We start from the raw sequence: 72,089 nt of genomic DNA on the forward strand, positions 1-72,089 counted from the left end.
GAACCTCATGGTAATCACAAATCAGAAACCCATAATAAATACACAAATAAGTTAGAAAAAGGAAGTCAAACATTTTACTAAAGAAAGCCATCAAAACACCAGGGAAGAGAGTAAGAGAAGAAGAAAAGAACTACTAAAACACCCAGAAAAACAGTGACAAAATGACATAAATACATATTTATCAATAGCTGCTTTAAATGTTACTGGACAAAATGCTCTAATCAAAAGGTATAGGGTGGCCAACTGGATTAAAGACAAGACTCACATTTATGCTGCATACAAGAGATACTTCAGACCTAAAGAGACTCACAAACTGAAAGTGAAGGGATGGAAAAACATACTCCATGCAAATGGCAAAGAAAAGAAAGCGAGGGTAGCAATACTTATATCAGACAAAATAGACTTTAAAACAAAAACTGTAACCAGAGACAAAGAAGGGCAGTACATAATGATAAAGGGAACAATCCAACAAGATGATATGACACTCATAAATATCTATGCACCGAACATAGGAGCACCTAAATATGTAAAGCAATTATTAAAAGACATAAAAAGAGAAATAGTGACACAATAACAGTAGGGGACTTTAACACTCCACTTACAGCAATGGATAGATCATCCAAACAGAAGATCAATGAGGAAATATTGGTCTTAAATGACACATTAGACCAGATGGACTTAGTAGATACATATAGAACATTACATCCAAAACCCGCAGAATACACATTCTTTTCAAATGCTCATGGAGGATCCTCCAGGATTGATCACATATTAGGCCACAAAACAAGTCTCAATAAATTTAAGATCGAAATAATAATAAACGTCTTTTCTGACCTCAAAGGTATGAAACTAGAAATCAACTACAGGAAGAAAATCAGAAAAGCCACAAATATGTGGAGATTAAATAAAATGCTACTGAACAATGATTTGGTCAATGAAGAAATCAAAGGAGAAATCAAAAAATACCTGGAGACAAATGAAAATGAAAACATGACATGCCAAGATCTATGGGATATAGAAAAGAGGTTCTAAGATGGAAGTTTATAGCAATTCAGGCTTACCTCAATGAACAAGAAAAATCCCAAATAAACAATCTAACAGTGCACCTAAAGGACCTGGAAAAAGAACAACAAACAAAGCCAAAAATTAGCAGAAGGAAGGAAATAATAAAATCAGAGCAGAAATAAATGAAATAGAGACTAAAATAAAGTAGAAAAAAATCAATGAAACCAGGAGCTAGTTCTTTAAAAAGAGAAACAAAATTGACAAACCTTTAGCTAGACTCACCAAGAAAATAAGAGAGAAGGCTCAAATAAATAAAATCAGAAATGAAAGAGGAAAAATTATAAAAGACACCTAAGAAATACAAAAGATTATAAGAGAATACTATGAAAAGCTATAACCCAACAAATTGATAATCTAGAAGAAGTGGATAAATTCTTAGAACCATACAACCTTCCAAAACTGAATCAAGAAGAAATAGAGAATTTTAATAGATCAATAACAAGTAACCAAAAATCTCCTCAAAAATAAAAGTCCAGGACAAGACGGCTCCTTTGGTAAATTCTACCAAACATTCCAAGAAGACTTAATATCCATCTTTCTCAAAATCTTCCAGAAAATTGAAGAGGAGGGGAAGCTTCCTAACTCATTCTATGAAGCCAATATTATCCTGATACCAAAACCAGACAAGGACATCACAAAAAAAGAAAATCACACGCCAATATCACTGATGAACATTGATGCAAAAATCCTCAACAAAATACTTGCAAATCGAATACAACCATACATTAAAAAATCATACACCATGATCAAGTGGGATTTATTCCAGGGATGTAAAGATGGTTCAACATCCACAAATCAATCAATGTGATACACCACATTAACAAAATGAAGAATAAAAATCACATGACCATCTCAACAGATGCTGAAAAAACATTTATAAGATACAGCATCCATTTATGATTAAAAAAAACTGAATAAAATGGGTAGAGAAGGAAAGGACCTCAACATAATAAAGTCCACAGCAAATGTCATTCTCAATGGAGAAAAACTGAAAGCTATCCCTCTAAGAACAGGAACCAGACAAGGATGCCCATTGTCACCACTCTTATTTAACATAGTATTGGAAGTCTTAGCCAGAGCAATCAGGCAAGAAAGAGAAATAAAAGGAATCCAAATTGGAAAGGAAGAAGTGAAACTGTCACTATTCGCAGACAACATGATTTTATATTTAGATAACCCTAAAGAATCCACTAAAAAACTTTTAGAAATAATAAATGAATACAGTCAAGTTGGAGGATACAAAATTAACATACAAAAATCAGTTCTATTTCTATACACTAACCATGCAGTAGCAGAAAGATAAATTAAGAATACAATCCCATTTACAACTGCAGCAAGAAGAATAAAATATCTAGGAATAAACTTAACCAAAGAGGTGAAAGACCTGTAGACCTAAAACTATAAAACATTGTTGAAGGAAATTGAAGACACAAAGAAATGCAAAGATATTCTGTGCTCTTGGATTGGAAGAATTAACATAGTTAAAGTGTCCATACTTCCTAAAATAATTTACAGATTCAATGCAATCCCTTTCAAAGTTCCAATAACATTTTTCACAGAAATAGAACAAAGAATCCTAAAATTTATATAGAACCACAAAAGACCACAAATAGCCAAAGGAATCCTGAGGAAAAAAAAAGGAAGCTGGAGGTATCACACTCCCTGATTTCAAAACATACTACAAAGCCATAGTAACCAAAACAGCATGGTGCTGGCAGAAAAACAGACACATAGATCGATGAGACAGAATCGAGAGCCCAGAAATAAACCTACACATTTGTGGACAACTAATTTTCGACAAGGGAGCCATGAACATGCAATGGAGAAAGGACAGTCTCTTCAATAAATGGTGTTGTGAAAACCGGACAGCCACATGGAAAAGAATGAAAGTAGACCATTATCTTACACCATGCACAAAAATCAACTCAAAATGGATTAAAGACATGAATGTAAGATCTGAAACCATGAAACTTCTAGAACAAAACATAGGCAGTACACTCTTTGACATTAGTCTTAGGAGCATTTTTTCAAATACCGTGTCTGACCAGGCAAGGGAAACAATAGAAAAAATAAACAAACGGGACTACATCAAACTAAAAAGCTTCTTCACAGCAAAGAAACCATCAACAAAACAAAAAGACAACCTAACAACTGAGAGAAGACACTTGCAAAGCATATATCAGATAAGGGGTTAATATTCAAAATATACAAAGAACTCATACATCTCAATAACATAAAAACTAACAACCCAATTAAAAAATGGGCAAAAGACCTGAACAGAGATTTCTCCAAAGAAGATATACAGATGGCTAATAGATACATGAAAACATGTTCAACATCATTAACTATCAGAGAAATGCAAATCATAACTACAATGAGATTTCACCTCACTCCTGTCAGAATGGCTATAATGAATAAGAAAGGAAACAACAAGTGTTGGAGAGGATGTGGAGAGAAGGGAACCCTTGTACACCGCTGGTGGGAGTGCAAACTGGCACAGCCACTATGGAAAACAGTATGGAGTATCCTCAGAAAATTAAGACTAGATCTACCATATGATCCAGCTATTCCACTGCTGGGTATTTATCCAGAGAACTTGAAAACACAAATGCCTAAAGATACATGCACCTCTATGTTCATGGCAGCACTATTCACAATAGCCAAGACTTGGAAGCAACCTAGGTGCCCATCAGGGCACAAATGGATAAAGAAGATGTGGTATGTATACACAATGGAATATTATTCAGCCATAAGAAATCATGAAATCCGGCCACTTGTGACAACGTGGATGGGTCTGTAGGCTGTTATTCTAAGTAAAATAAGTCAGAGGGAGAAAGTCAAATAGCATATGATCTCACTCATAAGTAGACGATAAAAACGACAAACGAACACATAGCAACAGAGATTGGATTGGTGGTTACCAGAGGGGAAGAGGGGAGGGAAGAGGGCGAAATGGGTGATTAGGCACACGTGTGTGGTGATGGATGATAACTAGTCTCTTGGTGGTGAACATGATGTAATCTACACAGAATTTGAAATATATTACGATGTACACCTGAAAAAAATACTACCCATACAGGAAAAGATTGCTACATTGGGCTATACTAAGATTAAGAACTTTTTAATCAAAAGACACATTTAAGGGAGAGAAAAGCCCACACCACAGAAAAGATGTTTAGGACACATATACTGACAAAGAGTTTGTATCCAGAATATATAAAGAAGTACAGCAAATTAGTACAAAAAAGGAGAGACAATCCGATTTAAAAATGTGAAGAAACTTGTATAAGTACTCAAAAAAATAGGATGTCACAATAGCCAATGAACAAATGAGAAGGTTCTCGACCTCATTAGTCATCAAGGCAATGCAAACTAAAACCGCAAATTAAAAGCACTAACCAGAATGGCTAAAATCAACAAAACTGACAACACAAAGTACTGCTGAGGATACAGAACAACAGTAATTTTCATAACCTGCTAACGGGTGTGTATATTCATAAAGCTACTTGAGAAAAGCTTGGCTTTATATACTAAAGTTGAGTATATGCATAACTGAAGACCTGGCAATTTCATTTTTGTATATAAACCTAAAAGATTTTTCTGTACACGTCCAACTGAAGGCATGTACATGAAAGTTACTAATAGCCCAAACTAGGAGTATTGTAATACTCCAAACTGGAAGCAACACAAATATGCATCCATTAGATTAAATAAATAAACTAGAGTAGATTAATACAATGGAATACTAATCAGCAATAATCTGAATGAACTACAGTTGTATCAATAACAAGGGTGGATTTCACCATCATAAGTTGAGCAAAGAAGCCAGATACAAAATAATACATACTGTATGATTCTAATTATATAAAGCATAAAAACACCTAAGAGCAATATATGATATTAGGAGTCATATTAGTGGTTAGGATAGGAGGGAGAGGTTACTGACTGGAAGGGATCTGAGAGGGACTTCTGAGGTGCTAAGACTTTTTTTTTGATCTAGGTGTTGTTACACCGATGTATTCACTTTGTGATAACTGAGATGTAAAATTATGGTTTTTGACTTTATATTTTATTTAAACATTAAAAAAAATTAAAGACAGAATAACAATAGCACCTAACTCACATACATTCTCTCGAATCACTTCAGATTATTCAGAGAATTAATACAGAAGCTAACGTACCAAATCCAATTCACTGTCAGCAGTTTTCTTCTGGAATTGTTTTTTATTGAGTGGGAAAACTTGAGTTTTTTCTCTCATTAAAATTTTGAGTCAATGTTTTAATAACCCCATCCAAGTATGAGTGGTTATAACGTCTTCCTGTTCACGTTGAAATAGGTACATGGAAAATGCTGGTGACATCCTGTAAGAGCCAGAGCTAATATTCCTATGAAGATCTCGTAAAAATAATTGAAAATAGAGACGGTTTTTCACGGGATGAGAGATGAACTCATAACAGTTAAAATATTCTTGATCGTGAACAACATCCTTACTACTCCCTCACCCAGGAATACCTTCAAAGGCCCTTTCTCCCATTTCCCCACAATCAGTCTGGTACTTAATGGACTCAAAATACTTAAAAAAAATTTTTTAATTTTTTTTTTGAGGAAGATTAGCCCTGAGCTAACATCTGCTGCCAATCCTCCTCTTTTTGCTGAGGAAGACTGGCCCTGAGCTAACATCCATGGCCATCTTCCTCTACTTTATATGTGGGATGCCTGCCGCAGCATGGCTTGACAAGCAGTGCGTCTGTCCACACTCAGGATCCAAACTGGTGAACCCTGGGCTGCCAAAGTGGAATGTGTGAACTTAACTGCTGTGTCATCAGGGTGGCCCTCAAAATACCTTTTTTTTAAAGAATAAAAGAATTTATCTTAGTCTGAAGTGTAAGTTTGTTGAGATTAAGTAACATATTATTTATTTTTCTTTTAATTCTCACATCTAGCAAAATGCCAAACACAAATTAAATGGTAAATAAATGTTTCTTGAATAGAATCAAAATATATATTAACAGAGGAAATAGTCTGAGACAAATTGTTTGAGTTAAACAAATAAAAAAATCCCAGATCATTTAAAATACTACTTTTATATCATGAATGTGGATATATGTGACAATTTTTACAATGGCAACCTGGTTTTTAACCAGAATATTATTTGAGATAATAATACAATTGACTCATCTGTTCTTCACTTAGAATCTATTTTATTTGGCACCTCTAAAGTGAATTAAGGCTCTCACTTTTCTTGTTCAAACTGCAGGGGCCTCCTCGCTTCCTGAGATCTAATCTCTTACTACTCATAGAATGAGGGTATTAAAACAGTAACTGTGGCACTGTCTTTAGTCAGAATACTCTTGTCCAGGGCTGTCCAACAGAAATATAATGCAAAGAATATACAGAATTTTAACTCTTCCAGTACCACATTAGGAAAAGGAAAAAAAGATGTGAAATTGATTTTATTATATTTTATATGACCCTATATATCCAAAATACTATCATTTCGATGTAGTCGTCATATGCCATCCAAAGAATCCTGTCTTCTCTTGATGTACCCAAAGTAGCGCAGCCTCAGTTTTATCATTCTTGTCTCCAGTGACACTTCAAGCTTAATTTTCTGTAGGACTCACTTTTGTTCATCTTTTTCAACATAGAATCAATATAAAATTATGATATATTTTACATTTTTACTACATATTTTCATTATTTTACACGTTATACTTTTCTATTAAGGTTTTGACATCTGGTGTGTACTTCACATTTACAGTGCTTCTCAGTGTGGGACAGCCACACTGTGAGTGCTCAATAGCTCCATGTTACTGGCGGCTACTGTACTGGACAGCGCAGCTCCAGTGCTTAGTCATCTTCTCTTCTCTATTTTCACTCAGATCCTTGGTGGTCTCATCCAGTCTCATGGCTTTCAAATATCTACCTGCTAGTGAATTCTAAACTTATATCTTAAGCCTAGCTCTCTCAGCTAAACTCTAGATACTATATCCAAGAGGCTACTTGACATCTCCAGTTGAATATAAAATAGATATCTCAAACTCAACATATTCAAAATAAACTCATCATCTTCCCTGAAAACTGGCTCTATCCACGGTCTTCGCTGTGTTAGCTGATGACAAGTCATTCCTTCTATTAGCCTAAACCAAAATCCTGGCGTTATCCTTAACTTCTCTCTTTCTCTTACATTCCACACCCAATCCATTAGGATATTCAATTAGCTCTACGTCAACAATATATCTAAAATCATGTTATTTTCACAACCTTCACTACTACCAACTTTGTTTAGTCTACCTGGATTTCTTCAGTATCTTTCAAAAAGTTCTTCTTGGCCCGCTTCATTATCTTTTCAACTCAGCATCCAAAGTGATCTTTTTAAAACTTATGCTAGATTATTTATCTCCGTTCATGAAATTCTGATTTCACTTACAATGAGAGCCAAAGTGCTTACGATGGCTTATAAAGTCCTATATTATCTGTCCCTCCATTACTTTTTCTGACTTCTTTTCTGCTGCTTTTCTCTTTCTCACTCTGCTTCAGCCATACTAGTCATATTTTTCTAGGAACATTTCAGGCACACCAGACGTTGAAGACTTTGTTCTGGCTGCTTCCCGTCCTAGAATGTTCTTTCTCCACATTTGGCCAAAATTCACTTTTTCAAGTCTTTGCTCAAATGTCACCATGATAGCTTGAATTTTTGGTCACAATTCTTTACTTCTAGGTAATAACATTATACCTCCACACTCTTGCCATGGTTTCATGGTGTTTGGACTATGCTTCTCTGTCCCTCCATTTAGGACTTGGCCATTTTATTTGCTTTGACTGGGATGTTAGTAGACACAAGCCAAGTCAAGACTTGAAATGTTCTTGTATGATTAGGCTTGCCCTCTTGCATCCCTGCCTTTCACTGTCAAAAGAGCATGCTTTTAGTAGCCACTAGTCTAAGGAGGATGAGATCTGTACCTGACCTGTAGCTTGAAGCCAAGCCTGGCTAGTCCCAGCATAGATCAGCTGAATCTCTGCCAACTTACAGATGTGTGAGTAAGAAATAAATACTTGTAGTTGTATGCCACTGGGTTTTGTGGTGGTTTGTTATTTAACAATAAATTACTAATAGTAACTTTTTCAATGAGGCCTACCTTGACCACCCAATTTAAAATGATAACCCATACCCCTTTGCTACTTCCCCAGAAATTCCATTCCCTCTTACCCTACTCTACTTTTTCCTTTTTCCTCCTATAGCCTTATCATCTAACATACTGTCCCCTGCTTGAATAAAGTCCCATAGGGCTGGGACCTTTGTTTTGTTTGTTGATATATTTCAGGCACCTAGACCAGACACCTGATGCATAGTGGGTACTCAGTAAATTCTGGTTGAATGACCAAATCTCAAATGTATTATTATTATTATTTCACTCAGGATTTTGTGGGGACAATGGCACATCACCTACCATACTGTCAGACACAATAAAATTTACCTTAGAAATCTCTGTTCAGTTCTACAAATTCTTCTTGGACCAATAGAACAAAAATATTTCATTTTTCTTTTCCTACACAAGTTCTATATATCCTACTATATCCTTAGCAATTATGCTCTCTCATCTTGCTTGCCCCACTGGCAAAATAAATGCTTGATGGATAGGAGAATGGTCACCATTTTCTGTTTTCCCAAAATGCCCCTTGTGCATCTTCTTGATGTTCCCCATATCTAAGAGCATATAAAAAGTGACACTTTAACAAAATAGACTCTTATTAAGAAAGAATATTACGGATAAGAAGTTTTTTCATATTGACATATTCCTTTTCAATATATAAGATATAAGACATCTTATAAGATATATCTTATGAATAAATTAATGAATAACTATCAGGGAGTAGATAATTTACTTACAAAGAAAGATGACCACACTCCATATGCTGATACTCCTGCGATAGGAATATATGTTTTTCCAAATGTATCAAGTTGTGAAACTAACAAACGTGCCCAGATCATTCCCAGGAAAAGATTAATCACACCACTTGCTATTTGTATGGCCTGGGAGAAAAGAACACCATTAATTACTACTATTCCAGTCCAATCTTTGAAAGGAATACACTTCAAGGAAAGGCCAAGATGGAGAAGGAAGGTGACAATCTAATAGGATTTCAAGATTCTCAACATTCAACTCAGAAGAGGAGGGTTTGTTATTATTTCAGAGCAGTTTGCAGATACAAGGACTATTTACATGCACAATAAAATTGTACTCGGAACCTGAGTACTTGGTAGTTTTCAAAATACAAGTCCTGTACATGTTTTGTTGGATTTATACCTAAGTATTTAATTTTTTGATAACTTGCAAATAGTACTGCATCTAGAATTTTGGTTTCAGCATGTTCATTGCTGTTACATAGAAATGCAATTCATTTTTGAGTATTGATCTTGTATTCTGTGACCCTGCTGAACTCAAGTTATTAGTTCTAGGAGTTCTTTTTTTTTTTGACTGCTTGGGATTTTCTACACATGGATGAGTTGTGGTAGTTGGTACTTTTTGGGGGAATTGGTTCATTTCATCTAAAGTTGTCAAATTAACGTGTGTAGAGTTGTTCATGGTAGTCTTTTATTCTTTTGAGATCTGTAGGATCTGTAGTGATATCCTCTATTTCATTACTGATATTTATAATTTGCATCAGCCAACTCTTTGCTTCAGTGATTTTCTCTATTTTTCTATTTTCAATTTCATTGGTTTCTGCGCTTATCTTTATTCTTGTCTCCTGCTTGCTTTGGGTATTCCTACTCTTCTTTTTCTAGTTTCTTGAGGTGGGAGTTTAGAGTATTGTTTGACAGTTTTCTTATGTAAACATTTAGTGCTGTAAATTTTGACGCATTTTATTTTTATTATCATTCAGTTGGATTTTAAAAAAAATTTCCATTGAAACTTCCTCTTTTATCCATTAATTATTTAGAAGTGTATTAGCTCTCAAGTGTTTGGAGCTTTTCTGTTATATTTCTCTTATTGATTTCTAGTTTGATTCCATTTTGGTCAGAGAACACATCTATATGATTTCAATTCTTATAAATATTTTGAGGTTTGTTTTATGGCCAAGATGTTGTCTATTTGGTTAATGTTCCATGGGCTCTTGGAAAGAATGTGTATTCTGCTGTTGGGTGGAGTAGTCTATAAATATTAATTAGATCCTATTGACTAATAGTGTTGTTACTTTATATCCTTGCTGATTCTTGTGTAGTTATATCAATTTTTGAGAAGGGGGTGTTGCGGTTATAATTAAAATTGTAGATTTGTTTATTGTTTTCCTTTGAGTTCTATCAGTTTTTGTTCTATGTATTGTGCAGCTTTGTTTTTTGGTGCGTACACATTGAAGATTCTTATATCTTCTTGGTTTCTTGACCATTTCACCATTACATAAAAGTCTCTGACCCTGATAATTTTCCTTGCTTTAAAATCTAATTTATCTATTATTAACACAGCTATTCCTACTTTATTTTAATTAATGTTTGTATGGTATACCTTTTTCTGGTCTTTTACTTTAAACCTACCTATATCATCATGTTTAAAGTGAGGTTTTTTTGTAGACATTATGTAGTTCTGTCATTTTTTAAAAAAATTGATTTTGCTAATCTCTATCTTAGACCATTTATACTTAATGTAATTATTGATATATTGGGGCTTAAGTCTGTTTTGTTTTGTGTTTGTCTCTTCTTTTTTGTTTTCTGCTTTCTTTTTATTGCCCTACACTGGGTTACTTGAACATTTTTTAGGATTCTACTTTGATGTATCTACAATATTTTGGGGAGTATTGCTTTGTAGAGATGTTTTCAATAGTCGCTCTATGCATTATATTATACATACATAGTTTATCACAATTTACTGGTATTGACATTTTACTCCCTCCCTTTACCTTCTACCATTTATACCATAATTCCTCCACTTTTATTGAGAACCACCTCAGATAATGTTATAATATTTTCTTCAAATGTCAAACATAACTTAAAAAGCTCAAAAGTATATTGTACTTATCAATATTTTTACTCTTTTCATTGTTTTTTTTTCCTTCCTGATGTTCCAAGGTTTTCTCTTTTATCATTTACTTTCTATTTATAGAACTTTAACCATTCTTTTAGGGTAAATCTGCTGGGGAAAATTTTCTTAGTTTTTCTTCATCTGAAATTGTCTTGATTTCTCCCCTAATCCCTGGAGAATATTTTTTACTTTGTATAGAATTCTGAGTTGACAGTACTTTTCCTGTCAAAATGGAAAATGCTGTGTCACTTCTTTCTGGCTTCCATGATTTCTGATGAGAAATCTCTGTCATTTCAGTTGCTTTTCCTCTGTAAGTACGGGCTTATTTTTCTTTTGCTGTTGTCATGATTTTTTCCTTAGTTTTCAGAAGTTTGATCATGATATGTCTTGGCATCAGTTTCTTTGGTTTTATCCTGTTTGAAGCTGTCTCACCTTCTTAAATCTGTAGATTTATGTCTTTTGCAAAATTTGGAAAATTTTAAGCCGTTACTTCTTTGACTACTTTTTCAGCCCTGCCCTTTCTCTTTTCCTTCCAAGACTCCAGTGTCACAAATGTTAGATACCTTGTTACATTCCCACAAGTCCCTGAGGCTTCTGTTCATTTGTTTTGTTTAGTGTATTCCCTCTGTGTTGTTTACTTTGGATAACTTTTATAGTTATATCCTCAAGTTTATTGATTCTTTCCTCTGTCTTCTCCATACTGTTGTTGAACCTATCCAGTGAGTTTTTTTTTCAGTTACTGTATTTTTCAGTTATAAAATTTCCATTTGGTTCTCTCTACTTCTTCTATTTATTTGCTTAAGCTTTCTATTTTATTATTTGTTTTAAGCATGTTCATAGTTGCTTGTTGAAACATTTTTCAAATGGCCACTTAAAAATTCTTGTCACATAATTCTAACATCTGTGTGATCCTGGTGTTGCCATCTATTTATTGTCTTTTCTCATACAAATTGAGATTTTCCTGGTTCTTTTTTGGATGGGTGATTTCTGATTGTATCCTGGACATTTTGTGTACTGTGTTATAAGACTCAAGATGTTACTTAAAGTCAGCAAGATGGCAGACAAGGAAGCTCCAGGCTCTTCTTTCCCATGGAAATATCAAGTAAAAAACAATAGACTGACTAAAATATGTTTCCAAGAGTTCAACACTCTTTCATCATAAAAATACTCAACAAATGGAATAGAAAGAAGCTACTTCAACATAACAGAGGTCATATATGAAAATCCCACAGCTCAGTTGATCATCATAATGAAAGACTGAAAGCTTTTCCTCTAAGATCAGGAACAAGACAAGAATGCCCACTTTTGTTACTTCTACTAACATAGTACTGGAAGTTCTAGCCAGAGCAATTTGGCATGAAAAAAAGGCATCCAAACTGGAAAGAAGTCAAATGATCTCTATTTGCAGACTATACAATCTTACACGTAGAAAAACATAAATTTTCCACAAAAAAAGGTAGAACTTACAAAGGAATTCAGCAAAGTTTCAGGATACAAAATCAACATGAAAAAACATCAGTTGTGTTTCTGTGCGCTAGCAATTAACAATCAGAAATATAAAGTAAGAAAGCATTTCCATTTGTAATAGCATAAAAAAGAATAAAATAGTCAAGAATAAATTTAACCAAGGAGGTGAAAGACTTGCAAGCTGAAAATTATAAAGCGGTGCTGAAAAAAATTAAAGAAGATATCAATAAATGGAAAGACAGCACATGTTCATGATTTGGAAGACTTAACATTTTTAAGACGTCAATACTACCAAAAGTGATCTACAAAGGCAATACAATCCCTATAAAAATCTCAAAATTTTCTGTAGAAATAGAAAATAAATCCTAAAATTCATACGGAATATCAAGCAAACTTGAATCATCAAAACAATCTTGAAAAAGGAGAGAGTTAGAAGTCTCACACTTTCTGATTTCAAAACTTACATTAAAGCTACAGTAATCAAAATATTGTTAACATTAAAAAGATAATAAAGGAATACTATGAAGAACTCTATGCCCACAAATTTGGAAACCTAGATGAAGTGGACCAATTCCTTGAAAGACACAATTTGCCATTCTCACACAAGAAGAAATAGAAAAGCTGATTAGATCTATATCTATTAAAGAAATTATATCAATAATTAATAACCTTCCAAAACAGAAAGCAGCAGGCCCAGATGAGCTCACTGGTGAATTCTAACAATACCAATTCTGTATATTCTCTTTCAGAGGATAGAAGCAGAGAGAATACTTCTTAACTCATTCTGATGCCAGAATTACCCTAAAAAGCCAGACAAAGATATTATATGAATACTACAGACCAATATCTCTCATAAACATGGATGTGAAAATCCTCAACAAATTATCAAATTAAATCCAACAATGTATAAAAAGAATTATACACCATGACGAAGTATGATTTATCCCAAGTGTGCAAAGCTAGTTCAGCATTCAAAAATCACTTAATATAATCGACCACATAAACAGGATAGAAAAGTAAAATCACATGATCATATCAATAGAGGCAGAAGGAGAATTTGACAAAAATCCAACACCCATTAATGACAAAAACTCTCAGTAAACTAGGAATAGAGGGGGTACTTCCTCAACTTGATAAAGAATATCTACAAAAAACCCTACAGCTAGTATCACACTTAATTGTGAGAAACGCAAAGCTTTCCCATTAAGATCAGGCACAAGGCAAGGATATTCTCTCTCATCACTCCATTTCAACACTATACTGGAAGTTATATAGCTAATGCAATAAGACAAGAAAAGGAAATGAAAGATATATATTGGGAAGGAAGAAATAAAACTGTCTTTCTTTGCAGATGACATGAGCATTTATATAGAAAAGCCAAAAGAACCAACAAAAAAAACTCCTGGAACTAATAAATGATAATAGCAAGGTTGCAGAATACAAAGTTAATATACAGCAATCACTTTTCTATATATGAACAGTGAAAAAGTGGAATTTGAAATTAAAAACACAATACAATTTACATTAGCACTCAAGAAAATGTAATACTTAGGTATAAACCTAGCAAAATATGTACAAGATCTCTATGAGGAAAACTACACAACTCTGATGAATGAAATCAAATAAGAACTAAATACATAGAGAGATTTCCATGTTCACGGATGGGAAGACTCAATATTGTCAAGATGTCAGTTCTTCCCAACTTGATCTATAGATTCAAGGCAGTTACAATCCAAATCCCAGAAAGTTATTCTGTGGATATCAACAAATGGATTCTAACATTTATATGGAAAGGCTAATAACTCAGAATCCCCAATACAACATTGAAGGAGTAGAATAAATTCAGAGGACTGGCACCACTCAACAAGACTTACTATAAAGCTACAATAATAAAGACAGTGTGGTATTGGCAAAAGAATAGACAAATAAGTCAATGAACAGAACAGAGAGCCCAGAAATAGACCCACACAAATAAGTCAACTGATCTTTGACAAAGGAGCAAAGGTAATTTAATGGTGCAAAGACAATCTTTTCAACAAATGGTGCTGGAGTAACTGGACATTAACATTCCAAAAAATGAATCTAGACTCAGAACTTATGCCCTTCACAAAAATTAACTTAAAATGGATCACAGATCTAAATGCAAAACATAAAATTATAAAACTCCTAGAAGATACCACAGGCAAAAACCTAGATGATTTAGGTATGATGACTTTTTAGCTACAACATCAAAGGTATGGTCCATGAAGAAATAATTGATAAGCAGGACTTCATTAAAATTAAAAACTTCTCTGCAAAAGACAATGTCAAGAAAATGAGAAGAAAAGCCAGAGACTGGGAGTAAATATTTGCAAAAGACACATCTGATAAAGGACTGTTATCCAAAGTACACAAAATCTCTTAAAACTCAACAATAAATAAAACAATCCAATTAAAAAATGCGCAAAAGAGCTGAACAAACACCAAAGAAGATAAACAGATGTCAAAGCAGCATATGAAAAGATGCTCCACATCATATGTCATAAGGAAATGCAAATAAAAACAATTATGAGGTACACTACACACCTGTTAGAATGGCCAAAATCCAGAACACTGACCACACCAAATGCTGGTGAGAATGTAGGGCAACAGGACCCCTCATTCATTGCTGGTGGGAATGCAAAATGGTATAGCCACTTTGGAATACAGTTTGGCAATTTCTTTTAAAACTAAACATACTTTTACCTTAATGTCTAGCAATTGCACTCCTTGGTATTTACCCAAAGGAGCCGAAAACTTATGTCTGCAAAAACATGAACACAGATATTTACAGCAGCTTTATTCCTAATTGCCAAAACTTGGAAGCAACCAAGGTGTCCTTCAGTAAGTGAATGGATAAATAAACTGAGGTACATTCAGACAACAGAATATTATTCAGCGCTACAAACAAATGAGCTGCCATGAACAGACCTAGAGGAACCTTAAATGCATATTACTAAGTGAAAGAAGCCAATGTGAAAATGCTACATACTGTTTGATTCCAAGTATATGACATTCTGGAAATGGCAAAACTGTGGATACCATAAAGAGATCAGTGGTTGCCAGAGATTATGCAGGGGGTCAGGGTAGGGGGGACTAGGTGATGCACAGAAAACTTACATGTCAGTGAAAAATACTCTGTGTGATATCATAATGATGGATACATGTGGTTATACATTTGTCAAAACCCATACAATCTACAACACCAAGAGTAAATCATAACATAAACTATGGACTTCAGGTGGTTTTAATGTGTCAATGTAGGTTCACCAATTGCAACAAAAATGTACCACTCTGGTGAGGGGTGTTGATAATGGGGGAGATTATTCATGCATAGGGGCAGGGGTAAATGGGAAATATCTGTACCTTCCCCTCAACTTTGCTGTGCACCTAAAACTGCTCTAAAAAATAAAATCTTAACAAAAACCAAACCAAACAAACCAAACAAAAAAGCCCAGTGTGGTACTGGCATAAAGACAGACCAGTGGAATAGAATATAGAGTCCAGAAATAAACTCTCACATATCTGGTCAAATTTTTTTTTGGCGAGGGTGCCAAGACCATTCAATGGGGAAAGACAATCTTTTCAACAAATAGTGTTGGGAAAACTGTATATTCACATACAAAAGAGTGAGGTCAGACCCTTACCCTACACCATATACAAAAATTAATTCAAAATGGATCCAAGACCTGAAACTATAAAACTCTGTAGTGTACGTGCCTCACATCAAGCTTTTTGATTGTAATGTAAGTGCTTGGCATTAGACTTTTGCTTGCCGAAGCATTCATTTCAAAGACAAGACATTCCTCTTGAATAAACATATTGCCAGCTTTATGACACAGCTGCTAGCAAAACAACCAGACTAGAAACCGGTTGCCCCCAAACTCCTTGAAGTTCTCCTTTTAGAAAGCCCTGGGTAACCTAGAAAACTAACTGTGTGAGTGACTCATCATCTCCCTTTCCATGCCCTAATTCCCACTGTAATGCTTCAAATTCACCAATAAAGAGTGAACCTGTGAAATCCTAGACACCCCACCCTTGGGCCTGAAATAAAGGCAGAGCCCCAGGTCCATAATCCCTCCCTCTTCATCTACCTACATCCTTACTATGTTGCCCCTGGGTACGCTCTGTATCCTCCAGGACCTGTGAGTAATAAATCTTTTTCTTAAAAGTTGTCTGACGATTTCTTGCTGAAGTGCCTTCTGCGATCACAATAAGAACCATAAAGGCTGGCCCAGACACAACATGGGCCCTGGTGGGGGTGGGGCGGGGTGGAGAATGTGTGGGGCTCACTATGAATAAATACAGGCTGGGCAAGTGCCTCAGGCATTCCTAGGTGGGAAACTCACTATCGACAGGCTGGGACAACACAAACTCTTAGTAGAAAGTACTGGGTAAAAGTTTCATGAAATTGGATTTGGAAATGATGTTTTGGATATAAGACTAAAACCACAGGCAACAGAAGAAAAAAATAGATAAATTGAACTACATCAAAATTTAAAACTTATTTGCATCAAGGGATACAATCAAGACAGTGAAAAGGCAACCCAGAGAATGGTAGAACCATATATCTGGTAAAGAGTAAATATGCAGAAAATATAAAGAACTCCTGCCACTTGACAACAACAACAAAACATGCTGTACGACCCATTTAAGAAATGAGTAAATGACTTGACATATATCCAAAGAAGATATACAAATGGCCAATAAGCACATGAAAAGATGCTCAACATCTCTAATCATTATGCTAATCAAAGCCACAATAAGATACTGCTTTACATTCACTAAGATAGCTACTATCAAAAAAGCAGAATATTGCAAGTGTTGGAGAGGACGTGGAGAAATTAGACGCCTTGTGCACTATTGGTGAGAAGGTAAAATCCTGCTGCTGCTATGGAAACAGTTTGGCAGTTTCTCAAAGGTTAAATATAGAACTACCATATGACCCGGCAATTCCACTCCACAGGGTGTGTGCATATGGGTGTGTGTTTGTGTGCATATGAATTGAAAGCAGGGACTTGGATAGACATTTGTACACCTATGTTCATAGCAGCAGTATCTGCAATAACCAAAGGAAGCAACCCAAGTGTTCATTGATGGATGACTGTGTAAACAAAATGCGGTTATACATACAATGAAATATTATTCACCTTGAAAAGGAAGGAAATTCTAACATATACTATAACATGGATGAACCTTGAAGACATTATGGTCAGTAAAATAATCTAATCACAAAAAGACACGTGCTGCATGATTCCTCTTAGCTGACGTACTAGAGTAGTCAAGTTCATAAAGACAGAAAATAGAACAGTTATTGCCAGGGGCTGGGGGAGGAAGGAATGGGGGAGCTATTGTTTAATAAGTACGGAGTCTTCGTTTTGTAAGATGCAAAGAGTTCTGTGGATGGATAGTCGTGATGGTAGTGCAACATTGCAGAGGTACTTAATGCCCCTGAACTGTACACTTAAAATGGTTTTGAGGTGCCGGCCCCACGGCCAAGTGGTTAGGTTTGTGTGCTCCACCTCCAGGTTCAGATCCTGGGTGCGGACCTACACACCTCTCATCAAGCCATGCTGTGGTGGCGTCACACATAGAAGAACTAGAATGACTTACAACCAGGATAAACAACTATGTACAGGGGCTTTGTGGAGAAAAAAATGTTTTGATGGCAAATTTTATTTTATGTGTATTTTAGTACAATTAAAAAATCATATTACTTAAATCTTTTGTTTCAGCAGATCATCTCTGATATGGTGCTGGCAAGGGCCTGGGGGCACAGCCTTGTCACTGCTAGGTGGGAATTAGATTTCCCAGTCAGCCTCCATTGACACTGGTGGGGAGAGGGGCACCTTAGGGCTCCTCACCAGGCCTCTGATGACACCATTATGACTGGCTGGGATAGGGTCAACACAGTAGTGCTTTCCCATGTGGCCTCTATGGACACCAGGGAGGCAGGGGTAGGGGGCTCATTCTTGCTGAGAGATGATGAAGGTCTCAGCCTCCCATTTAGCTGCCTCTGACACCACCCTGGAGAAGGGAAGGGATATTTTATTACAGCCAGGCGATGGTGGAAGTCTAGGTTCCCACATGGCCTTTGTTTATGGAGGTGTGGCTGGGATCATAGTTTTTCCTATGGTGTTTGGCTACAGTAGGGCAGTTATTGCTAAAAGTTTTCTACCTGGCTAGGTTGTCCCTTACCTGGATCTATGGCTGGAGAAAACAGGCTTTTCTTGGTGTTTTTGTGTGTTTTTTTGTGTGTGTGTCTGTGCTTATTAGTGTTTTGGGGAGGCTTCTTGAGTTTTGGGATATTTGAAGCAAAAAGAAAACCAAGGAAACTCACCACCATACCATTCCTTGGGTTCCAAGGCCCCTAGCTTTTCTGCCTTCTCTGTACCTTTCAGAGTCTTCTTATATTTGTCCAGTTTTATCTGTAATTAGTAGTAGGAATAGGGAGAAGTGTATCCACTCCATCTTGTCAGAACTGGAAGTTGGAATGTTTTATTGAATGAAATGAGACCTGAACACTTGCATGGTGGTAGATCTCATTAGAAGAACAGGAATGTGGCCAGTAACAGACCGATTTATTCTCAGACACACTTTAACTATTCCTTCTCAATACCCAGACCAGATAAGTGGACAAGGGTGTTAGGAATCCAGATCTTTAACATCATAACATAGGGAATTAGGAGAGGAAACGTTGGATTCGTTGCTTGCTTTATGTAAGGTTTTTAGTACAATTCTGGCAGAGGATCACGTAGATCTTAAATATGCGAAGGCAATAACAGACTTGAGATGTTGGGAATATTCCTGGCCCAAGCTTTAATCTTGCTGATTTGATGCCTGATCTGGCTCCATCATCCAACAACATTGGTGGATAATAAAAAGAAAAGAATATCATCTACTAGATTTGATGGGAGTTTACTGGGAAAACAGTGGCATGTTGGGGATGATATCAGGAACATAGTGCCATTATGACAACTGACCCCAAAGCTCCATGGTCCGCAGCTTCTCCTGACTATAGTTTCCACAATCTGACCATCTCATTTAGGCATGTCATCATCAGCTTAGCTTGAACTAATTTATAGATGCCACAAAGGGAATTTATATACTTTTCTAGTCTCAGAGTATATTTTCTCAGAGTATGACTAGGTTGTAATGATTTTGGGTTATTTAAATGTAGTTGATAGATTCATAATTTCTGCTTTATTTAACTTTAGCTTGATATACCACTTATATGTTCCAGCTGCATGTAGAAAATGCAGATTTACACAACCATTTCAGGACACTTTTATTAACTCTCCCCTATTTGGGGAGTTCGTAATAGAGGTGGTTAAAATCTCCTTTTTATATTTACTTGCAAAAATAGAATCATTTATCTGCTCAAGTAGTATTTAACTCTTACCCCCAACATTCTTGCTTCCTTTTTTATCCACACGTGATTCAGACTTTGTGGCATTTTCCCTAAGATACAATAGAGAAATGAGAGGATAAATGTGTTTCTTTTCTGTAAGAAAATATGGAGACAAATTAATATTACTTATTTTCTAGGTTAGGATCCTTAAAACTGAGGGAAATCTAATCCTAGAGCTGCTAATTTTTCACTGCTTCATAATCCCCTGGCATATATTTTTTATCACACCATCAATATTACTATCTTGAAAAAATCACCAATGATTGTTGCTCAAATAGTTTTGTTCATTTGCCAGCCTTAAATTGGACTGCATAAATAGTATATGATGGCTGCCCCAATACATCAATCCCTTTAGAAATTACCCATTACCCACCCCCTCCCCCCACCTCCTACCCCCATTTACAGGGTCAGGAAAATCAGACTTCTGCTTGCTCTGGTTTATTCACTTACTCCATGTAGTTTCCTTCCACATTAAAGTCTGGTGCAGGGGTGCCTAACTGGCAGAACCCATATCACATGCCTACATGAGCTGCATCAGATGCTGAGAAATAAAGTGCTATAATTCTATTTTGGAAAGGTAGGCTTCACAAGGTAGGGACCTAGGAAAACGTAGGGAAGGTGTTCAATAGATAAGACAATAAAAACTCACAGATAATGATCATTAAAATTATGGATAACCTTTGGGATTTCTGTATAACTCATATCAGTCCTCCCCAGTCTCCATGTTTAATATTTGGGGATTTTTTTCTGATCCTAGCTGATTGGGTCAAAGGTGAACATCTAACTCAAGTTGGGTCCATAACATACTCTTTCCCAGGTTGTCTGGACTGGTCTCTTCATGTTAGCAGCAGTGGCATTGCCACATTCGACCCTAATGAACAGTTGTAGAGAAAGTGAGTTTTGAGAGTGAGAAGAATAGAGAGACACCCAGAGAAAAGCAGAGAAGGAGAAGAAGAACTTCCTGAGTTTCCGAGGCTTTCAACTTTCGAGTTCTAATTTCTTTTGGAAACCTGGCTGACTTCTTGCCCTTAACATTATGTAAACATATCTGTTCATATATTACAATAAATATATCTTCATTTTGCTAAAACTAGTTAAGAGAGACTTTCTGTTTCTTGCAACCAAAAAGTCTTTTTTTAATTGCCTTGTCTTCTAACTTTTCTCACATGGCTTTGACAATCTACTCTCTCAAATCTCCAATGTCCAATGGCTCTGTTTTCTTCAACCTCTTATCTATAGCCTTATATGAAGTCTAAGACTTTGTCTTCAAGTTCTTCACTTATAATTTTTTCCTTCCATTTACATAAACCACAAACTCTTGAGGTTTGAGATGCCCCAGAGATGGTCTATTGACGCTTGAAATTGAGAAAAGGTAGGTTTAGTGGAAAAAGTCAAACTTGAGTTCCAATCTTGTCCTTACCGGTTACTTTGTGACCTTGCCTGTATCATTTATTCTTTCACAGGCTGTTTCCTCAGTAGCAAAACACCCGCAGGACTGTATTTTGGAGCAAATAAGAGAAAATGATACGCAATTGAAACTCAAAGAAGAACTAGCGTTCGGAATGCCTGCCCTCAGCGTGGTCCTCACCGACTGCGGATCCCTACATTCTCTTCATGACACGGCTAGAGGGGCATGATCTCTCTCTCCTAGGTGGCACCCTTTGTCCCAGACCTTTCTGCTCCGGGAGTCCCGGCAGCAGCGCTCGCTGAGAGGGCGCTGCTTCCTCGGAGGGGACCCCCATCCCCTGCTCGAGCTGTTCCAACGCCGCGGTTGTGGCCGAGAGCGCGGCTTCGGAGAGGCTGCACGAGGAGCCCCACGCGGACACCTGCGGGGGCGCTTGCGCGGTAGGAGGCTGGAAGCTCTGTCTGCAGGCTCCCAGGACACGAACGGGGAATGAGATTTGGGGGAGGGAGTGACACAAATAAAACCTTTCCTGCCTGTGTTAGCACCACTCTGACCTCGCATCTGGGCCGCGCCTGATTCCCTGGCTGCATCTGCAGAGACATTTCCATCCAACAAATGCCTCCTCTCCAGTTTTCTGCTAGGTTAGGATCAGCGAGTCTTTCTACTTTAATCTCCACCAGGTGTAGAGGGAAGCGTACTGGTCAGCAAACCTTGGCTCTAGTCCTTAGCTCTCCTTTTTATTAGATACTTGAAAGCTTGAGGAAAATATTTATCTTCCCTGTTCCTTAGATTGTTTTTCTGTACAGTGAGATAATATATGTTCTTTGTACCTCCCACGTTCACACTAACATACTCTGAAAACCGAAATCAAATTATACAGGTTTAAAATCTGCTATAAGCAGGTCCCAACAACTAATATATTAGAATCCTAACTTGGGGGCCATCTCCATGAGGCCAGGTGCTATGTAGAACGTTTTTGTTTTCTTGTTTTTTTTTTCAACCACTGAACACAATGTAAGGGCACTGTGTCTGGCACATAGTAGAAAGAATAAACGGATTCAAGGTCATCTATTTGATTCTAGGTAGTTTCACGCTAAGCATATTTGCCGTAGATGTTTTCAACGCAAGCATTTTCCACACAGAATTGATTGGCTGCAAGGCAATTTTGCTGTAAAAGATACAATCACAAAAAATAAGAGGGACATTAAAAAGCTCATGATGACACCTGAAAAATGAATAACAAAATTAAAAAGACTTGCAAAATACAAAATATTTGAATATATTTAAAATGTGTGTAGATTCATGGCAATACTGCGCCATTAGTTTTCTAGTACAGTATGCAATCTGGCTATTGAGAACAAGCTGTGGTATCTACATTAGCTAAAGAATCAATGATGCCCTAGAAGACTGCTGTGAATTACTAGCCGCCTCTTTTATATTTGCCATAGCGTGGTAAACTTTTGCTTTTGATGGGTGGGAGGGAGGATGGTGCTCTCCAAAGAATTTGCAAACTGATGTGTTATCATTTTCTAGTATAGTATGCAATCTGGCTTTACACTTTCTCATTTCACACTTCCACTGTCTTATCACTGTATTTTCTGTCAAGTCCATACTTGTATTTGTTATCTAAGGCGGTTGATTCGTCAATGGAGAAATGAAACTAAACTGTCAACTAGTTCTTTTAACTTTCATGGCAAAATTGCCTTGTGGCCAATTAGCTTGGCGGCTGAAATGCTCTCAGCAAAAATGTCTACGGCAAAGATGCTTACGGGGAAACTACCTAGAACCTATCTCTTCAAACTCCTTTTATACTGAGTTTATACTGAGTCCCAGCTTAAAAGTATAAATGATTTTGGGGCCTGCCTGGTGGCGTAGAAGTTAAGTTCGTGTGCTCTGCTCCGGCGGCCTGAGTTTCCACATTTGGATCCTGGGCGCAGACCTATGCACCACTTATCAAGCCATACTGTGGCAGGCGTCCCACATATAAAATAGAGGAAGATGGGCGCAGATGTTATCTCAGGGCCACTCTTGCTTAGCAACAAAGAGGAGACTTGGCAGTGGATGTTAGCTGAGGGCTAATCTTCCTCAAAAAAAAAGTATGAAAGATTTGCTTTGCTAACTAAAGGCAACGTTGTTGTTGTTGAGGCTTTAGGTGTCAGGTGTTTTACATATTGCATAATTTATTGAACAAATTATCTCTCAGGCATCAATATGTGTGGGGTACTGTTCTACATATTGGGGATAAAGCAGTGAAGAAAAAACATATCTATCCCTGGATCTCTGGGAGCTTACCTTGTGGAGAGGATCGGGGTGAAAGGAGGTAATAAGTGCTGGTCTTAGGAAGCCAGGGAGATGAATAGGTTCCAGCATAGGAGGTAAGGAGCAGCCAGAAAGGCACCTGAAGAGTCCTGGAATTTAAGGAAAGAAAATGTTAAATTATGGTAAAAGCCTCCCGGACGGTCAGTTAAGGTGAGGACGGAGCATTGGTCATTAGATTTTGCAATATGGAAGTCACTGTTGTCATTGACAGGGATAGCTTTTAGGGAGAGATGGAAGCTGAACCCTAATTGGAGTGGATTCAAGAGAGAATGAGAGGAGGTAATTTGGGGAGAGTCAATACAGATTGTTGTTTTGAATTTTGTTTTTAAGGAAAGGAGAGAATTGGAGTCATAGGTAGAGGGAGAAGTAGTCAAGAGTTTATTTTTTTTTAAACAGGAGAAATAATAACACGTTTATATGCTGATGAGACTAATCCGGAAGAGAAGGAAAGCCTGAAATCATGGGCTGGGATGACATAGGGCGGGAGGTCTTTTTTCTGTGTGCCCTGGAATCTACCTTCTATTGTGCACAGACCCCTGAACATCCTCAATCTCTTCACAGGAAACTTTCTGCACCTCCTTGGCCTGAAAGCTAGCTTCTTTTTGAGGTTAGTACTGTCCTAAATGCTTTCTCACTCTCTGGAACCAAGTCCTTGGATAGGGAGAATGAAGAATATATTTTCTGTGAATTCTGCTGAAACTTCAAGACCCACACTGTCCAATACAGCAATCACTAGCCACATGTGGCAATTAAGCAACTGAAATGTAGTTGGTCTGAATTGACATGTCTTTTAAGTGTAAAATGCACATCAAATGTTGAAGACTTGATATGATAAAAAGAATGTAAAATATCTAAATATTTTTGATGCATGGGGTTAATGAAATCTATTATTAAAATTAATTTCACCTGTTATTTACTTTCTCAGTGTGGCTACTAGAAAATTAAAAATTACACAAGTGGCTTGTGTTATATTTCTCTTGGATAGTACTGTTCCAGATCTTTTCACTGCCTTGTAAACCTCTTCCCTGTTTCACCTCTTCTTCTCATCTTCTTAATGTCTTTTCTCTGCATTTACATAAAATCCTAAAAACTTAACAAGGCCAAAAATGCACTATGGGAGCCGGCTCTGCCTTTCCAACTTCATCCTTAAGCACCTTCGTTTTCGCTCAATGAGTTCTAGTCACCCCATCCTCTCAAACCAGCCAATCCCTTTCCCTTTTCAGGATTTTGTTCTTCTATTTCCTCTGCTTGGAGCACTTGTCTGCTGACTTTGAAAATGGCTGGCTACAGTTCCTGCTAGTTTCAACCTAAATGTCACCTTCTTAGCCAAGCATTTATTTCCTATCTAAAACAGTGCCAACTATCCACCCCACCTCTCCTCCCATCATCCTGTTTATTTCTTAAAAAGCATTTGCTAATGCTATATTTCCTAAAATTCTCTTGCTCCATTAAAGTAAGGGTCTTATCTGTCTTGTTTACACCCAGTGTCTAAAACAAGGGTGGATGCCTAAATATATGCTAAACGAGCACAAGCAATAAAGATTGACTATGTATGTGATAACATAGGAATATTTAATTTTTTAGTCAAATAGTATGAGGATGGTTGGGTAGTATTAGAAACAATGTTTAAATATTACAACAATGTTTAAATGTTAAAATAGAAATTGTTGGAATTTGGGGCCGGCCCCGTGGCCCAGTGGTCAAGTTCGCGCGCTCCGCCGCGGTGGCCCAGGGTTCGGATCCTGGGCGCCGACATGGCACCGCTCGTCAGGCCACGTTGAGGCAGCGTCCCATATGCCACAACTAGAAGGACCTGAAACTAAGATATATAACTATGTACCAGGGGAGATTGGGGGAGATAAAGCAGGAAAAAAAAAAAAAAAGATTGGCCACAGTTGTTAGCTCAGGTGCCAATCTTTAAGAGAAAAAAAATTGTTGAAATTAGAAATAAATGATTAACAGTTAATTTAAGTAATTATGGTTAAAACAACTTGTTTTTCACCACTGTTGTCTCTTCCTTTAGTTTCCAACATTTGACTCTCTCCTAGTTTTCTGTTGACTCCTTTCCATGGCCTTACATTTTTCTTAAATGATATTCTTACCTTGGGTCCTTTCTATTTTTACTCTCTTCAGAAATCACAATTAGAAAGACCTTTGGACTAATCTTAACAATTTAGTTTACAAACTTTAAGAGGTTTTGTTTGTTTGACTAATCCAGTGATTTACTTTTTTAATGGGGATTTTGAGGGCCTTTAGTTGGGGCCTGGTTCTCTAGGACACTGTCTGGCCACTACTTTGTAAAGTTTTGTACCTGGTTTCTTGGGGACATTTGGAGCGCTGGATCTGAGCTGTCTCAATGGGAAATGCCATTTGCATAGAGAGACTGCACTACAATCTTATAAATCACTTCCAAAGCTGATTTTCATCTTAGGGCTCTCTACTAAATTCCTAGTCTCATATTTCCAACTTCCTACTAAATATTTCTACATAGATTATCCAAAGGCACCTTAGATAAAAAATAATCTAATCTAAATTAATCATTTGCCTATAAAGCTTTTCTTTTTTCTGCTATTCCAGTCAATAGCATCACTATCCAGCTAACTGCCCAAACCAGAGCACTGGTGTCACTCACAAATATAACGCATCTCTACATCCTTTTGATTTTATCTTCCGTATACAGTTCAAATTTTTCCTCCTTCTCTTTATCTCTCACTATTCTAGTTGAAGTATGTATTTTCTCTCCTCTGGAAAACTGCAGTAATCTTCTAACCTAGATAACTCGCTTTTAGTATAACGGCTGCCTCGGTTCCATCCTCCATGTTACAGCTACAAAGAACTAACGGAGTCTAATCATGATTCTACTTACTATGTTTCCACAGTGCTCCATGACTTACAGGCTGAAATTCCAACGCCTTAGCATGGCATTTGGGTGATATCACGTTCTCCCCTTGTCTACCTGTACGGCCTCATTTCCCACCTTCTCTCCATAGACGCTGTGGTTATCTTCATCAAGCTACTTGCGATTCTGTAAATAAACCATGATTTTTTTCCCTTGGTCAGAGCAGGTCATGTCGCCTTTGCAATATGAAGTCATTTTGATTAGATCTTTATTTTTGTATGAATCTGATAAAGTTGAGTAAGTAGGGAGATACCATTATCAGACATTAGAACTTTTATGTGTGTGGGTGGCATGAGTCTATTGTCCTTTTTCATTCATTCTCAGAGGCTGGCCCTTAATTTTTAATGGTTGAAAACATTTAGTGTTCGTAAAATGTGTGGGTTTAAGGTCAGTCCAGGTAGCTTGAGTTCTTGAAAATTTGGTTAATTAATAACACTGAGGCATTATTGTCAAATTATCTCTATATCTTTTCTTCCCTCTTACTGGCTTCCTTCATAGAATTGTCCCTTTGGGAAGCTTTTTCATATTTCAGTAACTATAATCTTTATTGATGAATATTTCCCATTATTTGACACATTTGTTATGAATAAAACTGAGAAGTCCTAGGCCTAATTTGGTAAATGAGTGTGTTTATTGATTTCCTATACTTCCAGCCTAAAACTCATACCTAAAAGTCCCATGTAATTGTATTTCTTCACAAAATTTGAACTCTTTGTTTTTCTCCCCCATCTTTTATCAATCATTTGTACTTTAATATGAATGAATTTCAAAGTTGGGGCTGCTGTTAGTCAATTCCGGTGAGAACCTAGGATTAGAATAAAAGGACTATCTGGGCATCTCTGATTTTATGTAGATATAAATGCAGTATCTGAAAATAGGCCCTGTTACCATCTGGTTCCTAATCCCTTCCTGCCTCTCACAGTCCCGACCCTCAGAACTTCCCCTACCCCAAATCAGTTCCAATGCTCCCAGATGCCGGAAGCTGTTCCCCAAATTCCTGACTCCCCATACTCTTTTGGAGCAAGATTATAGACAAGTACCCTCCCTACTGGAACCTAGTATTGCCTTTGGATTGTTCATTAAGTCTGGGCCTTTGACATGAGTTTTAAAAATAGTTGGCACGGAAGTGGAAGAGGTAGATGTGCCTTTGACAAGAGTTCTCTGAGTCAGTGATGGATGAAACAAGTCAAAGATAAATTTTGTCCTCCAGATTTGGAAAGGTAAATGTAGAGATGGTAGAACTATATCCAGCTTTACTGAATAACTTCTGCACCAACTTTTCTTGGGATAATACCTGATGTTTTAACTCTCTAGCTCTAAAACATTTGGTTTTTGAAGATATTAGAATATCTTGTATTTTTGTACACAGCAAATTATAAAATGTAGTGAACACAGATTTTAATGTGCCTTTAATCCTGTGTCTGGTGATGATCTGCCAAATGTCCTTGGTCCTAGGGGTACATATATTGATAACACACGTCTGAGACAGAAATCATACCTACCTACTTCTATTGTCCTAGGAGGGTGGAGATTAGAAAACAAACTTATAATTTATTCACAGTTTTGTATAGGAGGCTTTTTTTTTTTACACTCAATTGTAAGCCAAACAAGGAAAAAACCAAAAAAATGAAGTATGCATTTATCCCAGAATTTTTCAGCTTCCTAGGAAAACTCTTTAGAGGGAAAATTTTCGATTTTCCAATTCTGTCAATATTTTAGCTGTTCATTGTGAGTTTATGTCCTGATTTACCAGAGAGAAATGAAATACTGTCTCTAGCAGTAATAAATGATTAAAATGTTACTTTTTATGTCCAATGAGACTCTGTGCTCACTCCAGGATGCTGAATATGAATAAAATTTCTTTCCACAGCCTGAAAATAAAATGTATAATATATACAAATATATGTTATATATTTTAAGTATACAATAATAGAAAATTACAGGAAGTTTATAAAAGAGAAAAAGCACCCATAATAGCAGGATGATTTTAGGAATTATTCATAGCAATATCTTTAGCTAGTTAAACTTCATTATTAACAGGTACTATATGTTCTGCGAGTTCTAAACTTAAAAATATGTCATAAGGTGTTTGGTGTATTCAGGACTGAAAATACTTTTCAGCAGAGTGAGCAGTTTGCCATTTCTCTGTGTAAGTGATACAAAACGTTGTTTTGGAGTGTGATCTTTTTGGATTCTTCTCTGACCACATATGTGGCTACACGTTTAAGGAGATTGGAGTCTAGTGTACAAAGGGAAAAACGTAACAGAACTTTTTTGGGGGAGACATGGTGGGGACTTGACACAGGATGCCTCTCCTAGAGCTTGTATACAGAAGTGGTTGCTGAGGATAAGGTGAGAGAATTTGCGTAGAGGGCAAGAGGCATCTGAGGACAAAGGAAATGCAATGGTGACACATTCCCTTTGAGCTATAGTTTTTAGAACTTCCCTGATGGACTGACATGGTCCCGAATTAGGTCTGCTTTCAGAAAAGGGCATTAATGGGGAACTCACCAGGAAGGAAGAGATCTGGATGGTGCCTTTGAGCTCAACAGAAAGGTGTAAGGGTTCTTGGAGGCCTCCCTCTGCTATGCGGGACTAGTTTTTCATATTTACTAATTGACTCCATAGGTTAACATTTGCCAATCAGAGAGGCTGAAATAAGAAATTAACATTAAGAATTTATTATTAAAGGGGCTGTCCCAGTGGCATAGTGGTTAAGTTCTCACACTCTGCTTCTGTGTCTGGGGGTTCACGGGTTTGGATCCTGGGCACAGACCTACGTATCACTCATCCAGCCATGTTGTGGTGGCATCCCACATACAAAATAGAGGAAGATGGGCACAGATGTTAGCTCAGGGACAATCTTCCCCAGCAAAAGAAAAAAAAAGAGAAAGAAAAAAAGAATTTATTATTAAAAAGTCACAAAACTAAATAAATGAAAGAGGAATTTAAATAACTAAACTATAAAATGAGTTGTTTTGTAAGTTTGTACTTCTGAAGGTATCAAAGCTTAAAACCATACTAAGCCTTTTAAGACACTGTATAAGTTGGAATACCTTCTAGTCTGTGGCTCGCCTTTCCACTTTTTAAACAGTATCCTTTGATGAACAGATCTTCTTAATTTTAATGTATACCATTTTATCAAAATTTTTCTGATGGTCAGTGCTTTCTGTATTGATTTAAGAAATCTTTACCTGCCCCGACATCATGGAGATACTCACCTGTGTTAAAATCTGGAAGCTTATTATGTTATCTTTTTTTAAATTGTGGTAATATACATAACATAATATTTATTATTTAAACCATTTGTGAGTGGTTCACTGGCATTGAATACATTCACAATATTGTGTGCCCGTCACCACTACCTATAGCCAAAACTTTTCCATCATCCCCAACATAACTCTGTATCCATTAAACGATGATTTCCCTTCTCTCCTTCTTCTAGTACCTGGTAACCTCTATTCTGTTTTCTGTCGTTATTAATTTGTCTATTCTATGTAACTTATGTAAGTGGATTCACACAATGGTTGTCCTTCTGTGTCTGGCTTATATAACTATGCATAGTGTTCTCAAAGTTCATTTGTATTGTAGCATGCATCAGAATTTCATTCCTTTTTAAGAATAAATAATATTTAATTGTATGCATATATCACATTTTGTTTATCCCTTCATCTGTTGATGGACATTTGGGTTGTTTCCACTTTTTACCTATTGTGAATAGTGCTGCTGTGAACATTGGTGTACAAGTATCTGTTTGAGTCTCTGCTTTCAATTCCTTGGGGCATACACCTAGAAGTAGAATTGCTGGAATATGGTAATGCTATGTTTTACTTTCTGAGGAACTACTCAACTGTTTTCCAAGAGGCTACACCATTGTACATTCCTAACAGCAATGCACAGGGTTGCAATTTCTCTACATCTTCACCTTATTTTCTGTATATATATATTTTAATAATAGCCATCCTAATGGGTGTAAAGTGGTATCTCACTGTGGTTTTGATTTGTATTTTTCTAATTATTAGTGATGTTGAGCATATTTTCATTCTCTTATTGGCCATTTGTACATCTTCTTTGGAGAAATGTTTATTCTAGTCCTTTGCCTATTTTTCTATTTTTTATTGTTATTATTGTTGAGTTTTGGGAGTTTTTAATACATTCTGGATATTAATCCTTTGTCGTATGTATGATTTGCAAATATTTTTTCTCATTTTTATAGGTTGTCTTTTCACTTTATTTATAGTGTTCTTTGATGTACTAAAGTTCTTAATTTTGATGAAGTCCAGTTTATCTACTTTTTCTTTTGTGGCCTGTGCTTTTGGTGCCATATCCATGAAATAGTCAAAAATCCAATGTTATGAAGATTTTTCCCAAAGTTTTCTCATAAGAATTTTATAGTTCTAGCTCTTAAACTGAGGTCTTTGGTCTATCTTGAGTTAATTTTTGTATATGGTATAAGGTAAGAGTCAAACTTCACTCTTTTGCATGTGGATATCCAGTTCCCCCAGCACCATTTGTTGAAAAAACTGTACTTTCCTCATTGAATGGTCCTGGAAACCTGTTAAAAAGCAATTGAACATATATATGAAGAATTATTTCTGGTCTTTCTATTCTATTCCATCAGTCTGTATGTCTATTTTTATGTTGGTACTACATTGTTTTAATTACTGTAGCTTTGCAATAATTTTCAAAGTCGAGAAATGTGAGTCCTTCAACTTTATTTGTCTTTTTCAAGATTGTTTTGACTATTCAAGGTCATATTCCATATGGATTTGAGGATGAATTTCATATTCCATAGGAATTTGAAGATCCGCTTTTCCATTTCTCCCTAAAAGGCTGTTGGAATTTTGATAGAGATTGAGTTGAATCTGTAGACTGCTTTGGGTTGTAGTAACATGTTAACAATGTTAAGTTTTCCAATCCATGAACACAGATGTTTTTCTGTTTATTTAGATTTTCTTTAACTTCAGTAATAGCTTTTAGTTTTTAGCATGTAAGTCTTTCACTTCTTCATTAGATTTATTTCTAAGTATTTAATTCTTTTCGATGCTATTGTAAATAGAATTACTTTTTAAATTTTCTTTTCAGATTGTTCAATCCTAGTATATAGAAATATAACTGATTTTTTTGTGTTGATCTTGTATCTTGCAAATTTTCTGAATTCACTCAGTAGCTTTCTTGTGGATTATTTTAGATTTTCTATTTAGAGGATCATGTTATCTATGAACAGAGAGAGTTTTACCACTTTCTTTCCAATTTGGATGTCTTTTCTTTCCTTGTCTAATAGCTTGAGCTAGAACTTCCAGCATGATATTAAATAGCAGAGGTAGAAGTGGGCATCCTTACCTTCATCCTGATTTTAGGGAGAAAGTTTTCACCCTTTCACCATTGAGTATGATCTTATCTGTGTTTTTTCATAAATGCCGTTTATCATGTTAAAGAATTTTCCCTGTATTCTGTTTTCTGAAAGTTTTTTCCCTCAACTTGATTGAGGAATAATTGATAAATATAATTGTATATATTTCAAGTGTACAACGTGATGATTTTATATACATATACTTTGTGGAATAATTACCAAGATCAAGACAATTAACACATCCATCACTTCATATAGTTAATTCATTTTTTTAATGGTGAGAATGCTTAAGATTTACTCTCAGCAACTTTCAAGTATACAATACTGTATTATTAACCATAGTTACCATGCTGTACATTAGATCCTCAGAACTTGTTCTTCTCACAACTGAGAGTTTTTACACTTTGACCTACATCTCCCCATTTCCTACTTCCCTCAGTCCCTCGCAACTACCATTCTATTGTTTCTATGAAATTGACTTTTTTTTTTTTTAAGATTCTCTATATAAGTGAGATCATACAATATTTGTCTTTCTCTGTCTGGCTTATTTCACTTAGCATAATGCCCTCCAGGTTTATCTATGTTGTCACAAATAGCAGGATTTCTTTATTTTTTATGGCTAAATAATATTCCATTGTAGACACATACTCCACACTTTCTTTATCCATTCATCTGTCAAAGGATGTTTAGGCTGTTTCCATATCTTGGAGGCCGTGAATAATGCTGCAGTGAACGTGGGTGTACAGATACCTCTTAGAGGTACTGATTTATTTCCTTTGGATATAGACCCAGGAATGGGACTGCTAGGTCATATGGTAGTTCTATTTTTAAGTTTTTGAGGAACTGCCATACTGTTTTCCATAATGGCTATACCAATTTACATTCCCACCAACCACGTATAAGGGCCCCCTTTTCCCAAAATCCTCACCAACTTTGTCATCTCATCTTTTTGACAATAGTCATTCTAACAGGTGTGAGGTGACATTTAATTGTGATTTTGGTTTGCATTTCCCTGACGATTAATGATATAGGGCACTATTTTATACACATATTGGATATTTGAATGTCTTCTTGGGAAAAATGTCTTTTCAGGTCCTTTGCCCATTTTTTTGATCAAATTGTTTGGTTTTTTTGCTATTGAGTTGTATGAATTCTTCATATATTTTGGATATTAACCTCTAATCAGATATATGGTTTGCAAATATTTTCTCCTATTCTGTAGGTTGCCTTTTCATTTCATTGATGATTTTCTTTCCTGTGCAGAAGCTCTTTGGTTTGATGTAGTCCCACTTGTTTAATTTTTGTTGCCTATGCTTTTGGTGTCTTCTTCAAGAAAACATTGCCAAGACAAATGTCAAGGATCTTTTCCTCTATATTTTCTTCTAGGAGTTTTATGGTTCCATGTCTTTAAGTTTTTGATCCATTTTGAGTTAATTTTTGTGAGTGGTGTGAGACAGAGATCCAGTTTCATTCTTTTGCATGTGGAAATCCAGTTTTCTCAACACCGCTTATTGAAAAGACTTGAAATTATATTATTTTTATCCCTTATTATGTTAATGTGGTGTATCACATTTATTTATTTGTGTATGTTAAACCATCCTTGCATCCCAGGGATAATCTCACTTGATCATGGCATATGATCTTTTTAAAGGTACTGTTACATTCAGTTTACTAATATTTTTTTTAAAGGATCACCTGTGGCTTTCTTTTTCTCTTTCCTTCCTCCCTCCCTCCCTCCCTCCCTTCCTTCCTTCCTTCTTTCCTTCCTTCTTTCTTTCTTTCAGAGATTGGCCCTGAGCTAATATCTGTTGTCAATATTCCTCCTTTTTTTCTCCCCAAAGCCCCAGTACATAGCGGTATATCCTAGTTGTAGGTCATTCTAGTTCCTCTATGTGGGATGCCACCACTCCATGAGCAGTGCATAGTCCACGCCCAGGATCTGAACCAGTGAGCCCTGGGCCACCAAAGTGGAGTGCATGAACTTAACCACTTGGCCATGGAGCTGGCCCCCTAGTTTGCTAATATTTTCTTGAGGATTTTTGCATCTTTGTTTATCAGGGATCTTGGTCTATAATTTATTTTCTTGTAGTGTACTTGTCTGGCTTTTGTATGAGGGTAATGCTGGCCTTGTAAAATGAGTTTGGAATTTTTCCTTGCTCTTCAGTGTTTTGGAAGAGTTTGAGAAGGACTGGTGTTAATTATTCTCTAAATGTTTGGTAGAATTCACCAGTGAAGCCATCTAGTCCTGGGCTTCTGTTTCTTGGGAGATTTTTGATTACTGATTCAATATCTTTGCTTATTACTGGTCTGTCCAGATTTTCTATTATTTCATGATCCATCTTAGTAGTTTGCAGGTTTCTAGGAATTTATCAATTTCTTTTAAGTTATCTAAGTTTATCAGCATATAATTGTTCATAGTCGTCTCTTATGATCATTCATATTTGTTTGGTATCAGTTGTAATGTCTCCTCTTTCTTTTATAATTTTATTAGAGTCATCTCTTTTTTTCTTAGTCTAGCTAACAGTTTGTCAATTTGGTTTATCTTTTTGAAAATCCAATTCAGTTTTGTTGATCTTTTCTGTTGTCTTTCTGTCTCTATTTCATTTATTTCTGCTCTAATTTTTTATTATATCCTTCCTTCTGCTAACTTTGGGCTTAGTGTTTCTTTTCTAGTTCCTTGAGGTGTAAGGTTAGGTTGCTTGAGATCTTTCTTGTTTCTTAATGTAGGAATTTATTGCTATAAACTTCTCTCTTAGAACTGCTTTTACTGCATCCCATACGTTTTGATATGTGGTGTTTCCATTACTGTTTGAAGATATTTTATCATTTCTCTTTTGAGTTCTTCTTTGGCCCATTGGTTGTTCAGAAATGTGCTGTTTAATTTTCACATTTTTGCGAGTTTTTCAGCTTTCCTCATATTAGTGATTTGTAGTTTCATACCATTGTGGTTGGAAAAGATGCTTTATATGGTTTCAATCATCTTAAATTTTTGAAGACTTGTTGTGTGACCTAATATATGATCTATCCTGGAAAATGTTCCATGTGCCCTTAAGAATAATGTGTATCCTGCTGCTGTTGGCTGGAATGTTCTGTATATGTCTGTTAGGTCCATTTGTTCTAAAGTACACTTCAAGTCCGCCATTTCCCTATTGAATTTCTGTCTAGGTGATCTATCCATTATTATCAATATTATTGCATTGCTGTCTCTTTTTGCCTTCAGATCTGTTAATAATTGTTTAATATATTTAGGAACTTCAAAGTCACATTTCAAAAGAGCATGAGTCTGGGGATGTAAAGAATTTGTGACCATTTGAGTAATCTATCAGTTATCAATTCTCTGTACCCTCTCCTTTCTCTTGGCTATATGCAAGCTCAAGTTTCTCCTAATCTTCTTGAGACTATAAATAGTATGTTAGTTTGTCTCTTATCTCTACTTTTTCTCTTATCCTGTTAAAACCTTTTAACTTTCTGAAATTTGGCCCAGATATAAGTACCAACAATTTATTATTTGCCATTTCAAATACTTGATACCCTTGAATCCCCTCCTTGGAACTTACTTCTCCTTTCGCGTTCATGATACTATAACTACCTAATTTTCTTTTCTTTTTATGACCATTCTCCAGACTCTGTTGCATCTTTCTTGTCATGAATCTCAAAATTAGTTTTTTTCAGGGTTCTTTCCTCAGTACTCTTTACTACTCATTCAATATTTTATCCTGGTTGGTTTCACCCACTCTCATATTAAAAAAAAGTTGGGTTGAATTAAATATACAGAAGGCTTAACATATCAAGTATACAGCTAGATGAATTAACCAAAGTCAAAATAGACATAATCCCCATCCAGTTTAAGAGAGAAAACATTACCATCTCTTGAGAAGCCCCCCTCCAGCCTGTGATATCTTTTTTGTTTTTAACTTTTTATTTTGTAATAATTTTAGAATCACAAAGCTTACAAAGATAGTAGAGAGAGATTCCCATGTTGCCTTTACCCAGTATACCCAATGGTTATATCTTACATAGTTGTAGTATAATTTCAAAACTAGGAATTTGATGTTGGTAATATGTATGTGTACAGTTCTATGTCATTTTATTATATATGTAGATTCATGTAACCTCTACCACAATCAAGATATAGAACTATTCCATTACCACAAAGATCTCCTTCATGCTACCCCTTTGTAGTCAAACTCATCCCCTTCCTCCCCAACAGCTTTAAACCCTGGCAATCAGTAATCTGTTTTCCATCTCTACATGTTTGTCATTCAAGAATGTTTATATAAATAGAATTATATAGTATGTGACCTTTTGAGATTGGCTTTTTTTCACTCAGAGTAATGCTCTTGAGATTCATTCAAGTTATTATATTTGTTAATATTTTAAGAATTTTTGCATTTGTATTCATTAGGGATATGGTTTGTAGTTTTCTTTTTCTGTACTGCTTTTGTATTCTGTTGCCATCAAGGTGATATTGGCTTCCTAGAGTGAGATGGGAAGTATTTTTTCCTCTTCCATTTTCAGGAAGAGATTGTGTAGAATTTGTGTTAATTTTTCTTAAAACATTTGGTAGAAATCTCCAGTGAAATCACGTAGGCTTGGAAATTTCTTCCGCAGGTTTTAAATTATGAATTCAGTTTTAAAAATAGTTACAGGGCTATTCAAATGATCTATTTCATCTTAGGGAGTTGTGGTAGCTTACACTTTTCAAGGAACTGATGCATTTCATGTAAGTTGACAAATTTACGCATATAGAGTTGTTTGTAGTAGTCCCTTATTGTCCTTTTGATGTCTGCAGGATCTATATTGATATCTCTTGTTTCATATCTTATATTAGTAATGTGTTTCTTCTCTTTGTCAGTCTTGCTAAGGTTTTGTCAATTTTGTTAATCATTTCAAGCACCAGCTTTTTGTTTCATTTTCTTTATTTTCCTGTTTTCAGTTTCCTTGGTTTCTTCATATTTTTGGCTTCTTCTGCTTGCTCTGGGTTTGTTTGCTGTTTTTCTAGTTTCCTGAGGGCAGAGCTTCCATTATTGATTTAAGGCTTTTCCTATTTTCTAATGTAAACATTAAATGCTATGAATTTCACTGTTGTAGCTGCATCACAAAAAATTCATATGTTGCATTTTAATTATCATGCAGTTCAATACATTAAAATTCTCCCTGAGACTTTTTGTTTGACCTGTGTATTATTTAGAAATATACTGTTTAATTTCTACCTTTTCTTCTGAAAAGTTACCACTATCTTGACTTCCAATAGGTATTTTACTTGTTTTTGATCTTTAGGAAAATTGAATCTTGAATTATATAATACTTCAAGTACATAATGTTTTTGCTCAACATTAAATTTGTGAAATCCATCCTACCATGATGAGCATTTGGATTTGGAACTTTAGATTTTTTCCAATTGAGGTGTGGAATACTGATTCTGTGGCTATTATATAAATATTCTTGTCTTTTGTTGAACATATGTACTAATTTTTAGGCTATAAACCTAGGAATGGAGTTTCTAGTATTGGATATTCTTAAACTGTTATCCAAAGTGGTATTAACCACTTTATATATTTCTACCAGCAGGGTATGTAAGCTACAGGTTCTCCACAGGATCCCAAAGAGTTAGTATTATCACTCTTTTTAATTTTTTGCCATTCAGGTTGGTGAGTAGTCTTATGTTTTATTCAGATCTTCTATGATCTTACTTTTTTTGTCTGCTTGATCCATTAATTATTGAGAAAAGTTATTAAAATTTTCCCTGTATAGTCATGGATAGGTCTATTCCTAATTGTAGTTCTTTCAACTTCTGCTTTTTAAAAATGATATGTCATTATTCACGTACAAACAGAATTACATCTTCCTGGTGGACTGACACTTTGATGAAATGTCCTCTTCATCTCAAGAATTTTTCTTGCTTTAATATTGACTCTAATACTAGTTTGCCTACCTTTGTTCTGTTTCTTTTCTTTCCTTTCTTGTCTTCTTTTGGATTTCTCACATATTTTTATTTCACTTTTATGAACTATCAGGTTGTTATACAGACTTTTATTATTCTTTTAGAGATTACAACATGCAACCTCAACTTATTAAAGGCTGTTTTAAATTAGTTCTTTACTGCTTTCCAGACAAGGCCAGGACCCGAGAACACTTTAACTCCATTTATCACCTGTCTTGTGCTATTTCAGGTCTCTTTTAAATAAATTTTACTGTGCCTAGAAATTATGGATTACGTGGTCACTATTCATTTATATGTACTCAGATATTTATCCTTTTTCATTTTACTTTTTTCCTTCCTTCTGGGATAATTTCCCTTTTGTCTAAAGAAGTCTTGTTAAAATTTCAATTCAGTGCTGATGACTTGGTTTTTTTTCTTTTTGCCAACAAGTCAGCCACCATTCTTTTCATTGTTGTTTTTTGAAGGTGAAATGCCTTTTCTCCTTGTCTACTTTTAAGACTTTTTTCTTTGTAGCTGGTTTTATGCAGTTTTACTATGATGTACTTAGATGTGGGTTTCTTTGTATTTACTTAGTTTAGGATTGTAACTCTTCTTGAATCAATAGTTTGTCTTTTTTTTTATTAACTTGGGAAAATTCTCAGATATAATCTCTTCAAATATTACTTATTTGCTTTTATCTCTACTCCCTAAAAGTCTAAATATATGCTGTTGGAACTTTTTATCAGTACCATATGTCTCTTTCTCTCTCTACCTCCTGCATTACATTTTCTATCACTTTGTCAAAATGCTTCAGTCTGATTTTTCCTTCTCCTCTTTCAGTTCATTGATTTTCTTGTCAGTTACGTCTAATTGCTGTTACATTCATATATTTTGATTTTAATTTCAGTTATTGTGTCATTCTCATTTCCATGTGATTCATTTTCGGAATTTTCATTTCTCTCCTGAAATCTTGTCATTTAAGATTTTATAATCATGTTATTTGGATCTATGGTGGGCCTGTATTTTTTCTTGGATTTCAGTTAATTCTTGTTTTACTTTGATTGAATCCTAAACGTTGTGTATCAAAAATTGGAGTGATAACTTGATGCTGTGGACAATGCTATCTTCCTCTTGAAATGATTTATCTTTGTTTTGGTAGAATGTTAGATTTGGAGAAGCTTACTTTATTACAATCTGTAATTGAGTTGACTTGGGTCTAAGCATCAGTCTATGGGAGGGATGACCCATTTTTGCTCACCTTTCCTGTTAAGATATAGCCCTTCTGGGGATCACGACAGAAAGTCCTGGATGTTTATGAGATTCTCACCCTTTGGTGAGCCAGAACTCCAATTACTGTCTTCACAACCCTATAAGAATACTAGAAGTTCTTCTCAGCTTCTTAACCTCTCACCTGCTGTCTGTGATTCAGAAAGTGCATCTGGGGAAATGCTATGCCAAAAGTCTGGATCATCTCTTGCTTTCCACTCTGGAATCTTGGCCCCTTAAATCCTAGATCTCCAATACCTCCAAATAGATGATGTTTTAAAATTTTGGCTCACTTTTGCTGTGTTTTTTGTAGGAAGCTTGGGCTGTAAGAACCTAGTCTTTAATTGCTGGAAATGGAAACGCTCCCATTTACATATTTTTAATTACCATTAAAATCAACCTCTCTCTACATAGCTAACCTTTCTCTAACCTCTAGATATGTATTTTCAACTGCCTATCAGACGTTTCTACTTTAATGTCCCCTAGTTATCTCAAACTCAACTTATCCAAAACAGAAGTTGTCATTTTATCCAATTCCTTCTGTCTTTTACCTTTTTTTTTTTTTAAATCACTGCAGGGGTCACCTAATCCAGAAACTGGGGGTTACTTTGGATTCTTTTTTTCTTCCATACCTTTTGTTTACTCAATCAACAAAGCTAAAACTCACCTTCTCTTTTTTGCTGCTTGTCTGAATCATTGAACTAATTATCCATTACTCTCTCCCACACTCTAGTTGTTCTTATCAAATTTATCCTTTCTTGTGCACTTCTCCTTCCTTAATACTTTTTCCTCAAATGTAAATCCGAGCCTATGATTTCCCTACTAAAAACTTTTCAATGGCTTCCCACTGCCTGCAAGTTATAGTTCAATACTTTAGTCTTCAGTCTTTGATGATTTGACTTCTTTATTATCTGGCCTCTTCCTACTTCTCCAACTTTCACTCTTTACCTACTCCTCCTTGTCATTATGTTTTATGATATATATTTATTTTAGCTACTGGAATATAGTATCATCTTTTTCACATTTCTGTTTTTGCAGGAGCGAATCCTTCTATTTGAAATGTCCTTCCACCCTTGGATCTGCTTGGTAAATGATGTTTAGTCCCCTGCTCAGAGGCCATATCCTCCAAAAAGCTTTATTCTCTCTTATTCCCAACGGAAGGATCATCTTTTCTACACTACTTCAATTTTTTCATACTTCTGTTAACACATTTATAACACTGCATAGTCTTGACTTGTTACCTGTTTGTTTCCTCCCCTAAAATAAAAACTCTTTGTGGTGAGGTACCTTATTAATCTTTCATACTCCAGAGCTTAATATACTCCTTAACACACAGTAGACACTCAATTAATATGTTGAACTGACAGACATGAGCTAAGTGCTGAAATCTTAGAACCATGAAATCTGATAGTATTAGACAACAATTGATGAAACCTCTTGAGAGACAAGGCAGAAACAAAATAGCACATTTAAAAGAGAGCCACATGTACTCACTGGCATGATTAATATTGCTGAGCAAGGCTTTCTGAAAGTCTGTTCCATCTTAGAAGATAGGGTGAATCTGAATTCAGAACAGATCTTTGGGAAATTCTCCTTATTGTGGAAAAGCTGCCTGCTTGCTTTGAAAAGCAATAGAACAGATGATCCAACCAATAAGAAATAAGAAGCAGGGGGAATGAAAGAGAAGGACAACAGCAGAGACTTTCAGGGCAGAAAGGAACTTTAATGAGGAGAGGAGCAGTCAGAGAAGAACAATGAAGGGACTATGAATGGATGCCTTTTGAGTCACACTTTGTTCAGGTAGGAGCCAGCTCAGGCAGAAGAACTCAGACTGAAATGTATTCTTTACTTGTAGGGACATAAATTATTTAACGTTTTCCTCAGAATTATATAATATTATGCTCCAAGTCTTTGTAGCCTGAACTCTAGAGACAATCACAAATCTTTTTTTATGGTCTCTTACAAAAGCTCCATTAGGGAGAGTTGACAGCTACTCAGAGTACCTAGAACATAAATTCTTCCTTGTAATAATAGCATATGTAAATAGGGAAAAGCTTTCCAGTAGGAGCCTACAAAAATATCTCTGGAGAGATTTCTCGAATACTTAGAGGAAAAATCCAATTTGTTTTGTATTTTCCTTTGCACAAAATCTGTGGGCTTTGTAGCAGCTTTGTTATGCAGAAATATCATTAGGGCCCCATCAGGTATGAGCACCAGGAAAAACTCTCACATTTCTAAAGTTTCTAAAGAGGGCTCTCAGCTTCTTCTATAGTAACAGTTGAAAGAGTATCTTCATTACCACGACTCTGAAAAAAAAATTAACCTCTTATAAATCATATCATGTTTCCTAAAATCATACATGTAATAAATACTTAGTTTTTAAAAAATAAGCAATATTGATGTTTATAGAATAAAATGTTAAAGTGCCATTTTTCCTCTTTATGTCCCATCTCTACCTCAAACCACTCTCTTAATTCCTATTGGACCACTTTTAATGTTTGGTATACTTCTAGACTTTTATAATAAAAATATTCATGATCTTCTTGAACATGAACAGATACCAGCCAGCACCCCAAAGGTCACTTTGTCATATTTCCAATTACTACGTATTCCTTCCCTCCAAAAGCAAATGTGATTTTGACTTTTAGGTAATCAATCCTTTCTTATCTTTCTAGTTTTACCAACTAGCTTGCATCCCTCTCTAAACATTAGGGTTTAGCTTTAGTTTTACATGGTTTCAAACTTCCTATGAATGGAATCATAAAGTATGCATTCTTTTGAAGGAGAGTTTAATAAGCTATAGAATTCATGCCTGACTCTTTTTTACTCTAACACCTTAATATGCTATCCCACTACCTTCAGGCCTCCATTATTTCTGATGAGAAGTAAGCTGTAAATCTTATTGTGCTTACACTGTACATGAAGAGTCATTTTTCTCTTGCTGCTTTCAAGATTTCCTTTTTTTTATTCATTTGGCCCTGAGGTGTCTAAGAGTGGATCTCTCTGTGTTTATTCTAATTGGAGATTATTGAGCTTCTTGGATGTATAGAAGTATAATTTTTAATCAAATTTGGGAAATTTTTGGCCATTATTTCTTCAAGCTTTTTTCCTTTTCCTTCATTTTCTGGGATTCTCATTAAGCATATATTGGTGCACTAGATTGTGTGCCAAAGATCTCTGAGACTCTGTTTATTTTCTTCTTTTTTTCCTGTTCTTCAGACTGGATGAATTGTATTGTTCTATCATGTTGGCTGATTTTCTGTCCGCATGTCTCCTGTCAGCTCCCATCTGCTCTTGAGCCCCTCTAGTGAGTTTTTCATTTTAGTAACTATATTTTTAAACTCCAGAATTTCCATTTGGTTCTTCTTAATAATTTCTATTTCTTTTATTGATATTCTTATTTAAAAAAATTTAACAGTATTACTGAGGTATACTTGATATACAAAGAACCGCACATATTTAGTGTGTATAATTTGGTGTATTTAAACATATGCAAATGCTATGACATCATAACCACAAGCAAGGTAAGGGACATTGATACTCTTATTTGCTAAGTTATTATCATCCATAAATTCTTTAAACATGTTTTCCTTTAGTTCTTTGAAGTCTTTCCTTTTTTTTTTTTTTTTGAGGAAGATTAGCCCTGAGCTAACATCCACTGCCAATCCTCCTCTTTTTGCTGAGGAAGATTGGCCCTGAGCTAACATCTGTGCCCATCTTCCTCTACTTTATATGTGGGATGCCTGCCACAGCATGGCTTGCCAAGTGGTGCCATGTCTGCATCCGGGACCTCAACCAGCAAACCCTGGGCTGCCGAAGTGGAATGTGCACACTTAACCACTATGCCACCAGGCCAGCCCATGAAGTCTTTCTTTGTGAAGACCAACATTTGTCTTCCCCTCCCTCCAAAAGACTGTATCTATTGATTGCTTTTTTCAAGTGTATGGGCCACTATTTCCTGTTCTTTGCATGTCTTATTTTGTTGTTGAAAAATGGGTATTTTAGACAACATATCGTAGTGACTTTGGATTCTGATTGCCTCATCTTCCCCCAGAAGTGTTTGTTATTGCTGTCTTTCATGACTTGCCTGTACTAATTTTGTGGAGTCTGTGTCCCTTGCAGGGTGTCACTTCTGATATATCTGCTCACTTTTTTCATTTTGTTATTTTTTTTTAAAGATTTTATTTTTTCCCTTTTTCTCCTCAAAGCCCCCCAGTACATAGTTGTATATTCTTTGTTGTGGGTCCTTCTAGTTGTGGCATGTGGGACACCACCTCAGCATGGTTTGATGAGCAGTGCCATGTCCGCGCCCAGGATTCGAACCAACGAAACACTGGGTCACCTGCAGCGGAGCAAGCGAACTTAACCACTCGGCCATGGGGCCAGCCCCTCATTTTGTTATTTTTAAGACTGGTTTCCTAGGGTTCTTCCCAGGTCAGCATAAGTGGTCAGTCAATGATTGGTCAGCTTAAACATCTTGTTATGGGCTAAATTCTATCCCCCTATGTTCATATGTTGGAAGACACTGAGAAGCCTCAAGCTAAAAAAAAATAAAATGTCACAGGCATCCACCATTCTTACTGAAGTTCAGCAAATTTTCTAAAATAAATACTTCTCAATTTGTTGTATGCTTTGGTAAATTTCCAGAATCTTTAAAAGGTTTATTGACAATTTTGTCCAGTTTTATCATTTCTTTTTAGGGAGATTTACCATATCCTCACTCAGCCATTCTGGAAGCCCCACCCATTCCCTATTCTTGGAAAACTTTTTTTCCATGTAGTCTCATAGTTACTTCTGCACTTCAGTTAGTCCTTGCTCAGTGGTCTTCCCTTACAATCCTATGTAAAATAATCCATGCCTTATCTCCTTAAGCTGTTTGTTTTGTTTACTCCATAACATTTTTCTACTTCCTCAAATTATTATATATATCATTTGTTTACTTGTTTATTGTTTTTCTCTCCCACTGGAATGCAAGCTCCCTGATGGTAGGGATGTTGTCTTGTTAATCATTGCATCCTTTGTGTCTATTACAATGCCTAGTAAATAGTAGGCACTCCATAAATATTTGTAAGAGAATGAATGAATGTTACATATCTAGTTTTTTAAGATTGTGAGAAAATAAACATTCTCATAAACTTTTGTGGTATTGTGAATTATTACAGCATTTTGGGATGTTATTAAACTTGCAATTACACTTCCAGAAGGCATTGTTTAGATATGTTTTATAATGAGAAGATGTTTATAATAGTTGAGAAAAATACATGTGACAAAACAATATTAATATGATCACACAGGTAGTAAAAAGGAAAACTGTATGTGTGTGTGTACATGTATCTTTTAGTGTAGATTTGGATGTGTGGATACGATGAGGACTACATTAAAGAGGGCAATAATCATTTTTTAACTTTTTAATACACAGTTTCATGTATTACTTTTGTAATTTTATAAACAATAAAAATAAAGAAAAAATTAAAAAGTAAATGATATATTATCACATATTCCATTTTTATTAGTTCTAAACAAACTGTATCAGTGCACTTCAACTCCTCATAGTGTTCTTACTAGAAATCAACATCTCTTGATTTGCCAGAGAGTAGATAAACACTTACCAAACCAATACAGCCAAAGATCGAGTATGCAAGTGCAATAGAAACTTCCAGGGGGTAGGTGGACAGTAAAATAGCTGAAACTTCCCTCCCAAGTTTCTGAAACCAGAAAATAGGGAGAAATCTTGCATTACTATCTTCAGTTAAGTGCAAATATGTTCATAGAAGTAGCTCCTAGTATGAGAGTCAAAGAAAAGAAGGAAAATAGGAAGAATAAGTAAGCCTCCTTCACCAGTTGATTTCCCTAGGCATTTCTACTCCTTTGCCTTCTGCTCCACTTTTCCTAGCTTTCCTTCCCTCAATTCATTATCTACAGCTTCCATTCTTGATCTTCATCGCTCAGCATTCTTGTCTCACTTCTCACAACTCTTCATTTTCATAATTCTCTTTAGCACAGAATCCCTAGCACAGTTCACTATCCAACTCTTCAGTCAATAAGATTTGACCCTCCTAACTCCAATGACAATATGGCTACCAAGAGGTTTTATCAAGCAATCCTCATGTATTAAAACAGCTGTTATTAATTACAAACCTACTTAAATTTACACGTGTGGTGATGAAAATCTCACATAGAAATTGCTATAACATCATATGGAAAGATAAGCAAATTCAATAAGAGTTCAAAGAACATTTCACTTGGGAGTATAAAGTGATTGCAATTGCTGGGATAAATAAAGCAGAGCTCTTCTGTTGCTATCAGAAAGATATTTTCAACTACATATCAGGATTAATGATACTGGTAATAATGCTGAAATAAATGTAGTTTTTTGTACTGGCTGTGGAAAGACAAGAATGATATTCAGACCTAGAAAGAAAAACATTCTAATTCTCTCTCCTTCAATTTCTTCTCTTCTTCCTTCTATTTTTTTTTCTTGGGGGGGAGGAAGATTGGCCCTGAGTTTACATCTATTGCCAACCTTCCTCTTTTTGCTTGAGGAAGACTGTCGCTGAGCTAACATCTGTGCTAAGCTTCCTCTGCTTTATGTGGGATGCTGCCACAGTGTGGCCTGATGAGCGGTGCTAGGTTCGTGTCGGGAATCCAAACCTGCAGACCCTGGGCCGCTGAAACGGAGCACACAAACTTAATCACTACGCCACAGGGCTGGCCCACGCCTTCTCCTTTTTCGTTAGGTTTACTTAATATCTTTTATATGCAAGAAACTATTAGGTGGTAGGGATTAGATGGTAAGAATGAAATGACAAAAGATTCCTGCTTTTTCAAAGTTTATATTCAAGTAGAAAAGACAGAAGACAATATAAGGTAACATATGTTAAGGGTGAATATGTCAAAATGACTAACAGGAGGTTCACCCTGAGCCATCCATATCTAGGAAGGCTTCACAAAGAGGCAGGACTTTTGAAATGAGGGCAGGACTGAGAAAAATGAAGGGAGAAGCAACATTCTAGGCAGTTTTAAATTTTTACTTACTTTTTCTTTGTAACCTACCTTGTTCCAGAAAGAATTTAATAGCACAAATTAAAAGTATGACAAAATAATTAATAGAGACAAAAAATAGAACAAATAATATGGCTAAAATACATATCACATGACCTACAGTTTGATAATGTGAGCAAAAACTGAATGCAAGAATGAATATAATACGTTCTGAGATGATAAAACAAGTTTAACTCAGGTGTAGTGTTTATTCACAAATGGTGTTAACAGGAGGATAAAGAAAAGGCTGTACAGGGTTGGAAGTAGCAAGATAAGAATTCTGATTTAATTTTGTTGGCAGAAACACAATCATAGCATTTTGGCTGGAAAGTGCTTGTGACCTCTTAGCTGGTAAAACTGTAAAAAGTCATTTTGCCCACATTCCTTAATTTATATGTGTTAGTGTTATTCTCAAACTCTCCCCTAAAAGCGACAAGATGCCTGCCAAAGAAGTTCAAATAGGAAAACAACAGAGAGAGTGGCTGAGTTCTTGACACAGGATTTAAACCTCTGAATCCAGCTTAAGTCAGTAAGTGCCCTTTCTTTGTTTAAGTCAATTTGGGTTGTATTTCCTGTCACTACAGCCAAGAGAGCCCTAATTAATAAAAATCCAAGTAAATAATAAACAATTTTTGGTGCTTGGGAAGACAGTAGAAAGAGAAAGGTGAAGGATTACATCAAGGTTTTGAGTCTAGGAGATTGAAATAAGGCCGGCTTGCAGTTCAGTACTTTAGAGGAGGTAAATATTTTCCATTTCATATCTGTTGAGTTTGAGATAAAGACAATAGAAGCATATCCAAGTAGAAGAGTACGCTGGCTATGAGAACAACAGCTTGGTGTTTGGGAGCCAGACAAAGCAGTTAGCTAACAGGTATGTGTTAGCATTTCTCCATTTACACACGAAGAAACTAAGAAACAGTGAAGTTAAGGAATTGTCCAAGGGGTCACAGACAGTGAATACCGAAGATGGTGTTTGGATAAAGGCAGTCTGGTTTTGAATTAATACTATTAACCATTTTGCTATGTGGGGAGTATATTTCAGAGGCATACACTTTTTGGGATAGCTGAACCTACCTGGGAATACTGATAACTTCATGAGTTTGTGGATTTAGCCAAGCCACTTGCTTATGCTAGAAAAGTGGGCATATGGAAAATCTTGTAATTGTGGTAAATGTAGGTAAATATAGTAAATGTAAGTCTATAATTCGACAGTGCCTCTAGGAAAATATGGTGGGTTAGAGCTGTAGGGCTAATATACAAGTTCATTTTGTGTAACTAATCACAGCAAATAGAGCTGAAATTTATGTGTTTGGGAGACTGTGAAACTGATAATTAATACTGAGTTCAGGTCAAATAAATACAGTCTACAATGGTTTGTAATACTGTTTGCAAAAGGTAGGTCCTGGAAATTATGCCATATCATCTTCAACTGACGATTATAAGCTTATGAATACAAATGGTAAGCTAAAATAACTTGAAACAATTCTACACTTAATAATTTGATTTCCCCCTCCCTATCTCTGTCCCCCAATTTAGAATTGGAGATATCTAGATTGGATTTCCAGGGGAAATGGAAAATTTTATAATTTATAGGGAAAATCTGGTGCATACTTATTTAAATCAATACATCATTCATCGCACACAATCTATTTTGAGGGATTACTGCATCCTCTCTCATCATCTCATTGCCGATTAGGCTTCTGTTCTCCACGCTTTGATTCCTTCTAGTGACGGTCCCCTTTGTAATACTGTATACTATAATACAATATTATACAGCATAATGCTGTATACTATAATATACTCAGGTATGGGGGTTGTACAGGAGAGGAGCAGCAAGTTTATCCCTCACCTGCAATGACTCTTCTACTCATTAGATTTAGTTTTGAATGAAAACTTTCAAATTGTTACTATTTTTTGTTGTTCCATAACGAAGAGGAGCTCCACTCCAATCTGTTCTCATTTTAAATGGATGATTTTTGTAAGCATTGCTAAAGTCTTTTGCAGCACTAATATTCTGGGATTCTGAATTTAAAGCCAACGCAATTGAAATAAATCTATTGTGGTATCAGTAAAGATATTCACATTTACCTGAGAATGTCACTATCTTAAGAAGAAATAAACTTTTTTCTGTGGTACAAAGTATGTGATTGGATATTCAACTAAATGAAAGCAAGATAGATTCATACATATTTAGCATTTGGGGACTTAAAGCAAAATTCACGCAAGATACAAAAATAGGCTGTGTATGAAAAGCTCTATGTTAAACCAGAAATTACCAGGTGTCTATAATCCCAACTATATGCATTAATAGCAGAATTCTTTTGTTGACTTTGGGAATGGTTTTAAAGTCTAGGATTATACTTTTCTTTCATTAAGAGAATCATCAGTGACCCCTAGCCTAATGCATAAATAATTATCACGGAAGCCTTCAAATTTTTTACTTGCTTTATTTTAATTGGGCATGTCAAGATTTCAAACATTCTATTAATCTTTACCCAAAAAATCACATTAGAATTATTTTTGAATTAAAACTTTCAATGAAGAGCTTACTAAATCAAAGAATTTCGTGAGGACTAATAAAAGCCTTATTTGACCTCCTAAGGCTTCAAAACCTCTGAAAAGAATCATTTTGAAATTAAGATGTTCCTATAGAATTGGTCACTTACCGCTTGTCCATAATTCCTATATGACACAGACTCAAAGTTAACCAACTCCATTATTGTTATAACTGTCGCAGCAATTGCAGTAACTATGCACAGGATGCTCGTGACCAAAGCACATGTGATCTGAAAAGAAGACACAGCGCACACTTATTACATTTAGAATAAACTCTTTGGGTAAACAGTTTGTATTGCTGGAAAACATCATCTAGTTAAAATTTTGATCTAGTTTCTGAAGCTTTAGAAGTGTTGGTATGCTCGCCATTGGAGTAAAATATTTTTCTGGTTTACATGAAACTCAGTTAATCTGGAGCAAAAACTGAAATATCATCACACCAATAAGCATCAATCTTCCATTTAGGTTCAAAAATATTGTATTTTACAATCTCCTGAGTCAGTTGGAAGAAAGACTTATATGATTTGAACCAAAGGAGTTCCACTGCAAAAAGAAAAAAAGATGGAAAATGCTGTTTTTAGAAACAAGCCAAATAGGATTCAATGATTTTTAATACTGGGTTTTCATTCTCTAGGGAAATCCATCAATATCTTTGGATATCAGTTTTTTATCTGTACAATTATGAGATCAGATACCTTAATTTCTAAGGTACCTAGTAGCTTTAAGATTTTAGGATGTTTTTCCTTCCAAATCTTTTCACCTATACCATAGATGGATCTTTATTCTGGACAGATCTTCTATTTTGTTACAAGATAAAATCCTATTCCCAAACTGGATAGTTAGGAAAATGAAGTTTTACAGTGTTATGTTTATATATAAAGGCATTAGGTCCTACTAAATTTTTTCTAATAGTAAAGGTCATACAATGTTAAAAGAAGGTAGAATACCAAACCAAAAAACCCCCCTACATTTAAACTTAGAAACCTTTACACAATCATGATTCTAATTAATATGGCATGTTTGTCTACATTAAATTATGTGCGCTGGATTTTCACTTAATTCTTTAATTTATTTTACAGGTAGGGTAGATTCCTTCATTGTTTAGATACCCACTATTGTTTCATTAAAACCTATTTATCTTTGTGACAAGCGATTTCTAGGATACCCTAAACATTTCAACTTACCAGTCTTTGATTTGGATATTTTGTTGCTCTTATTATGGACACTCCTGAAATGATAAACTGGATATAAAAACATATATTTATAAATACTCATTGATAATGCTCATCAACGTAAAATGTACTTTTAACAACTCCCTTTCTAAGTCAATTATTTTAAGAATACTAAGAGTAACAAAATATAAAGAAATTTTAGTAGGAGAGGTCAGGACAAGTTTCCATCATATAGTAATCACTTGAAAGGTAGGGTCACTAATAACTGAAATATTTAGGAGCCAGTGGGCAGAATTTAGGTTGTGGTATATGCCAAAGATGACTTAAGCAGTCCTGAATCAGGGACTGTTGTATTTCTGTGTATGTTTGTATTTCTGTGCATGTTTTCTGAACTTATTCAATTATTACTTCTAATGCTATCCTTCCTAATGAGAAGACGCTATTGAGTGTAATTACTGTGTACATATCCAGATGCAAAAAGAGTGGTCCATGAGTCTATTCCAAATTGTATTTGTACAAAATATATCTCTTAACTGCGACTGTAGCCATTATTAAGGTTATAGCTGCTATTCACATTTTTGCCTTTGTTTTCTAAAAAGAGGTTCCATTATTTCATACTACACTACTTTGTCTACTTCCCAGAAGTGTAAAGATATGCCATATTATTTGATGGTGGACTGCACAATTCCCTTGAAATATTCCTTTTGTCTTATCTGTTTCAGTGGCTTTGACAAAGATCCAAGTCAAAGGCTAATTTGTGGAAAAATAGCATTCATGCTATATGTGATATATAGAAAGGCCAAACCCAAAGCTTACTAACTCCTCAAGGATAACTTAAGTTAACACGCTCAGCACTTCATTCTGTACCAAAAGCTGAGATTTCCAGGGAGGTACACAGTGAAGGGAAGAACTAGTTCAGAATATAAAGTGAAAATATCTTGTAAATTTTAAACTTGAGTGCTCTTAACTAGATTACCAAACCATGTGCTTTACAAAATGCTTTTCAAAGTTGATGACCTAAAGGAGACATTTTGCATTCGTCTAAATTTAATTGAAATTTTAGATGATTTATTCTAGGAGCTAAATATGCTATTTTTATAACATGAACAATTAAACACTGAAGGTCATGAATCATTTATCTGGATTTTGTCTGCAAATGCACAATTTTTAACCTATTGTTTTCCAAGGCAATGCTTTGACACTTATGAGTCAATGTATAAAGGCAGGGAATCTCCTAGAGGCCACTGCTTCCTCTACAGCCCTCTCAAGTGGTGGCCATCTTATCTCCTACAGCCCTTATACCATTGGTTCTAAGCCTGGGGTAAGTGGTCTCTTTGCTCCTTATTGTTACTTCCAACCATTCCCGCTCCTCCAGCTTTGAATCAAACATTATTGGATTTTATAACCGACTATCCCTCCCAGTTGAAGCCATCTATTGACCCTTTGGTTGCTCTCTCTTTCTAGGTGATTTTAATTCTTGTCTCTCTAACACCTCTTAATCTTTCATAATTTCAGTATATACATATATGATCCTTCTAAGACCCTGGGCTTGTGGTTCTTTGCATTTCTTTCCTCCTTATCTTTTGACTCCATCCTATCCCAGTCACTCACTCCCATATTCATTGTCTTATCCTTGTTTCTGCCAATAAGTGTTAACACCTGTCAAATTTCAGTTTCAAGTATCCCACTTATATCTTTCTAGCTCATGCCCTGTAGTATTACAACTCTAACAATCCTTTGACCCCAACTGGATCTGTAATGTGAGCCCCTCATCTGTTATATTCTCTCCATCACCAGCTTAAATTCCATGGTCAACTATTACAAACACTCACTTATACATACTCTCAACTCCTTTGTACCCTTCTTGTTTGATCACAGTTGCATGATTAGACCAAAATCCTGATTAAATGCAGTTTTCCTTCTTACTGTACACCTGCACCCATGCAGCCAAACATGGCCTGAGAAAGACACACAACCATCTTGACCCATCTCACTATCCAATCATGTTCCTAAAATTTAAGTGAGCCCTTCATGCTACATGACAATCAAACTTTCTCACAATCCATGCACTCTCTTACATTTCCTAGATAACTGTTTTATATTCTTTCCTCTCTCTTCAAGCAACCAATCCATTCTCTGATTCTCAGCTCATGATCTTGCTTCCTAATTCACTGTTTGAAGCCATCAGAAAAAAGTTTCACAAGTTCCCAACACCCCATCTACCTACCTATCAAAATCTGTCCTTTCTCTCTGTTCCTCTGCCTTTCCCTTTTTACCTATTTACCATTATTTATATTAAAGGTGGATAGTTCTTTGTTGTGGGGCTGTCCTATGCATTGTAGGATGTTTAGCAGCATCCTTGGCCTCTGGCTACTAGACACACATCCCCAGCTGTGAAAACCAAAAATGTCTCCGGACATTACCAAATGTCCTCTGAGGGGCAAAGTCAACTTTAGTTGAGAACCACTGCTAGAGATGAACTGTCCATGTTCCTAGCTATTTGTGTATTAAGATTCATTATCTCTTGCATACACGAGTATATGATTCTAATAATCCTCCCCTCCCCCAACTTATCTCTTATCATCAATTTTCTCTCTTCTAGTTCAGTCCCCTCAAGAAAAGACATGATACTTCCAACTTATTGAAACAAAATTTCCTCTCTCTTGACCCAAATTTCCCCTAGTTACCACCTGATTTCTCTATACCACATTACACCAAAGTCCTTAGAGGAGTCATTTGTATTTGCTCTTTATTCCTCTCCTCCCACTATTTCTTAAACCACTCTAATCAAGCTTTTGCCCCCTGCCCCATTCCACTGAAACTACTTGTCAGGTTTACTGCTGGCATCCATACTGCTAAATCCAATGGTTAATCCTCAGCACTTGTCTTATTTGACAAAATAACAGAATTTAATATAGTTGATCTTTCCCTACTTCTTTGTTCACTTGGTTTCGAGGATGCCACTCTCTCCAGATTTTCCTACTACCTTTTGGCTGTCTAGAAACCACAGAAGAGTGCAGGTAATGGCAAATTTACGAAATGTGAGAGGATAGACTCATTATGTGAAGAAGCTAAAGTAAAGACCCTAAATATGAAAATTACCAATGCTAAGACTCTTTGTCTTTTGCATACCTAAGGACAATCTAACCTATGGTTGTCATTGTGTGTTCACTCTTGTATGCACATCTCTTGTAATAGCACTGATAAATTAAAGGTGCTCAAAAAAATATTTGTTGAAAAAAGGAATTTGATTTTGAATGAATTACCAACATGGGATTTAGTTAAAGAATTCTCCTGAAAACTTTGTTTAGAAACTGTTCCCTGTCTTCCACTAGTGGCATGAATATTATTTACTGAATGATTAAATCATATAAATTATTCTACTCACAATAATTCCCCATAAAGAACATCCTGTTTTGTAAGTTATAGGTTCATACTTCCCAAAGACTCCTTTTATTTGTCCCATATACAAGACGAATAGGAAATACCACATGAAAACATGAAAGATGCCGAGCATAATCTGCATAGCCTGTGAGAAGAGAATGCTATTAGTACTGAAACCAAGGAATTTATAACATAATTCCAATAAGTGTTAATTATGAGCAATATTCAACACTTTTACAAAAGATAAAAGTAAAATAGCAATGCACTTAACCATGTATTTCCTGGTTTGGTTAGCCTCAAAAGAAGGCCCTAACTGAAGTTCACCAAATAGAAATCAGGCATACCTGGAACATCAGAAAGTTCAATAATAATTCCGGCCAAATCTCCTATAAGAAAGTTGACAATCCAACTCTACTACTGGCTATCCTCCCTATCTATCAAGTAACGGCATGAGAGGAGAATACTGAAGGTACTTGAGAGAATATGTGCTTACTAATCTATTTGGATGCAGGAAGCCATATATCCAATATTTTCTTGTACATTAGAAATTGGTATGGATCTTTTTCACAAGTGTGCTGGGGTGAGGTCCAGTCCAACACAGAGATACAAAGAATATCCAAAGTAGATTTGCTTGCATAAGGTCTTCCTATTGGATAGCAGATGGGTTAGCATAGGGGAGAATTATTACTCAACTTTAATTTATAGGAGGATAATTATAATCCCAGTAAGTACGTCCCAGTAAATTTATTTTTGAATTTATATATGAACTGAGATTTCACATACTGAATCACATTTTAAATTACTTTTTAAAAATTTCAGAGGCTACATTATTTTTATTTTCATATAAACTTTAATAGGAAGCTATTTAATGTTTTGACTTTAATAGTTCCAGCTCGTTGTAAAGCAAGTAGTCTACAAAACACATAAATGCAATTAGCTAATATTAAAGATACATTTTCAGGGGTTTTTTTTTTGTATAGAAAGACCACTTTTTGGGTACAATCTCATACATTTTTATAGATTTAGAATTTAACATTTGCTCGGCATCAAATTTAGAAGAATGACATTTTTTTTCCAGAAGTACTTTGGATTTTACTGGGAGAAAATCCTCTACTAGATTGCAAAATCTTCAAGGGCCTGGACTTTGTCTCGATGTTGTCACTAGCTTCCAATATGGTCCCCAGCATGGAGCAGGCATCCAGTAAATACCTCTTGTATAAGCACATCAGTATCACGAACATTAATGACTTTCCCAAATGTTAAAGGGAGTGAGTGGGCTTGAAGAATAGTGTCTCCTTTTACATGATTGGCAGTGGTTCTATATAAAACTATGAAATATCCAAGTAGCCAAAGCTTGTAAAGAACTCTACAAGAAAGAAAGGCTGCTAGTGTGTGAAGGACACACTAGATGGGTTTTCTTAATTGAAAATGGCTCTTAACTTAGAGTCAATGAATGGGTTCCACGAGGTCATAGGCCTCCCGCTACCCTCACACGCAAAATGAGTGTAAAAGATTATGATGTGTTTATGCATCTGGGGAGAAGATTCACAGTTTTCTTCCTATGTCCAAAGGGGTCTGTGACTCCAAAGAGGTTAAGAACCTCTGCTGAACACTCAGGCAGGAGACAGACACTTGGTCTATACACCAGCCAAATCCCAAGGAAAAGTTCACAGCCAGTGGAAAAGTGTTTTCCCCTTCAGATGTGAAAGAGCATGATATTCGCAACGCCTTGGAATTTCTTGAGATAGATAAACTCTCTGTTTATAACTTACTAGAAGAGAGAAATTAATAATTATCCTACTGCATAGACATCAGTAAAGTGATTAAAAGAGATCAGCAATAGATCTCTCTCACAGTTAAAAAAACTATCTTTTTTCTTTTATTCTTTTGGATTTAGCTATTACCTTGTGTATGTTGATTTAGACAGTATGCTTATATCTAAGCACATATTTGTTCATGAACAGACATGAGATCAGTCAAAATTTGTGGAATACAACCAATATTAAAAAAAAAAAACTTTTACCCTTCTGACTTCAAATCTTCCCCTCTCCAGATCCAAGATTATTCCTTATTAAATTGAAATAGCGCATGATCCTGAATTTAGTCAAAGCGAAGTCTTACTTACCCCTAAAACAAGACCATCTGCTGTAGAGAGTTTCGGACATCTACATCCAGCCATACTCCCAGCATTTCCTCTAGATGATTATGTCTCTAATCTTAGGTGATATTGTTATTAGTAAGATTCTAAAAAAGAACACAAAACACATATACATGCTTTGCTCAAAAGAAAATACTTTAGGTTGATTCTGTTTTGTAACCACCTCCCCAAACTCAGAAGTAATAACTTTCTTCTTTCCATGCCTTAATTCTTAGAGGCATCAACTTATATCCATCTGTTCTGAATAACAGCTTCCATAACTGAAAAGCCTCTCTCCACGACTAAAAAAAATACTAGCATATTACAGATATTTTCTCTGAGTAGCAAAGAGTCCCTCATTGATAAAGTATAAAGAACACCTAAGGAACAGTGTTAGAGAATTTTCAGTAAAGCTTTTAACAATTCATTTGCAATTCATAATTAATTCAATGCAATTCATAATGCTGTGTTTGTATTTTCAAAACCAAGTTCTTGTACTTAAGTTCATCACTTAACTTGTGATTTTTTCCTGACACATACCTGTAAACTAATTCTTTCTGTGTGAAAAACCTTTTTCTTCCATCAGACAACTTACCAAAGTCGCTTCCACAATCCTAAAGGCTTCTCCTATTCTTTTTTGTTTTTTTCCTGTTATCCTGGTATTTCTCCCTGGTGTTTAGATCATCTTCTTATTTATATTAAGATGAAAACCTGGCTAATAATTGTATCCTCTTGTAGATCTGAAATTACATTGTTCTACATCTTCTAACATTTCACACTTGGGTCAATAACGTGAGTCATGCCATTTACTGAGATGATCATCTAATGGAGGATCTTAAAACTTGAGCCTCAGTTCTTTCAGAAAAGAGAGAGTTTGACTAAATGACTTCTCATTTCCTGCACCCTTAAAATCTCATGTCTTGATTATTTCCATGAGTCTCTGGTTTCTAAAATTGATTTTCTGAATGTTTCTTAACTCCATAAGGTCTATTCTAGAGACAAAGCAAGCTAGATAAGAATACAAGAGCTAATGATAGCAAATAGAGAAAGCAGTATGTTAATAAGTATAAACAGTAAGCTTTATATAGTCAAACACCACCTCTGAAAAATACCAAAGAAAAGGTATAGGTTTATAGGTAACCAACATTAATCACTCTGTCATGTTTAAATAAAAGTCGCAGAATTACAGAATTCATATATAGAGAGTAATGAGGAAAAGCCATATCTAGATTGTCACTTTTCACATAATAATAAAATAATAAATATATTATTTTATAATTTTAATAATAAATGTATTATTATTAATAAATTATCAATATAATTTATAATTTTTATATATTTATACTATATTTATATATTTAATAATATGCATAATATATAATAATATAATTTATATAATATAAATTATAGTAAAAATACTAAAATTAATAGTAATAAAAATAATAAGCCTTTTTGTGTATGTAGAAAAATTATTTTCACATTCATAGTTGGTAGTGGAAGCACCAGGAGTGACTTGGGAAGTAGAATATTTAGTATCACTATCATTTCCATCAGGCCTCCACCAAAACCAGCCCAAATGAAGTATTCACTAAAATACTAAGAAAAAAAAGGGTGTACGTGTGTGTTTAAAATCCTCAGCTTAATTGATGGAAAAGAGAAACTACGAAATGCTACAATATATTCCTGGAATAAATGATGTTTAGAATTTTTAAAAAAACATTCTAAATTTGGTTACTCTACAACCAAGTATCCCATTTTTGTAAAAAAAAAAAAACATGAAATAAAAAAAAATAAAATCAATCATTTCTTTGATTTTTCTGGTGATCCCATCACTTAATCTAAAAAGCAGCTGCAGGACACGCCCCCAACCCTTATTGCCAACCCCATCCTAATGACCTAAATTTGCCAGACAGAGAAATTTTGGAACAGCTACGTCGAACTCATGTCTAGAAACCGCCTCTCCATCGTGAGCATCTTTAGAGGGATGCAGCTCCTCAGCATCTCCAAAATAAAGTTCAAATTCTTGGGCAGGGCGTCTAAAGCCCTACCGGAACTGCTCCCATGAGCTGCATCCCAGAGTGATGCTCCTGCCACCTTTGCGGCCGCATCCCGGTCACTGCCTGGCTTTCAGCCCTAACAGCTCCCACGGCAGCCTTGTCTGGGGAGCCTCCACTGCCTCATGAGTGTGTCACACACCTCTCTCCTGGTTCCCCTAATGTTCTGCGCTGAATGCTTATCACGGGTAGTCTAATTTGGGATTTCCAGGAGCTGCCAAGTCCGTGTGAGCTCCCATAAGTCAGGAATTCACGTCTGTAGGCAGTGACCAAGAGGCTCAGACGTGAGGAAATAAAGACTGAAATAAAGGTGGGTGGGTGCAGCCTCTGCAGAGGGAAGGAGACAGGAGGAGGAGGGTGGGGGACACCGAATTCTATCTCCATGTCCCTTGACGGGTTTGAACCCTTAAGAGAGCCCGTAAGCAAGGCGACATCATTAACCTGCATTGTACTTGTTCAAGGTCCCAAGGATGGAGTTTTGCCCTCTCAGGTCCAGGCCTAGGCGAAGGGGGTCCCCACACAGGCCGGTCACTCTGCCCTGGAGTGCTTGTCCAGCACCCTGTCCGGGTCCTCCCGCCAGCGCCCAGCCCAGGCTGAACAGGCCGATCTTGGCTGGCGGCGCCCTCAGGGCCAGGTCCCCAGACTCTGCCCAGTGGTCATCCCTGAGCTAACAAAGAGCCCAGGACCCGGCCGGCCCTCCGGCTCCTCCGGCGCCTCCGGCTCCTCAGGCCGCGTGGGTGTCCAACGGCAGGGGCGTGGTCCTCATGCGCACGCGCGCTACTCCAGCTGCCAAGGGAGGGGGCACGAGGAAGGGCATGTGCGCAGACTCACTAGGGTCGGCGGGCCCCGTGACCCGCTCCAACCGCCGTCTGGTGTGTCTAGAAATGGTTCGTGCAAACCTCCTTTTCTGATATTGGCCTTTTCTGGTGGTTTTGTTCCATACACGTCCGCTGTAGAAGGACCAGCCTCACTGATAAAAAGTCAGTCCTTCGCCTTCTCTGTCCTCAAAGAAAAACTTGGGCCACGAATGCGCTTTAGAAGGTGTAAATATTGAAAAAGGCAAGTAATGAGGGAAAAAGGCTGTGAATGACTCACTTTTTTTTTTCTAAACATAAATAGCCAAAGAAGGGAATGAAGGAAGAGGATATTTAGCAAGACACCAAAATGACTTTTTGATCACCTTCAGAGGTGAGTTTACCTTTCAGGTTCTACCTGGCATCAGTTTTCTGTTTGATGTGGGCAGTAGTTAAAACACTGTTTATGAAGAGATGTGTAAAGATGTAGAGGTAGCAGCTAGAAGATATAGAAGAGTCGGATCTGGGAAGGTGGATGAGGAAGTGGGAAAAACCCCAAATAAACTCAAGCAAACAATGCAAAAAATCTTAAATTAACGGACAAGTACAGATCCTCTTGCTTTGCGCCTATCGTGACTTAGCGAGGCTTCCAGTACCTGGAGAGCAGACATTCCTGCAGCTACTGAATGTTAGGAGCTCTCATTTATTCCAGGAAAATTTATATTGATATTTTGGAAAAGTCAAAATTCGGTGTTATAAATCACTGAATAAATAAATAAAATAAAAAGTTACAATTATGATATAAATATTTAGTAAATGATAAGCCAGTGAGCAAAACATTGAGAGAGACTGATTTTTCTTTTATAAAGAAATTGCTTAAGTGCCGCTAATCCCCTTCTTTGCCAAAGCTAAATTAGGAGAATGTCTTAAAGCTGCCAAGATCTTTTATGATCATTTTGGAGCCTGAAAATTAATTACAAACAATGTCTTTAGCCCCACAGCTAGCTTCCTTACCTTTTGACTCTAAAGTCTCCTCAGTTAAAAGAAAAAAAAATATGCCCAGGCTCTTCTAAAGTCTTTACGTTTTGTATTGGTCAGTATATCATTGAGGATATTAGTTTTATTCTTAAGTGATAGCGCACTTTAGTTTCTAACATTAGTATTATTCTTTTGTGCTGTACCTGTCTCTGAGCAGAGAGGGATCTGACACTGTTAGGCCTTCTATGTGCTATAGAAGGAGGAACTCACTTGAATGTGTCGTCAACCTCAAGATTATGGATTTAGTAGAAATAAGAATCAGTCTGATGAGATGGTCCCCTGTTGTAACTTGCTGCTATGATTGATTGAATGACTCATTGTGAGAGAGGTGATGTATCTTTTCCTTTCATTTAAGGTTTAACCAACAGTCTCTGGCAGTTATCTTGGATTTGATGATTTCCTTGGACAGGGCCCCAAATGTATATTCGTATTTATTCAATGAATACAAATACATGTTCATTCATGTGCTTTCAATAGGAACATAGGCGAGACTAGTTGAGCCAGTCAAACTGGGAGATGGGCAGAATTCCTTGACACTTCTTAATTCCTCTGATAATATCACAGATAAGTAAACCAACCTTGCTTTTCTATGTCCCCATAATCTGGATTTTGCAATTCAGAATTCATTTGTTTTTATCCTTTGGTCCCCAAAAACTGCATCCTTCAACAATGAAGAGGCAACAAGTCATGGCTTGGCATCCGATGTGACTTACTGTTTAGTTTGTCATCTTAAATATTTCTCCATGCAGATTCTGTTGTTAATTTCCCTTGAATTGGTTCCCAGGATAGAAAAGACATTAGGAAGAAATGTGCTGAGACCACCTTGATAGAATGTTGTTAAAGCCATTGTTGGGGATCATTACAAGGACTTTTGGCTGTAAGCCTTGGTGAAATATCTTGTGCAAGTTTCTACGAGGAATGTCGTTTTACTTAAACATAGGAGAAAACAGATACTTCCTCTGTGTAAACATCAGCCTGTTCTAGTAAGAAAAATGCAAATAAATCTGTGTAACACTGGGGACAGTAAGAAATTGAGTTTATTTTAGAAGAGTTATATGTATATATGTATATTTATATAAAGTATAGTGTGTCTGTAAATATGCATACCCATCCATGCACACATATAAACATATGTAGTAGATTTCAGTTTTCATATAGTTCTCGTTACTTAAATACGATTCATTAATAGAATGCTAATTAATAATTTAAAAATTATTGTGCTTTTCTTTTTCAGTTACTGTGTCCAGGCAATATATTATGTGCCTTTCATGTATTTAAAGCTAAACTGAGGTACATTAAAATTTTGAAGAGTTTATTTGAGTAAATATTGATTTAAATTGGGCAGTGCCAAACTGAAAATGGTTAGGAGCACTCTGCCGACAGGAGCCAAGAATAGGTTTTTATAGAGGAGACTTGGAAGCAAAGCAAGGAAATTATTTGATTGGCAGTAGTTGGAATGGTTGCCTTATTTGGGAAAGCCTAGTTGGCTGTTTGTGGTTAGCTGTTCTTAAGTTTCATTTTCTCAGGTTCGAATGTGTTGACTCTGGCTTGGGTTTTGGTTTGCTTACCTAAGTTACCAAGGTGTTAGAGCCACCCCAGTCCAAAGGCCTCCTTGTTTAACTACTTTAACACACTGGCTTATCTTACTTAAACTTCACAATGTGCCTATGATGACATACCCTTGTTATTCCCATTTTAACCTCCTTGGGGAGGTTAAGAGTCTTGTTCATGGTCACCCAGTTTATAAATGTGAGAGTTGTGATTCTGACTCCAGCAGTCTAGCTCCAGAATCTGCACCCCTTTGCTTTCTCCAGGCCTCCTTCAGGAAGAGCTCTGCCTTATGGCTGCCCTGAAATTGCATAAAGACTGTTGACATCATCACAAGGTCTAGGAATGGTTCTCAGCCCCAGCTCTGGCTGCCCATACTCCACTGTATTACTCTTTGAGTTTCCTTTCCCATCTGTAAAATGAGGGTCTTGTGGTGTAAGTTCCTCAAATTAAGCTTTTGCTTGCCGATGCATACGTTTCAAAGACATCCATCTGGAATAAACATAATGCCAGCTGTATGACACTGCTACTTGCAAAACAACCAGGTTAGGAACCAGGCCACCCCACCTATGAAGTTCTCGTTTTAGAAAGCCCGGGGTAACCTAGATAACTGGCCACTTGAGTGACCCCACTTTTCCCTTCCCAACCTTAATTCCTGCTCTTTTGTTTTAAATTTGCCCATGAAGAGTAAGAAGAAACTGTAGATAACCCCACCCGCAGCCCTGATAGAGGCAGAGCCCCAGCTCCATGCCTTTTCTCTCTCTGCGCTGGTGCTCTCACTGTGTAGCCACTGGGCATGCCGTATGCCCTGCAAGACCTGTGAGTAGTGAATCTTGTTTTTCAAAGTTCTTTGATGGTTTTTTGCTGAGGTGCATCCTACAGTCATAATAAGAACCACAAGGACTGGTCCAGCCACAGCATTGGCTCTGGTTGGGGAAATGTCTGTGGGGGCTCTCCGTGAGTAGTGTGGGCCCAGGTGAGTATTTCTAGCTAATAGCATCACTATCAATAGGCTGAGACTAACAGAACAGATCTTGAACTAGACATTGTGGCAATCATTGCATGAATATATGAAGTGACCTTTGGCCTGCAAGTCTATACCATATTTTAAGGTGTTGCTAAATACTTGGGGGAGTGGCAGGAGTTGTGAAAAATAAAGTTGAATTCTGAGTGAGCTTAAACTGGGTAGAGGCCAAGTGTGGAGAAAGAGATTGTATGAAGCCAGCTGAGTGCTGCTGAGCTGGGGGAACTGAGTAAGCAGCTATCAACTTTCAGAGTGAAATCAGGGAGTTGAGGAGTGGAGCAGAGGTGGATCTGGAAGTAGAGTGAATACTTCAAAATTATAAATTGTCTTGTAAACAATAGCCTGGAGAGAGGAAGGCTTCATTTGTTTTAATTGCAAAATGAAGGGAGAAAGGCAGAAGTCGGCCAGTGTTAGAGAAATGCTGATGTCTGAGGCCTCTCCAGCCTATGGGAATTAGGACATACTGGCAATGTGGCTCCATTGGCCTGGCTTGCACCTCTATCTGCTTGAGCACACATCAGTTCTCTGCAAATCCCCACTTCCACAGTCTTTCTGTGGAATCCCTAGAATTTTCCATTTCTTCTCTAGCACAGCAGGCTCTTGCTGAACCTCTGTGGCATGTGTGTGGCAATCACTTTCCCTCTATATTTTCATCTTCTCCAGCTTTGCAGCTGCTGCTCTGGGAGCAGGCTGCTTTGCCCCAGGTGCTGTCTCCCAGTACTCCCCAACTCCAGAGCCATGGGGGTGTTCAAGCAGCCTTACGTTTTCTTCCGTCCTCTTTACAGAGCAACAGGCTGCTTACACAATGCACAAATGAGGAGAACACCCCTTTCTCCAGAGGGATCAAACCCAGTCACGGGAGCCAGGCTGGGACATGGACTTTCAGCCTGAGCAGATGTCTGAATTCCACACTCCCTGTAGGATCTTTTCCCTGATTCAGATCACGCATATAAACAGATGCCTAGGGATGCTCTGCACCCGCCTCCCAGTCACTCAAATTAACAATAGGTTTGGCCAGCATCTGCTCCATGGCAGCAGGGGACAATTGTGACTAATTGATTTTCAGAGGGATGTAAGAAATGTAAAACATGCTCTGGGAAAAAGAACTGTCAGAAATGTGTAGGCTTGGCCTGAATCAGTGATATGTGTGTATCTAAGATACACTTACGGATTCTGGAAAGATAACTTTTTTTTTTCCTGAGCAAGAGTCACCCTGAGCTAACATGCACTGCCAATTTTCCTCTTTTTGTATGTGAGCCACTGTCACAGCATGGCCACTGACAGACGAGTGGTGTAGGTCCACATCTGGGAACTGAACTCAGGCTGCCAAAGCAGAGTATGCTGAACTTCACCACTAGGCCACCAGGGCTGGCCCGGGAAAGATAACTCTTGAACCCATGCATTTCATGATGAATTATTGACCTTCTTCTCTAAAGCCTTAGAACTTAAAATTGGAAGACATGCTAGAGCCCTAGAAATCTGATTTAACCTGGTTCTTCTGAGGAGGGAAGACACTAAATATAGGATCACTTGGGTTTTCCTTATGTAGCTTAAGTTATATTTCTTGGCAGAAGCCTTTGTCCTCAAACCCAGCATTTATTACTTGTGCATGAAAAAAGCATGTGTACACCGGCGTTTAGATAAAGCCCTCTCCATCCCATTTTATATTACCCCAAATTAAAAATACATTAAAGCTACATTTTATGTAATATCCTAGCACAGTGTTTGGTCACAAAATAGCAGTGTAATACATTTTTTGGGGCAAATGAATGAGTAAGTGAATAAGCTTTTAGATATTCCAGAATGCAGATACCATAAGGCCTTTTAAAAATAGTAACACATGACTTTCATGCTGGGATAGAATTTGTCTACTCCAGTCACTTACTTAGGTCTCAGATCACGGGTACGTTTTTAGAAAACTTATAAGATTTAAACTTTACAATTTAACTTATTTGATTTTATTTTTCACAGGAAGTCTAACGCTTAGATAAGATAAGCTTCCAGGGAACAGAATCTTTGTTTTCTCAAGCACACAGAACAAAGCCCTGTATGGAGTAGGCACTCAATAAATATTTGATGAGTGAATGAATGGATGTTTTCCCCAGTGGCATGAAAACAGGATTGCATTGTTTAAAATGAATCCTCTGTATAAGAAATTTATGCTTGCAGCGTTGTTAAAATTGCTGAAGTAGGCGATTTTGTTTTTCATACTCTAAAAAGCCTCAACTCAAGTACCAGTTTTAAATGGTTGAAACTCAACTCTGTTAGCACCTTTTGACTATCCAGCAAAAAGAGGAGTTAGAGGGTGAATCAGTTGACACTCTACGTATTGAGTTAGGGGATTTTCAGGTAGCAGAGTAATTATCAGGAAGCAAGTGTTGAAAGTAGTATCGTCATATTACTAAACCCCCCTCTGCCATCAGAGTCGGGTAGTCCCAAATGTACTACAGATTTACTATAGACAAAATTTTCGTTTGTTTGATTTGGAGCTACAAATCTGATTTATCTGAGATAAGAAGAAGAGTTGGAAGGAATACTGCCTGGACTTGGGAGCCAGATTCCCTCTTTGCTAGCTTCATGTCTTAATGGCAAGTTTTACCCTCTCTGCCACAGTTTTCTCCTCTGAAAATGATGCCAATTATAGTACCTACCTCACAGGGTTGTTGTGAGCATGAAATGCATTAATTTATGTAAGTGTTTGGGATGTGACTGGCACATAGAGTGGGCTAGATGTTTGCTGTTATCATTATTGCTTTTACTAAAGTCAAGTGAAAAATAGAGTATGTTCAATGGAAATTTATTTAAAAAATCAGCTTTGCTGGAAATGCTTCTCTTCCCTGAAGCAAGTATTACTTTTAAAGTTGTTTATGTGGATAAACAGTGTACCACCCCTCCAGACATTTTGGGGGGCCCTATTTAGTTCCTAGACCCTCCAACCATGGAGGATGTGTCTTTACTTTCACTTCGCTGCTAAGCTTCATGGTGAAGGACACAGCATTACTGATGACCCAGATTTCTAAATAGTTGGGACCCAAGCAGGCCCAGAAATCTGAAACCATGTAACTCTCACCTGACATAATACATCTGCATTCTCACGTGCAAAAATTCTGTTCTTTTCATCTCCCTCTTCCCTGATTTTGATTTCTCTGCCTACTCTTTCCCTACATATTCTGACCCCTCTGGCTTTTTTTTTTTTTTTTGAGGAAGATTAGCCCTGAGCTAACATCTGCCACCAGTCCTCCTCTTTTTGCTGAGGAAGACTGACCCTGAGCTAGCATCTGTGCCCATCTTCCTCTATTTTATATGTGGGATACCTGCCACAGCATGGCTTGATGAGCGGTGCATAGGTCCACACCCGGGATCCAAACTGGCGAACCACCGAAGTGGAATGTGCAAACTTAACCGCTGTACCACTGGGCCAGCCCCTCCTCTGGCTTTTTAAATAATTTTAAAGCTTCAAAAATGGGTACACTTTGCTGTTTCCAAACCATTTTCACATAACATTATGCCATTTTATCTTCGCAACTCTACTGGAGAAAGGCAGATATCTCAATTTTTGATCAATTTATCTGTCCTTTTTTTCACTTCCCTCATTATCCAGTTTAGATTCTACAGTCTGTCATTTTAATAATACTTTGACAATATCCTAAGCTTTTTTGCCTTTCTGGTATTTTATCATCCCCTCTAGAAAAACCCTAACCCTGGATGAAATCAAATAGGCACTTTATGTGGACCCACATCTGATCAACCAAGTCTTGCTGAAGCAGTTTGTACTATAAATGTGTGACTATCCCCAAGTGTGCCCTCACTGCAGCTTGGCAATCCACTTCTGTTTCTCTGATCAGTTTATCCTCTATTTCTATCACTTTTCCAGAATTACCTTTTCTGTTCAGTGTTCTGACTCTACCCATGGCCCCCACCTCGGCCATGACCTCACTTCTACCTTGACAGGGATGACATGAGCCATCACACTGGAGCCTCTTGCATACTCACCACCATCACTGCAAACCTGTTGATATCTGTATCAGTGACATCTTCCTTACCTCCTGTTATGTAGATAAACCACCCTTCCTCATGATTTAGGCCATGACATCCATATACACTTTTGATTTCTTGAAACTTACTCTACCATTTGTCTCTTATCTATAATATAGTCACATCTCTCTCTCTCTTACCTGTATTGTTCCCATTGGCTTTTAAACATGCCAGTCTTTCTCCCATTTCAAAAACAAAACAGCCAAAATCCAAATAAAATGCCCTTGATGTACCATCCGTGTTCTGCTCTTATCCCCTTGCAAATGAGTTTAATGCACATAAAAATAGCCTGTAAATAGCAAAGCTTTGTAGATATCCAAGAGGCAAGGTATTCGATGATATTAATGTACAAAATAATGTGGCCCCCAACAAGGGCAATTGGGCGTTTTCTTTCTAAACAGAAAGTGGAGGAGGGGATGAGTAAGGGAACTCCAGTGACTTGGACACCTTGCAAATCATCATGAAAGCAATTTTATTAGTCTGCTTTGCAGTGTTTCCTCTGCAACTAATATCAAACCAAAATGAATTAAAAAAAAATACCAAAAAGGCTATGTTTCTAGAAACATTTTATTGAGGAAAGGGTAACATTCCCAGGAGATTTTCTAACTTCTGGAGAGTTGCAGAGTCATTTTCAGTCCTCTGGTCCTTCCTTTGCTGATATATGGTGGTGGCGTTTCGGAAGGAGCAGTGACTTGGAGATACGTCAGTTATCATTAATAATAAATTAAGAACACGTCTCAAACACAGCCTTTAAAGATTAGCAATCATCGGGGACAGTAGAGGCCAGCCTCTCAAGAAGTTTCTGCAGAGTGGTTTCACCCCATGAGACTGGATAATGCTTCTTTTTATTTTAATATTGAATGACGTTAGCTGGGTGGCCATCACTTCTGGGAGGAGCTGAGGCAAACCCTGGTGTCAAGGGACTGGTTGCATACACATTTGGAATAGTCAGGACAGACTGGAAGGGATGAATAAAGCATGCAATATTGTTACTGAAATCCTGTTCAGTCCCTCCCTGGTCCCATCAGAGTCAAGGACAAAGAGTGCTCTGGTAAACCCATAATGGGACTTAGCTGACGCTTAAGTCTATATTTCTCTAGCATATATTCAGATGATTTCCAAAGAAGAGGCCCAACTCACCCACTTGGCGATTTCTTGCGTGGCAAAATGGGCTGTGGTGCAAGTTATGCAGAACTCCAAAAGAGAGAAGATAATCAGTATAGCTGAAATTCCTTTCCCAGAAAGCTGAAATCAGGAGTAAAACACACTGAGATTTTGGCTAATCAAGATGGCCTCACACAGGCTTCAGAAAGTTACTGACTCGTCAAACGTGTGAGTGCTCATACTCAACTCGCTCCGTGATTATTTCTCTATTATCATCAAATGCTTATTTCAAGGGAATGTGACTTAATTTCAGCTTTTCTTTAAAATGCTGGAAGACTTTCCTCTTTGCCAGTAGACTGTTTTATTTAGAAACTTTAGAAAGGAGGTAGATTTTTTCTTCTTTGCAATGGCTTTCTTGTTTTTATAAAAATGTTACCTGCTCATTAAAAAAGAAAGAATCAAGCTATATAGAAAACAACAATCATTCCAAATGCCACAGCATAGAAATAAGCAAAATTAACAATTGATACCTGTTATTTTAGATCTTTATGTATAGGCAAAAGGCAAATAGAAAAACGCATGGAGAGAGTGAGAGACAAGAAAAAGCAAGAGAGGGAATGAGAGAGTGTGAGCCAGAGAGAGAAACATCATTCTTTAAGAATGGCATCATTTTGTGCTTACTATTTTGAAATCAAAGCGTTGCTTGATTTTAAAAGTATAAAAAGAAGTTAAGTCAAATTAAATTGGCTAAAATTAAAATAAAAAGTTCATGAAATCCATGAAGAAGTTGAAGCCATTTTAAACCTACAAGTTTCAGTTTTGGACAATATCAAATGATTGTTTATTATGAAAAATGAGGTGATTAGCATTGCATTCTTATTTTATGTCTCTCTCATCTTACCTCCCCTCTGTTCACTTCCCAGTACTTGGCGATTATGTCATTTTTCACTTTTTTTGAGTGAAACATTAAAACATTTACGTTCAGTTTTGTAGTTATTTCCCCACTTGTTGCGTCTTACAGTCTTAGATGAATATTTAAATGCTTTCATGCTCTTCACTAATCTCTTTACGCAGCTTCTCCTTGCCTTTCTGAATTCTTGATTTAGTTTACCCCATGGATGGTTGAATAATGCTTTTTTTTTTAGCAGCAGTGCCCATGTATGTTGTTGTTGTTTTACTGAGAATATCTTCTTGTTGCTTTTATACTTGCATGAGAATTTTATTAGATGCATTCTTTTTTTATTTTAGCAGAAAAAGATTCCCCCTAAGCTAACATCTGTTGCCGATCTTCCTCCTTTTTTTCTTCTTCCTCCTCTCCCTCTCAAAACCCCAGTACATGGTTGCGTATAGTTGTAAGTTCTTCTGGTTCTCCTATGTGAGCTGCCACCACAGCATGGCAGCTGACAGACGGGTGGTGTGGTTCTGTGTCCGGGAATCGAACCCAGGCTGCCGAAGCGGAGTGCACTGAGCTTTAACCACTAGGCAATCAGGATGTGTTATTCTTGAGTCACAGTTTCTTTTCATCAAAATTTTATGGACATTGCACTGTTAGCTTCTCTCATCCAACGTTGCTGTGGTAGAGACTGAGCCAAGCTGGTTTTTTTCCAACTCGTAGGTTATTTGATTTTTGTGCCTAAAACCTTAAAGAATCCTTTTCTATACCTTATATATTAACAAGAGTAAGTGTATATCTCACTTATTTTGCATCTCTATCTCCTAATATAGGTTATTCTCTTTCAGTCTACAAATTCAATTATCTCTTATTTCAGGAATTTTTTTTCAGTGTTTCTAAATACTTATTTTCTGTACCATTTATCGGAGACTAACTCAGGGAGACGAATTATTGTTATGTTGGGTCAAACTTGCCTATCTTTCATGTTTATCATCTTCTCATTACTTAATATATTTGTCTTTTTCTTCTGTAAGACTATGAGTACAGTTTTTCTCTCTGCTGTTTTTATCTGAGTCCATTCTGTTTCTTGCTGTGTGTGATTTTTTAAATTAGATCTATAATAGTAGTTTTTGGTACTCAGTTGGTTTCTATAGTGCTGCAATGTTCTTTTTATTTCATTCTCTCAGTTTCTTTTCTTATTAAGAGTTTCAACAGCATAAAATGCTCATGGGGAATCTTTATTGATAATTGAGTGATGTTTTCTTCCATGTTGGGTTTTTTATCTCTACTACTAGTGTGCTGTGGTAGAACGTGGCTGAACCTGCTACTCCGAAATTCCTTTTTGTTGTTTATAAGTCCCTATTTTAAATTGAAAAACTCAATTCTTGGAAACCAAGATGCTAGGTATGGATCATGTGGTAATCACAGAGTAGTTTTATTATCTTATAGTTTTATTATCTATTATCTGGAATTTGGGGTAGATCTTGAAGATATGGCTTCCCAGGTTAGTAAGGGATCAAACCATGAGAATGAGGAAACTCAATGTTTTCCTGGTTATTGTGACCCACATTTTCATTAAACCAGAGCACATCTTGTGAGGGAGAAGGAAGGCACATGTATTTGCATCCATTTTACTATCTGATATCTTTTGTCCTGATTATTTGGATTGTGTCTTTTACTGAAAATGAACAGCAGGCATCTGAGTGTTTTTGCTGACCCACTAACCCACAGGAATCTTAGGCCTTCTTTCCTCCTTCCTTTCTTTTTTTCTTCCATTCCTTGTTTTAATCACTCTAATGTATTTGGGTAGTTTCGCTGCCATTTATTTTCAACTTTCTCATTCTTAAAGTGAACCATTCTGTGTAGGCCTTATGTTTGTTCAGATACAGTATAGGAAAATTTTCGTTGATTTTTATTTCCACTTAACTGGGTCCAATTTGTCCTGCTTATTTCCAGCTACAGTTTGAGGGCTAGATATTGTTTTCTGTCCATTTTGCTGAATGCTAATCATGCAGCTGTAGCTGCTCGGGAGAGCAGTAGCTTAGCTGGCAGTGAGCACACTTCTTGCTAGTGAACGTGGGCTTGCTGTCTCTCTCCTCTGAGAAATGCCCTGTACCAAGTCCTGCTTCAAGGTCGGAGGTCTATTCTATTCCTGTGGATTTCTGCTCATGCTTCCACATTAGCAAAGTGCACTGGAAGGTGTGAACTCTGGTGACTTCCCTACTTCTCTTGAGGTCCTGGGGCACAACGGCTTTACCATACAGGATTTGCTTTATCCTTTCTCAGAATTGACTGCTCTCCACCTAAGTATTCTTAGCTCTAGACTGGAGAGCATTAGCAAGACTTCTCAGTATTTTTTGGCATCCTCCTTTCCTCAGTTTTGTTCCTGGGGAGTAAGAGGCAGGGCCAGGAGCTGTGCTTTCTTCTACCACCTTGAAACACAGCAGAATCATTTGTTTCTTTCCCAAGATGCCGATTTAAAAGCTGGTTTTTGACTAATTTTTGTGTGTGAGGAGAGATTGGCCCTGAGCTAACGTCTGTTGCCCATCTTCCTCTTTTTTTTCTCCCCAAAGCCCCACTACATGGTTGTATAGCCTAGTTGTAGGTCATTCTAGTTCTTCTGTGCAGGATGCTGCCATAGCATGGCTTGATGAGCAGGACTAGGTCTGTGCCCAGGATATGAACTGGCTGCCAGCTGCCAAAGTGGAGCGCATGAACTTAACCACTCAGCCATGGGGCCAGCCCCCGGTTTTTGACTAATTTTTGTTCTTTTTGTTTGGTATTGTAGAGGATAAGTTTTGTGTTCTTGCTTCAGTCCACCTTATTGACTATGAAGTCACCTCATATTCTTGCCTCCCTAAAAGCTCTTCTCTACACCTTTCTCTGCTCCTGAGGTAATGAAGTCCATGCTTGGCCTATATGACAATAATAAATGGGTGATTTTGTTTTTGAGAACATTCTGAGGCATGTGCTTCATTTTGCAATTGCTTCGTTCTGTGTGTTTCTCTCATAAAAAGTGGATGTCCTTCTCACTGCCATTCTCCTCTCATCCCATTCTTAGTCTAAAATAAAACTGTTCAATAACTATCTTATTTACATAGGATTTTAAATATTTTGGAAATAGTATCTGGGTGTCTTTAGGAGTCTTCTGCATTGTTCATATGATTGGCAATGAGATGGACCAATAAGGGATGCCCCTCTGCCCTAGTGCATCTGTAGAGGTAACTCTCCCACTTTGTTCTATAGTCCTAGAGATCACATTACTAGGAGTAGGGCTGGAATATAAAAAGGGATTTTCCACTAGAGCTGCTACACAGTAATAAGAGATTAAAAAATAGACTCGCTCTATGAGAGTGGAAAGAGAGGAGGCACGTGGAAGATTATGGGATACTTACCAATGCCCAAAAGTCTTGTGTGGGTAGCCCATTGATGTTCACATCTACCAGCAACAGAATCACTCCAATTAAGGCAAAGATAGCACTAACAATATTCATTCCTAGGCTGCCTTTTATCTAATGGAGACAACAGGAGAAATATATGTAGGATAAGTTAAATTAAATGAAGTAAGGATTAATTAAATTTAATGGTTCTTAATCTTTGAAATCTCAAAAAAAGTTTTGAAGTTGAAATGATTTTTTTTCCCTCTGCCCTTCTGGGTAGTTACTATGAAAACTATTCTGTATGCAGCCTAAATGTGGGTTATTTTTAAAATCCGTAGAAAAATGTAAATAATGCAAAGCAGAAGCTCATCTATTACATTTGTCTAAATGCCTCATGCACAGTAACAATTGTATTCCCTTTTTAAAACAAGAAACTTTTAATGAGCATTTTTCTGTGACAGGCACTGTGTTAGATTATTTAAACACATTATCTCATTGAACTCTTACAACCATCATGTGAGGTAGTACTATACGGCATCCAATTTTATAGATGAAAAAGTATATGCAAAAAAACTTTGCTGATAAATTTAGGAATTTATGAAAACCCTAAAGTCTTTCTAGGGGCTGGATAACCCCGGATTTAGAACGAGGAACTCGTTAGGATTTTGTGAGTAGAGGGGTATGGGCAGAGTCCAAAAGTTACCCCAGTTTCTACAGGAAAGTTTTGAGATTCAGCTGAATGATTGTGAAACCAAGTCCTGAGCTGACTTGCCAAGACTGGCTC

At 36.6% G+C, this 72,089-nt stretch overlaps 2 protein-coding genes across 2 annotated transcripts in view; both read right to left on the reverse strand.

Annotated features, from left to right (window-relative positions):
* Nucleotides 1-41,389: 41,389 nt before the first annotated feature.
* MS4A13 (membrane spanning 4-domains A13) lies at nucleotides 41,390-55,478 on the reverse strand. Its single transcript, XM_046644148.1, has 6 exons — nucleotides 55,425-55,478; nucleotides 53,304-53,444; nucleotides 49,928-49,984; nucleotides 48,854-48,973; nucleotides 44,756-44,851; nucleotides 41,390-41,452 (listed from the first exon to the last, which is right to left on the reverse strand). Exons 1-6 carry the CDS (start codon nucleotides 55,476-55,478, stop codon nucleotides 41,390-41,392), a joined length of 531 nt encoding a protein of 176 aa, XP_046500104.1.
* An 11,301-nt stretch (nucleotides 55,479-66,779) lies between these two features.
* The window catches only part of MS4A12 (membrane spanning 4-domains A12), a 14,042-nt gene continuing 8,732 nt past the window's right edge, over nucleotides 66,780-72,089 (reverse strand). The window contains exons 4-6 of the mRNA XM_046644149.1: nucleotides 71,321-71,437; nucleotides 67,070-67,174; nucleotides 66,780-66,887 (exon numbers count right to left, since the gene is read on the reverse strand). Coding sequence (XP_046500105.1) covers nucleotides 66,780-66,887; nucleotides 67,070-67,174; nucleotides 71,321-71,437 — 330 coding nt within the window. The remainder of the gene's footprint in view (nucleotides 66,888-67,069; nucleotides 67,175-71,320; nucleotides 71,438-72,089) is intronic.

This window comes from Equus quagga, chromosome 17, assembly GCF_021613505.1.
Source record: "Equus quagga isolate Etosha38 chromosome 17, UCLA_HA_Equagga_1.0, whole genome shotgun sequence".
Taxonomy (NCBI): Eukaryota; Metazoa; Chordata; class Mammalia; order Perissodactyla; family Equidae; genus Equus; species Equus quagga.

What these genes read in the sequence shown, in the direction of transcription:
- MS4A13 (XM_046644148.1), bottom strand. Translation starts at nt 55,478, where the DNA reads ATGGCTGGATGTAGATGTCCGAAACTCTCTACAGCAGATGGTCTTGTT. An exon ending in CAGATGGTCTTGTTTTAGGG is followed by an intron (nt 53,445 to 55,424) that starts GTAAGTAAGACT and finishes CTCTTCTCACAG; the next exon opens with GCTATGCAGATTATGCTCGG. An exon ending in TCTTTGGCTGTATTGGTTTG is followed by an intron (nt 41,453 to 44,755) that starts GTAAGTGTTTAT and finishes TTTTTTTTTCAG; the next exon opens with AGTCGTGGTAATGAAGATAC.